Source organism: Acipenser ruthenus, chromosome 48, assembly GCF_902713425.1.
Source record: "Acipenser ruthenus chromosome 48, fAciRut3.2 maternal haplotype, whole genome shotgun sequence".
Taxonomy (NCBI): Eukaryota; Metazoa; Chordata; class Actinopteri; order Acipenseriformes; family Acipenseridae; genus Acipenser; species Acipenser ruthenus.
In genome coordinates this window covers 7,326,804-7,398,892 of record NC_081236.1, presented here as the reverse complement: position 1 = coordinate 7,398,892, position 72,089 = coordinate 7,326,804, and the positions used below count along the sequence as shown (strand labels likewise).

At 44.9% G+C, this 72,089-nt stretch overlaps 2 protein-coding genes across 2 annotated transcripts; both read right to left on the bottom strand.

Annotated features, from left to right (window-relative positions):
- Positions 1 to 20,736: 20,736 nt before the first annotated feature.
- On the bottom strand, positions 20,737 to 29,231 carry LOC131721245 (uncharacterized). The gene is made up of 15 exons (XM_059014703.1): positions 29,109 to 29,231; positions 28,752 to 28,807; positions 28,099 to 28,188; positions 27,719 to 27,843; positions 27,225 to 27,368; positions 26,479 to 26,556; positions 25,613 to 25,783; positions 24,866 to 24,962; positions 24,153 to 24,376; positions 23,428 to 23,581; positions 23,059 to 23,267; positions 22,636 to 22,753; positions 22,268 to 22,355; positions 21,754 to 21,853; positions 20,737 to 20,869 (listed from the first exon to the last, which is right to left on the bottom strand). Exons 1-13 carry the CDS (start codon positions 29,129 to 29,131, stop codon positions 22,324 to 22,326), a joined length of 1,521 nt encoding a protein of 506 aa, XP_058870686.1. The 5' UTR covers positions 29,132 to 29,231; the 3' UTR covers positions 20,737 to 20,869; positions 21,754 to 21,853; positions 22,268 to 22,323.
- Positions 29,232 to 43,927: 14,696 nt separating this feature from the next.
- Positions 43,928 to 62,947, bottom strand: LOC131721183 (macrophage mannose receptor 1-like). Its single transcript, XM_059014512.1, has 6 exons — positions 62,911 to 62,947; positions 54,312 to 54,653; positions 47,568 to 47,909; positions 46,697 to 47,023; positions 45,967 to 46,308; positions 43,928 to 43,977 (listed from the first exon to the last, which is right to left on the bottom strand). The coding sequence occupies exons 1-6, from the start codon at positions 62,945 to 62,947 to the stop codon at positions 43,928 to 43,930; spliced, it is 1,440 nt and encodes a 479-aa protein (XP_058870495.1).
- Positions 62,948 to 72,089: the final 9,142 nt, after the last annotated feature.

The window sequence follows — 72,089 nt, the reverse complement described above, 5'->3', positions numbered from 1 at the left end:
ATTGTTTTGTTTGCTCGGTGAGCACAGTGTTTTTGTTTGAACCTTTTATTTATTTTTGTATTATTTAAAATAAAGACGGCACAAACGCCACTGCACCCTACCTGCGGTATCCGTTTCAGTTCCTGCTTCTGGCCTGACGTCATCACACACGCCATCCTATTTATGACCTGTGATGTGTGAATAAAACATCAAAGCAATCTTGTTCTGAGTCACTTTAAGGGGTGAGAGGTGAATAAGCAAACCTTTATTAAAATGCTCTGTGTTGGGAGTGACAGGATATTGCTCATTGCTCAGGTGTCATAGCAGATAGCTGAGAGACTCTAGGAATGAGAAGCAGCATGCTAGTTTTTGCCCATTTCTGATGTATTTTCCATTGTACTTCAAAATAAAATAAAAAACAGATTTTTTCAATTTTTGAGAAACACATGTCTACTAAAACAATCTTCAGCATTATGAAACATAGCTTCATGTAGCTATATTTGAACCTGCTATATATAGCAGAATAGAAACTAGGCAGACACTTTATAAATATCCTGGAATGGTGGTTGGTTTGTTAGAACAAGATCTGTTATGAATCATTATATGCATAGTGGGATGGGCGTTAGTAATTGTAAAAATACCCTTAGTAGATAAAACCACCTAAGAGTGATACCCCACTGACATCCATTACACATGTTTTGTGTCGAACTAGCTAAAGTAAGATTCTATGATTACATGACTCGTAATGTTCATACAGGGATCCCATCACTTGATTTAGTTTTGTTTTACCATGAGAGTTTGCCTCACCTAAACCCTTCGTGAGAAACAGTGCTTGGATTTGCTCCATTGCAAAAGGTGGTAATCCGTCCTCTACAGTGATGGCCATGGGTATTGTAGCACCTTTTATTTTAACATGCTCAGCAAGCTATTATTGATATGTTTACTTTAAAGTCAGGACAGTAACAATATTTTTGGCTCAGCTGGTTGAAAAATAGATGGCTGCAGTAGTTTAAGTATTACCATATTACTGAACCACTGTAGCTGCAAACCATGAGGCCAAGCAACAGGTGAAACAGACCATAGGAGCCATTGGGAAAGAGAAAACCCTGTGCTTGCCTGTCATACTGACACAGTACTTCATATCTGTAGTCACTCGGTACCCCACATAGGATGGCCTTGAGTTTCTGTTATTCTGTAACATTTTCTAAGCTGACTGGCTATATGTGTGTTTATTCTAGTTTGTTAGTAACTATATAACTGATGCATTCTGCCAAGAATAACATGAAAACACAAATAAATGGTCTAAAAAACAAATTCTGCTGAGGCAGCAAAATCAAGAAACTCTCCAAAACAACCTTGACTCCTAAGCAGCCTATACCTCACCTTCTCCCTGCTGGTTGGATACACCATGAACTGTTTGTCTGAGCAGAAGTGTGGAGAATGGGGCTGCATCAAAACTACGTAAGAACATAAGAACATAAGAAAGTTTACAAACCAGAGGAGGCCATTCAGCCCATCTTTCTCGTTTGGTTGTTCGTAGCTTATTGATCCCAGAATCTCATCAAGCAGCTTCTTGAAGGATCCCAGGGTGTCAGCTTCAACAACATTACTGGAGAGTTGGTTCCAGATCCTCACAATTCTCTGTGTAAAAAAGTGCCTCCTATTTTCTGTTCTGAATGCCCCTTTATCTAATCTCCATTTGTGACCCCTGGTCCTTGTTTCTTTTTTTCAGGTTAAAGAAGTCCCCTGGGTTGACATTGTCTATACCTTTTAGGATTTTGAATGCTTGAATCAGATCGCCGCGTAGTCTTCTTTGTTCAAGACTGAATACATTCAATTATTTTAACCTGTCTGCATACGACATGCCTTTTAAACACGGGATAATTCTGGTTGCTCTTCTTTGCACTCTTTCTAGAGGAGCAATATCCTTTTTGTAACGAGGTGACCAGAACTGAATACAATATTTTAGGTGAGGTCTTACTAATGCATTGTAAAGTTTTAACATTACTTCCCTTGATTTAAATTCAACACTTCTCACAATATATCCGAGCATCTTGTTGGCCTTTTTTATAGCTTCCCCACATTGTCTAGATGAAGACATTTCTGAGTCAACATAAATTCCTAAGTCTTTTTCATAGTTCCCTTCAATTTCAGTATCTCCCATATGATATTTATAATGCACATTTTTATTGCCTGCATGCAGTACTTTACACTTTTCTCTATTAAATGTCATCTGCCATGTGTCTGCCCCGTTCTGAATGCTGTCTAGATCATTTTGAATGACCTTTGCTGCTGCAACAGTGTTTGCCACTCCTCCTATTTTTGTGTCATCCGCAAATTTAACAAGTTTGCTTACTATACCAGAATCTAAATCATTAATGTAGATTAGGAATAGCAGAGGACCTAATAATGATCCCTGTGGTATTATTATTATTATTATTATTATTATTATTATTATTATTATTATTATTATTATTATTATTTATTTCTTAGCAGACGCCCTTATCCAGGGCAACTTACAGTCGAAAGCAAAATACATTTCAAGAATCACAGTACAATTAATAATACAATTAAGAGCAAGATAATACAATGACTGGTTCAAGCAAGTACAGGTATGACAAAATACGATTCAATAACGGAGCAGATAACAGTGTCAGTGATAGTTACAAAATACAAAATACTACAGATTAAATAACACTTTACAGATTACAGTACTCTAAAGTACAGGATTAAATGCAGTAAAATAGGGGGCAGATAAGAGCAAGGTAAAGCGCATTTAAGGAAGGGTGATAAAGTGTCCACAGGGAAAAGAGGAGTTCTACAGGTGCTGTCTGAAGAGGTGAGTCTTAAGGAGGCGCCGGAATGTGGTCAGGGACTGGGCAGTCCTGACATCTGTAGGAAGGTCATTCCACCACTGTGGGGCGAGGGTGGAGAAGGAGCGGGCTCTGGAGGCAGGGGAGCGTAAAGGAGGTAGAGTCAGTCTTCTAGAGCAGGAGGAGTGGAGAGGGCGAGCGGGGGAGTAGGGAGAGATGAGGTTCTGGAGGTAGGTGGGTACAGTCTGGTCAAGGCATCTGTAGGCGAGTACAAGAGTCTTGAACTGGATGCGAGCGGTGATCGGGAGCCAGTGGAGCGAGCGGAGTAGTGGAGTAGCATGGGAGAAGCGAGGCCGAGAGAACACCAGGCGAGCAGCGGAGTTCTGGATGAGCTGGAGCGGACGGGTGGCGGACACAGGGAGGCCAGCCAGGAGGGAGTTGCAATAGTCTAGGCGGGAGAGTACCAGGAGCTGGGTGGTATAGTTGGTGAGGAAGGGTCGGATTCTTCGTATGTTGCTCAGGAAGAATCAGCAAGTGCGTGCCAGAGTGGTGATCTGCTGGGAATAAGAGAGGCAGGGGTCCAGGGTGACTCCGAGGTTCTTAGCTGAGGAGGAGGGAGAGAGTGTGGTAGATTCCAGAGGAACAGAGATAGAGAGATCAGAGGAGGGGGAGGAAGAGGGGGGGAAGAACAGGAGGTCAGATTTAGAGAGGTTGAGTTTGAGGTGATGCGAGTGCATCCAGGAAGAGATAGTAGACAGACAGGTAGAGATACGGGAGGAGATGGTGGATTCAGAGGGGGGGAAGGAGAGGAAAATCTGAGCATCATCAGCATAGAAATGGTATGAGAAACCATAGAATGCGATGAGGGGGCCCAGGGAGCGGGTGTAGAGAAAGAACAGGAGAGGACCCAAGACTGACCCTTGGGGGACTCCTGTTGAGAAAGGGCGAGGTGTGGAGGTTGCTCCACGCCAGGTTACCTGGCAAGTGTGGCTGGAGAGATAGGAGGAGAACCAGGCCAGAGCAGGGCCAGAGATCCCCAGGTCAGAAAGAGATGATAGTAGAATAAAGTGATCGACAGTGTCAAAGGCAGCAGAGAGGTCAAGGAGAATTAGGACAGAGGAGAGAGAGGCAGCTCGGGCAGATTTTAGTGAGTTAGTGACAGACAGGAGGGTGGTTTCAGTGGAGTGAGCAGAGTGGATGCCAGATTGGAGAGGGTCGAGCAGATAGTGGTTGGACAGGAAAGCAGAGAGCTGGCGGTGTACAGCCCACTCAAGGGTTTTGGAGAGGAAGGGTAGGAGGGAGACAGGGCGGTAGCTCTGGAGGGAGGTGGGGTCGAGGGTAGGCTTTTTGAGGAGGGGAGTGATAGAGGCTTGTTTGAAGGTAGAGGCAAAGAGACCAGAAAGGAGAGAGGTGTTGAGAAGGGAGGAGATGAAGGGAAGTAGAGCAGGAGCAGCAGCTTGAAAGAGGTGAGTGGGGAGGGGGTCCAGGGCACATGTGGTGGGTTTGTGACCCTGGAGCAGGGAGGAGAGGTCAGAGTCTGAGAGGGGGGAGAAGGTGGAGAGGGAGGGTGAGTTAGTAGGGTATGTAGTGGGTGTAGGGGTTGGAGCAGGAGGGGGTGGGGGGAGGGAGAGCTGTTAAAGAGTTTGCGGATATCTGAGATTTTAGAAGAGAAGAGGCAAAGTCATCAGGGGAGATAGAGGAGGGAGGAGGAGGGGGGGAGGGTTTAGGAAGGAGGAGAAGGTAGAGAATAGTTTACATGGGTTGTTAGTGGAGGCTTGGATTGTAGATTGGAAATAAGAGCATTTAGCAGAGGAGAGAGTAGAGGAGAAGGAGGAGAGGAGAGAGCGGTAGAGGTCTAGGGCAGCAGGGAGTTTGGTTCTCTTCCATTTCTTCTTGGCAGATGGCAGTGTGGTTCTTGCAGAGTGGAGCGCAGAGGAGAGCCAGGGTTGGGGAGGGGAGGATCGAGCAGGTTGGGAGGTGAGGGGACAGAGGGAGTCAAGGGAGGAGGTGAGGGAGGAGAAGAGGGTGGAGGTAACAGAGTCTACAGAGCGTTTTGAGAAGGAGTCGATAGGAGGGAGGTATGAGAGAGCAGTGGAGGCAAGGACAGAGGGGGAGAGAGAGCGGAGGTTACGGCGAGAGGTGACAGTGGGGGTAGGAGATGCAGGGAGAGAGGGGAGAGACAAAGAAAAAGAGATGAAATAGTGATCAGAGAGGTCCAGGGGGTGACAGAGAGGGTGGAGGGGCAGCAGGCCCTGGAGAAGGTGAGGTCCAGTTGACGGCCAGCTTTGTGGGTAGGATGGGATGGAGAGAGACAGAAGTCGAAGGAGTGAAGGAGAGGGAGGAATCTGGCAGAGTGGCTGGGGTTGGAGAGATGGATATTGAAGTCAACTAACTGGACAGTTGGGGTAGACAGAGAGGTGAGGGAGGAGAGTAGATAGTTGAGTTCATCTAGAAAGTGAGCGAGAAGCCCAGGGGGACAGTAGAGTACAATTAGCAGGAGTTGACAGGGAGAGGTTAGTTGGACTGCATGAAATTCAAAGGTATTAATAGAGATTGAGGAGAGGTCGGAGGGGACAGAAAAGAGTAAGGAGGGAGATAGGAGAAGATCAGTCCCACCTCCCCGTCCAGTGAGATGCGGGGTATGGGACAGGATGTAGAGAGAGGACAGGGCAGCAGGAGTAACAGTGTTTTCAGGGGACAGCCAGGTTTCAGTGAGAGCAAGGAAATCGAGCGAGAGGTGGGAGGCAAAGGCAGAGATGAAATCAGCTTTGTTAGCAGAAGAGTGACAGTTCCAGAGTGCACCAGAGAGTGTGCGGGAGGGGGGGAGAGGCAGAGAAATGAGGTTAGAGGGGTTGGAGGAACAGCGGCGGAGAGAGGGCAGAGGACAGAACATGGATGTGAGAGACCGTCATAGCAGGACAGGCGAGGCAAATAAGTACAGTGGGAGCAGTGGGGTGGAGGGTACAGACCTGACTAGTAGATGGCTTCTTCCAGAGCACTGTTAGGTCTATGTTTGACTTTGTCCTACCCCTCTTTCTTTGTCTTTTTATTATTATTTATTTCTTAGCAGACGCCCTTATCCAGGGCGACTTACAATTGTTACAAGATATCACTTTATTTTTTATATACAATTGCATTATTTTTTTATACATTATTTTTACATACAATTCCCCATTTATACAGTGGGGTTTTTACTGGAGCAATCTAGGTAAAGTACCTTGCTCAAGGGTACAGCAGCAGTGTCCCCCACAGGGGATTGAACCCACGACCCTCCGGTCAAGAGTCCAGAGCCCTGACCGCTACTCCACACTGCTGCCCTTTCCCTATGTATTCCCTTGTGCCCTCCCAATCCAAACCCTTACCCTAAACTGGGTCCATATCCTATTCCCAACCCTACCCCCTAAACCTAAAACCTTAAACTAAACCGAGTTCGTATCCTCTACCCAACCCCTTCTTCCTTTTTTTCTGTCTTGTTTTGTCTGGTCCTTTTGATTTTTAGATTTTAAATTGCACTGTTGATTGTTGCACTTTATTTTATGACTTTATGTATTGCACTTGATTTTATGTAGGTCTACTTTTAATGTAAAATGTCCTTGAGTGTCCTGAAAGGCATCTGCCAAATAAAATGTATTATTATTATTATTATTATTATTATTATTATTGCATCAATTTAGAACTCTTGAAAGATTAATCCATCACTATGTGCTTAACAATGTACACACCAACATGGAATTCAAAAAAAGAATACTAATTAAGCATCGTTTATAACAAATAAATAAATAAACTAGAATGGAAGTTTCTGGAGAAACTTCGTCTGCATTGTAAAACGCGATAGGTCAAAAGTCAAGGTAAAGGTCATTTTCCGATATGGCATACTTGGTTTTCTATACAGGTTCTATAGTAAACATGACTCTATCTGCATTGTATATAGAGTTATATACTGCAGTTATATACTGCACTTTCGCCACCAGAGGGCAGACAGAGAACATTGGCATTTGGCATTCTTCTGGGCACTGCACCCACATTTCAAATCGGATCACTACAAAAAGTAACAGCAACTAAATTCAAACATATTGGAAAAGCTGAGCGAAAAAATCGAGTTGATCGGTTGAAAACTGTAGGAGGAGAAGCTGTCCAGTATTTAGCGGTCATTTTTAAAATAGCAAAATATCCATAACTGGTTCTGGGAAGGTCATAGGTCAACAGAACTGACATAATGCATCCAGATGTATACGTCATACAGAGAGGCATCAATAAACTTCAATGTGCTCTCTTTGGAGGTATCATTGCTTGTGAGAATGGAATATTTATTACTAATCCTTGTATTTGAATACTCTAGGTAATTGAAGAACTTTGTTTTCTCCTCTTCTGTCAAGCTGTGGATCTCTTTTCTTTCAGTCATGTGAGTAATGTTACAATGATGGCCTTTAAATCCATGTTTACACAGGCCACAGTCAAACCCATCGAAATTGCCATGGCACCTGCAGAGGCTATGGTAAAAATGAAAGGGCCAATTCTCACGGTAGTCTATATAGTCAGCAGTTTCAGATGTGTTGTATGTTACACATTCGCCTCGCCCTGCTCGCACCCCACAAGGAGAGCCTTCCCATTCTGGGCAGCAGGTCTTGGTTGTGAGGGCTTCATCCGTTGTGCATGGTTTGGGGAAATGAGCATCCAAACTGTTTGGCAGCAGCAGCAACAACATCACAAACTGTAACATTTTACCTTATATTTATAACATAACCAGCTATGAATATAAAAGGTAAGTTAAATGATACTTCTGTGAATGGATTGCCTTTTAAACACATCAACAACCAATAGAAATAACTGAAAGAAAGCCAACTCCCATTGAATGAGGTGATCAATATTTTTTGTCTGCTTTCAGGAAAGGTTTAAAAGTCTAAATATTTAGTTTAAAATAAATATTTATCATAGATTGGGATTGTTTGTACAGATTCCACAAGGTCAATAAGCCGAAAATAAGTAAACTCGACAAGTCTTAGTTAGCAGTCCACGTGTACAGTATTTTATTATTTCAGTATTACAGGACAAATCCCACAACATGAAAGATAGACATACAGTATGAATGAGTTATACAGAGAATGAAGAACAACAATTTGTCATTATGCTTATGTGGATTGAGGATCCCTTACCTGGCTGTTGGATGAGGCAGGAGACCCTCTATTGTAGGGAAGGGCAATAATGACATTTTAAGTTCCCTTTCAATTCGAAGATGTCCACCAAACATCATTTATGGGATATACGCCTGCCTATTGGTAGGTGTCACTGAGCTCCTTCTATCAAAGCCGCCGATAGGCCCCCTTCCACCAGTGACCTCCTCGGTCCCGCCCACCGAGGAGATAAACCCGTCACGCAGGGAAGGCTCGACCTCTTTTCGCTTCTCAAGATTGGTACGGTAAGACCTCTCTGTGTTGCATTGAGCCCTTTTTTCTTCTTATAAGTGCTGCATTGAGTTACTGCTAGTTCCCCTGCACTTCGTGCTGAAAGCTGGCTCCGCTGCTTTCCCGGAATCAGTAGCTCTCAATCCATAGCCTTTTTCTGTTTCCTCTATCAGCACCCGCTCACTCTGCGTGTCAGGCTGCTTCTCTCTGTCTGTCACCTTTTAGTCGACTGGAAACGGTAAGTATTATTGTTAAGAGCTGTGTTTTTTCACCCTTTCTTTCTTTGGAGAGCGCTGTTACTCCACGGGGCTGGGCCTGCCTTGTCCCCGTTGTAGAGTTGCCCTCCAGCCGCCTGCGGGCCGCTGGTCGGGCCTTGTTGTTTTGATTGTAGCTGCGCGTCCCCGTGCTTGCGCAGAGGACTAGCCGCAGCGCAGCTGCTTGCAGCCGGACCAGCCGCATACTCCTCACCGAGGCTTGCTCGTTGCTGAGTTGAGACATACACAGGCTGTGTCAGCCTTCACCACTGGTGTAGGCTTTTCAATTCGACAGGCAGTGTGCTCTCCCCCATCTGTACTGCTGTATTATTGTTATTGCCTTTTTGTATTATTGTATTGTTCTTGCTAAAAGTCAATCGCCCGCTGCGGCTTCTGCCCTGTCCCCATGTTGTACGCTACGCGCTGCTCAGGTGTGTGACCACACGGTTAGGGTAGGCACCGTGCACAGCTGCCCCGGTGTTTTCTAATACCGTGGTGCGTAAGACTCAGCCCCTGCTACTCAGGTACCACGGTGCTTATTGACTCGTGCTACCGCTACAAGGCAAGTGCGCCGGTGCTGCAGGTACTTGGTGCGCGTGGTGCACTTGGCACTCGTGCTTGCGGACCAAGATCCAGCGATGACGGGCAGGGCTGGTTTTCATACCTGCGAGGCCTGTGGGGTTAACATCCCACAGGAAGACAGGCATACCTTGTGTGCTCGGTGCTTAGTCCCTGAGCATGCCTCTTTAGCCTTACAAGGAGGACCCTCCTGCAGCATCTGTGCGGCTTTTCAGCCCCAAGTGCTTGCCAGTCGGATGGAGAGAGTTGTAGGGGGGCGTTCTCCGTCCCCCGCGGCAGGTTCTTCTCAGTCTCGCCTTGTGACGCTGTCACAGAGCACCTCTCTGGAGATTCCTGTGTCCGCCCGCAGCCACTCCCTGTCGCCTACAGTGAGACGGGTGAAAAAGTCTCGGCAGGCGCGGGATATTATGGACATGAAGGCCCAGATAGCTGGCATTATGGAGCTTCTGGAGAGGCCGCAGCCCCGCTTGAGGGCCACTGTGCCGCCCCCTCATCCCCCCGTGGGGGAACAGAGTGGGCAGGAGGAATGAGCGCTGTGCTCTGATGAGGACGCGCTTTCTATTGCGGCCTCGTGGGGGGAGTCCGCCTTTACGGCAGAGATGGAAGTCGAGGCAGAGCCTGGGTTCCAGCCTGTAGTGGCCCCTAGCTCCGAGGGTTCCTCGGTTACTGACGCACCACCTCTGGCAGGGTAAATGTCCGCGCTCATGGGACAGGTGGCGGCATACCTGCAAGTCCCCTGGGCAGCAGCGGCAGAGCCTCCTCGGCCTCAGCCCTTCCTCGATTTTATGGAGGAGGTGCACTCCTCTTGGCATCGCCCATGCCACAGCGCCTAGCCAGCTGAGGTAGGCTTCGCAGCTGGCCTCACTTGAAGGGGCGGAGAAGCTGGGCCTGGCGAAGGATTATGGGTAATACCCCATTGACATAAAAGATCATGTTACCCATTTCTAAAATCCTTATTTTGTGCAGTTTTGGAAAAATATATACTTTTGCATACTTCCCTCATTCTTTGGTGGTGTACTGGCTATTTGAAATGAGGGTGGGTACAATGGACAGCAGGCTGCGTTTTTCAAAGGTGAATGGTCAAAGTGTCTGTGCAGAGCATGTAAACCCCCTAAAACCAATGCAAACATTTCCACATAGGCACAGACACATCCAGCAGCTTACAAGTTTCTGCAATTTCCACCACAAATTCACATTATAGTGACTAAATGTGATGGTGATATAACACATTTTATGAAAATGCAGCATTTTCTTTTCAATAATAGCTGTATTTTGTGGTCACATGACCAAATAAACCACAAAAACAATATATGGTTTATCAGGGTTATCTGAAAAAGAAAATAGAGTAATTTTGATGTAAAACTGGAGTCACAAATGCCTTAGCACAGAAAGGGTTAATAATGGGCAGCAGTGTGGAGTAGTGGTTAGGTATCTGGACTCTTGACTGGAAGGTCGTGGGTTCAGTCCCAGGTGGGGGACACTGCTGCTGTACCCTTGAGCAAGGTACTTTATCTAGATTGCTCCAGTAAAAACCCAACTGTATAAATGGGGAATTGTATGTAAAAATAATGTGTAAAAAATAACGTAATTGTATGTAAAAATAATGTGATATCTTGTAACAATTGTAAGTCGCCCTGGATAAGGGCGTCTGCTAAGAAATAAATAATAAGCAGTGAGAGAGCAGTTTATTAATAAGCAGTGAGAGAGAGAGAGCAGTGATTTAATAAGCAGTGAGTGAGAGAGCAGTGATTTAATAAGCAGTGAGAGAGAGAGCAGTGATTTAATAAGCAGTGAGAGAGAGAGCAGTGATTTAATAAGCAGTGAGAGAGAGCAGTGATTTAATAAGCAGTGAGAGAGCAGTGATTTAATAAGCAGTGAGTGAGAGAACAGTGATTTAATAAGCAGTGAGAGAGAGAGCAGTGATTTAATAAGCAGTGAGAGAGAGCAGTGATTTAATAAGCAGTGAGAGAGAGCAGTGATTTAATAAGCAGTGAGAGAGAGCAGTGATTTAATAAGCAGTGAGAGAGAGAGCAGTGATTTAATAAGCAGTGAGAGAGCAGTGATTTAATAAGCAGTGAGAGAGCAGTGATTTAATAAGCAGTGAGAGAGAGCAGTGATTTAATAAGCAATGAGAGAGAGAGCAGTGATTTAATAAGCAGTGAGTGAGAGAGCAGTGATTTAATAAGCAGTGAGAGAGAGAGCAGTGATTTAATAAGCAGTGAGTGAGGGAGCAGTGATTTAATAAGCAGTGAGTGAGGGAGCAGTGATTTAATAAGCAGTGAGTGAGAGAGCAGTGATTTAATGAGCAGTGAGAGAGAGCAGTGATTTAATAAGCAGTGAGAGAGAGCAGTGATTTAATGAGCAGTGATTTTAAAAGCAGAGAGAGAGCAGTGATTTAATAAGGTAGAATGTTCATTGACAGAAAATCATTAAAACAATGTAATTTGAGTTGTTTACATGTAAGCAAATGCAAATTGATTCAATAATAAGCTGTTTTAAGTGTTTACAGCAAACCCACTATTTCCATGGCTGTCTTCCATGACAAATGTACAGCTTCAATGTCTTAATGATAATGTCATAATAATGATTGCTTTGATATTTTTAATTCACATATCATAGACATCAATGAAGATGAAAAGGAGAGAAACTGGATGTATTCCTGTGGCAATGTGCCCCGCCCGTGTGCATATTTGTGTTATATGTTGTATGTTGCATGTGTTAATGTTGGTGTATTGTAGCTGCTAGACGGGATATAAATGGGTGTGTGCAGCACGAGTGATTTCAAATGTATAATTGTATTTAGGCACGAGGATGGCACATCACTTCACGTGCATTTAAAGTATTAGTATGTGAACATGGGAAAGTGCACTTTAATTAATTCACTTTATTTACAGGAACAGTGACAGCAGTTGCCCAGCCTGACCTGTATTTTTATTTATTTTGTGTGCGAGATTTGTTTTGTTTGATTGTTTTGTTTGCTCGGTGAGCACAGTGTTTTTGTTTGAACCTTTTATTTCTTTTTGTATTATTTAAAATAAAGACGGCACAAACGCCACTGCACCCTACCTGCGGTATCCGTTTCAGTTCCTGCTTCTGGCCTGACGTCATCACACACGCCACCCTATTTATGACCTGTGATGCGTTAATAAAACATCAAAGCTATCTTGTTCTGAGTCACTTTAAGGGGTGAGAAGGTGAATAAGCAAACCTTTATTAAAATGCTCTGTGTTGGGAGTGACAGGATATTGCTCATTGCTCAGGTGTCATAGCAGATAGCTGAGAGACTCTAGGAATGAGAAGCAGCATGCTAGTTTTTGCCCATTTCTGATGTATTTTCCATTGTACTTCAAAATAAAATAAAAAACAGATTTTTACAATTTTTGACAAACACATGTCTACTAAAACAATCTTCAGCTATATGAAACATAGCTTCATGTAGCTATATTTGAACCTGCTATATATAGCAGAATAGAAACTAGGCAGACACTTTATAAATATCCCGGAATGGTGGTTGGTTTGTTAGAACAAGATCTGTTATGAATCATTATATGCATAGTGGGATGGGCGTTAGTAACTGTAAAAATACCCTTAGTAGATAAAACCACCTAAGAGTGATACCCCACTGACATCCATTACACATGCTTTGTGTCGAACTAGCTAAAGTAAGATTCTATGATTACATGACTCGTAATGTTCATACAGGGATCCCATCACTTGATTTAGTTTTGTTTTACCATGAGAGTTTGCCTCACCTAAACCCTTCGTGAAAAACAGTGCTTGGATTTGCTCCATTGCAAAAGGTGGTAATCCGTCCTCTACAGTGATGGCCATGGGTATTGTAGCACCTTTTATTTTAACATGCTCAGCAAGCTATTATTGATATGTTTACTTTAAAGTCAGGACAGTAACAATATTTTTGGCTCTGCTGGTTGAAAAATAGATGGCTGCAGTAGTTTAAGTATTACCATATTACCGAACCACTGTAGCTTCAAACCATGAGGCCAAGCAACAGGTGAAACAGACCATAGGAGCCATTGGGAAAGAGAAAACCCTGTGCTTGTCTGTCATACTGACACAGTACTTAATATCTGTAGTCACTCGGTACCCCACATAGGATGGCCTTGAGTTTCTGTTATTCTATAACATTTTCTAAGCTGACTGGCTATATGTGTGTTTATTCTAGTTTGTTAGTAACTATATAACTGATGCATTCTGCCAAAAATAACATGAAAACACAAATAAATGGTCTAAAAAACAAATTTTGCTGAGGCAGCAAAATCAAGAAACTCTCCAAAACAACCTTGACTCCTAAGCAGCCTATACCTCACCTTCTCCCTGCTGGCTGGATACACCATGAACTGTTTGTCTGAGCAGAAGTGTGGAGAATGGGGCTGCATCAAAACTACGTAAGAACATAAGAACATAAGAAAGTTTACAAACCAGAGGAGGCCATTCAGCCCATCTTGCTCGTTTGGTTGTTAGTAGCTTATTGATCCCAGAATCTCATCAAGCAGCTTCTTGAAGGATCCCAGGGTGTCAGCTTCAACAACATTACTGGGGAGTTGGTTCCAGATCCTCACAATTCTCTGTGTAAAAAAGTGCCTCCTATTTTCTGTTCTGAATGCCCCTTTATCTAATCTCCATTTGTGACCCCTGGTCCTTGTTTCTTTTTTTCAGGTCAAAGATGTCCCCTGGGTTGACATTGTCTATACCTTTTAGGATTTTGAATGTTTCAATCAGATCGCCGCGTAGTCTTCTTTGTTCAAGACTGAATAGATTCAATTCTTTTAGCCTGTCTGCATACGACATGCCTTTTAAACCCGGGATAATTCTGGTTGCTCTTCTTTGCACTCTTTCTAGAGCAGCAATATCCTTTTTGTAACAAGGTGACCAGAACTGAATACAATATTCTAGGTGAGGTCTTACTAATGCATTGTAAAGTTTTAACATTACTTCCCTTGATTTAAATTCAGCACTTCTCACAATATATCCGAGCATCTTGTTGGCCTTTTTTATAGCTTCCCCACATTGTCTAGATGAAGACATTTCTGAGTCAACATAAATTCCTAAGTCTTTTTCATAGTTCCCTTCAATTTCAGTATCTCCCATATCATATTTATAATGCACATTTTTTTATTGCCTGCATGCAGTACCTTACACTTTTCTCTATTAAATGTCATCTGCCATGTGTCTGCCCCGTTCTGAATGCTGTCGAGATCATTTTGAATAACCTTTGCTGCTGCAACAGTCTTCGCCACTCCTATTTTTGTGTCGTCTGCAAATTTAACAAGTTTGCTTACTATACCAGAATCTAAATCATTAATGTAGATTAGGAATAGCAGAGGACCTAATAATGATCCCTGTGGTATTATTATTATTATTATTATTATTATTATTATTTATTTCTTAGCAGACGCTCTTATCCAGGGCAACTTACAGTCGAAAGCAAAATACATTTCAGGAATCACAGTACAATTAATAATACAATTAAGAGCAAGATAATACAATGACTGGTTCAAGCAAGTACAGGTACGACAAAATACGATTCAATAACGGAGCAGATAACAGTGTCAGTGATAGTTACAAAATACAAAATACTACAGATTAAATAACACTTGACAGATTACAGTACTCTAAAGTACAGGATTAAATGCAGTAAAATAGGGAGCAGATAAGAGCAAGTAAAGCGCATTTAAGGAAGGGTGATAAAGTGTCCACAGGGAAAAGAGGAGTTCTACAGGTGCTGTCTGAAGAGGTGAGTCTTAAGGAGGCGCCGGAATGTGGTCAGGGACTGGGCTGTTCTGACATCTGTAGGAAGGTCATTCCACCACTGCGGGGTGAGGGTGGAGAAGGAGCGGGCTCTGGAGGCAGGGGAGCGTAAAGGAGGTAGAGCCAGTCTTCTAGAGCAGGAGGAGTGGAGAGGGCGAGCGGGGGAGTAGGGAGAGATGAGGGTCTGGAGGTAGCTGGGTGCAGTCTGGTCAAGGCATCTGTAGGCGAGTACAAGAGTCTTGAACTGGATGCGAGCGGTGATCGGGAGCCAGTGGAGCGAGCGGAGTAGCATGGGCAAAGCGAGGCAGAGAGAACACCAGGCGAGCAGCGGAGTTCTGGATGAGCTGGAGCGGACGGGTGGCGGACGCAGGGAGGCCAGCCAGGAGGGAGTTGCAGTAGTCTAGGCGGGAGAGTACCAGGGCCTGGACCAGGAGCTGGGTAGCATAATTGGTGAGGAAGGGTCGGATTCTTCGGATGTTGCTCAGGAAGAAATCGGCAAGCGTGTGCCAGAGTAGTGATCTGCTGGGAATAAGAGAGGCAGAGGTCCAGGGTGACTCCGAGGTTCTTAGCTGAGGAGGAGGGAGAGAGTGTGGTAGATTCCAGAGAAACAGAGATAGAGAGAGCAGGAGGGGGAGGAAGAGGGGGGGGGAAGAACAGGAGGTCAGATTTAGAGAGGTTGAGTTTGAGGTGATGCGAGTGCATCCAGGAAAAGATAGCAGACAGACAGGTAGAGATACGGGAGGAGATGGTGGAGTCAGAGGGGCGGGGAAGGAGAGGAAAATCTGAGCATGATCAGCATAGAAATGGTATGAGAAACCATAGGATGCGATGAGGGGGCCCAGGGAGCGGGTGTAGAGAGAGAACAGGAGAGGACCCAAGACTGACCCTTGGGGGACTCCAGTTAAGAGAGGGTGAGGTGTGGAGGTTGCTCCACGCCAGGTTACCTGTTAAGTGCGGTTGGAGAGGTAGGAGGAGAACCAGGCCAGAGCAGTGCCAGAGATCCCCAGGTCAGCAAGAGATGATAGTAGAATAGAGTGATCAACAGAGTCAAAGGCAGCAGAGAGGTCGAGGAGAATTAGGACCGAGGAGAGAGAGGCAGCTCGGGCACACTTAAGTGAGTTGGTGACAGACAGGAGGGCGGTTTCAGTGGAGTGAGCAGAGCGGAAGCCAGATTGGAGAGGGTCAAGCAGGGAGTGGTTGGACAGGAAAGCAGAGAGCTGGCGGTGTACAGTCCGCTCGAGGGTTTTGGAGAGGAAGGGTAGGAGGGAGACAGGACGGTAGCTCTGGAGGGAGGTTGGGTCGAGGGTAGGTTTTTTGAGGAGGGGAGTGATAGAGGCTTTTTTGAAGGCAGAGGGAAAGATACCAGAAAGTAAAGAGGTGTTGAGGAGGGAGGAGATGAAGGGAAGTAGAGCAGGAGCAGCAGCTTGAAAAAGGTGAGTGGGGAGGGGGTCCAGGGCACACGTGGTGGGTTTGTGACCCTGGAGCAGGGAGGAGAGGTCAGAGTCTGAGAGGGGCAAGAAGGTGGAGAAGGAGGGTGAGTTAGTAGGGGATGCAGTGGGTGTTGGGTACTCTATTAACAAACGTAGGTTCTGTGTTTTTAATATCAATTTGTTGTTTGACAACGAGACTACTAAAGCAAATAAAATCTATATTAAAAATGCTTTGCTGCCTGTATTAAATGCTGTTTTAAATGATTTTCAGTGTCTTCAATCAGGGATTTCATTTTAAAAATCCAGTAATAAATACCGTAGACGTCCTTGTTTCTACATTTCTTATATATACCATGACTAGAGCAGCTTTTTAAACTGCTGTCTGCTCATACAAGCGGTCCATGTGCAATCAGGCATATATTTTGTCATTGAGTATTGTATAGCTCTGTGGTTTATACAAATAGTTTTTACATGTTTAACTTGATGTTGCTTTGAAGCCCATTTCAGTTCTACGCTTTCCTGTAAAATGTTCCCCGCTGTTACAAGTTTGTTATAACTTTTTATTATTTATGATTTGGGGAAATGCGCTCTCGTTAGATATTTTATGATCTGTAGTTTCAAGTCGTTATTATTTGTAGTGTTTTAGATTGCAAGGTTGTGAGATTTTAAACAGCAATCTCACACGCCTGCATGGAAGTTAGAATCAGGGATGGAGGATTTATAAACTGCAGAATCAGGAATGGAAGACAGAACAGGCATTTTCAATACTTGGAAATGGGACTTTTAGCAGCAATGCTTCCATCTTTTGTTTGAAGTAGATTATGATTAGCTCCTCCGCAGCTTAATATGCAGATCTGTACTGAATCCACAAGTCCACAAGTTCATCGCAATTGACCCAGATGGTTGTCATTGCTGGCTTCATTAGGAGCACTAGGCACTGGGAAATGTAGTTCTGATGCCATTTTAAAATCCCAGAACTACATTCTCTTTAACAGATTTGCATAAGTGCTGTGCGCTACACCACTATCTGTGGAAGAGGCTGAAAGCAGAGCCACGCAATGCTGTTACAAAGCAATGCCAGCAGCATTCATCTGGAGAGCCTGCACAACCTCTGCACCAGATTTACAGCCTAATAAAGTCAAGGATACCAAATCTGCTAACACAAATTCTGCGTTTCTGGAAAGAAAAAAAAAACGTGCTAATGACAGCTAATGACAGCTTGATATATTATTATTATTATTTAGCTGACGCCTTTATCCAAGACTACTTACAGAAATCTGGGTGTGTGAACTCCCTACAACACGTACAACAACGACTCACTCGAAAGACGGAGCACAAGGAGGTGAAGTGACTTGCTCAGGGTCACACACACACACACACAGTGAGTCAGCCGGGATTTGAACTGGTTACAAGTCCTTTTTTTAATCACTGGACCACAGAGCTTCCTAATAATGAACAGCGTTTGAGAACTTAGGAATTTAGCCAATTTGTGTGTTAACGCGTTAAAGAAAATAATAATAATAATAATAATAATAATAATAATAATAAAGGTTTGTACTCACGCAATCTGAGGCTTGCCAGGTAGAGTAGAACAGCGAACACAGCCACCGGGATGAAGAATTTATAAAACCGCGCTGACCCCATTGCTTTACTGACCGTCTTCATTTAAAAAAAAACACTTATTTTTTCGTCCCTTTTTCCAGGACAGTTACCGCGTGAAACAAACAGTGAGAACTCTGGTTTCAACCGTTACACGCAACCCGACATACTTCATAACAGCAGACACGTATTTGAAATCCTATTGCAGTATCTGTGCGTCTGTCCTAACGCTGGTGTTTTGCATTAAGAAAACAAATTGAACCTACCAAATAATCTGACATTCATCCCTAAGTTTCACCTATTGTCATTTTTTGGAGAGTTTGTAAGTTTCAAAAGTTTCAGATTTTTGCTTAGCGCTCGCTCGCTCTCGCTCTCTCTCTCTCTCTCTCTCATTTCGTAACCCACGTTTGCTGACTGGGTTTGTTTTTTGTAGATAATGCAAGGTGAGGTTCAGTCTGACCTCTTAGTGTAGGCCTACATGCAGAAGTTTTAGAACACCCCCATTTTTCCAGTTTTTATTGAAATTTAAGCAGTTCAAGTCCAGTGAATAACCTGAAATGGTACAAAGGTAAGCGGTAAACTGCCAGAGGTTAAAAAAAAGTTTTGGTTACCAAAAACTGAAAAATAATGTACATTTCAGAGTTATACAAAAAGGCCTTTTCAGGGGACAAGTAATGGGTTAACAACTTACAGCTGTTAAGCCTTGAAAGTTGATGGTAACAATTCCTACAGGTGTCCCAACTTTTGTTGATTACTTACAAACCCTCTGTCTGTATAAAAGCAGTGTTGGAACAGACTGTGTTACTACACCCTCTTAAGCATTATTTGGGCAGTGTTGTACTGCAGGAAGTAGTATATTGCTCTCATAGTGGCGAGAAAATGGTTATTAACAAAGGAAAACAGACAGACCATTATAACCCTTAAAAGTGTAGGTCTTTCCTTTAGAGAAATTGCAAAGAAAGCCAAGGTGTCAGTGAGTACAGTTTCCTACACCATCAAAAGGCACTTGGAAACTGGAGGACACTCTGACAGGAAGAGGTCTGGCAGACCCAAAGCCACAACAGAATCAGAAGACAAGTTTTTAAGAGTCAATAGCTTGCATGATAGGCGGCTCACAGGACAACAGTTTCAAGCACAGCTTAACACTGGTCGAAGTAAGCATGTCTCAGTTTCAACTGTGAAGAGAAGACTTCGAGCTGCAGGTTTGACATGTCGATTGGCAGTAAGAAAGCCATTGCTAAGATGGCAAAATAAGAAAAAGAGGCTTGCTTGGGCCATGAAACACCGCCAGTGGACTACTGAAGACTGGAAGGAGGTCTTATGGACCGATGAATCAAAATTTGAAATCTTCGGTTCATCACGCAGGGTTTTTGTACGCCGTCGAGTAGGCGAAAGGATGGTTCCTCGGTGTGTGACACCAACTGTCAAACATGGAGGAGGAAGCGTGATGGTCTGGGGCTCTTTTGCTGGATCCAGAGTCGGCGACTTGCACAGAGTGAGTGGCACCCTGAACCAAAACTGCTCCCACAGCATTTTGCAGCGCCATGCAATACCCTCTAGTATACGCCTAGTTGGTCAGGGGTTCATCCTACAGCAAGATAATGACCCAAAACATACCTCCACGCTATGTCAGAACTACCTTAGAAGAAAAGAACAAGACAGTAGGCTTCAAATCATGAAATGGCCAGCACAGTCTCCAGACTTAAACCCCATCGAGCTGGTTTGGGATGAACTGGACAGAAGGGTGAAAGCAAAGCAACCTACAAGTGCAACACATTTGTGGGAACTTCTGCAACAGTGTTGGGAAGAACTTTCCGAACAATATTTGATTTCCATTGTAGAAAGAGTGCCACGAGTGTGTTCGGCTGTTATATCTCCAAAAGGTGGCTACTTTGAGTAAAAAATTTAGATTAAATTTTGTTAAACAAAAAGATTCCATGATTTATTTTTTTATCTCCAATTGCTTATTTGTTCTATGCTTTAATTTCAGAGTACATTGAGACATTAAACTGCGTAAATTTCAATAAAAACTGGAAAAATGGAGGTGTTCTAAAACTTTTCACGAGAGAGAGAGAGAGAGAGAGATTTCTACAATGATATCTGAAGGTGCAAAGCCAAGACTTAAAACAGGAAGTTTTGTGAATGCTGTGTTACTGCATTTTAGCCATAGATACCCAAAAACATCTACTTTACACTAACTGGTAGTTTAAGTGCAGTAAACGTGACACAGCTGTGAACTCATGGGCAATTTTGGGAGACACGTCACACAGAGCGAGGGGAGAGTATAGAACGGACACCCACCTAGCCGCGCCTACACTGACGTCACTGCGTGACCCAACCGAGCGCAGGTACCATGAACAGGAGGAGCGCAGACGGACCTCCCTTGCAAATTAACTTTCTGTAAGCAAGTCTTTAGCACTCTGCTTACAGAATGCAGGAGATTTAATTCTGCGTGCCATTCCCTTACCTGGACGCGTCACGTTTGACAGCGATAGCGTGGAGTTTCTGACCAGGTACCCATTCACTCCAGAGCTGTACGCATCGGTTTGAATTGAGACCAGACGTTAGCAGTTTTTACCCCTTTCAAAAAAGGGTTCCCAAATCCCGGTTATGGGAGACACCTCAATCTGTCACTTCTTTCTAACAGAGCGCCGAATTACGCAACTGAACTAAATTCACTTACTAGACTTCAGAGCTATAATTAGATATAGGATTTAAGATTTTTCTAGATAACTGAGAATCTGCAAAGATTTAAGTAAGCAAATCATTTCAATTAAGGGTGTAGTCAAGTAATGAAGAGCTCAATTGGAATGAAAGCCAAACACTATCTTAAAAGACTGTTTGAACAGCAAGCCGCGCTGGATTCCTGGTGTACCTTCAGGGTACAAGAAAGCAATGGGACACACAAGAATCGAGATGTAAAAATCTTTATTGGGTTAGACAGCAAGTTTAACATCTCCTGAATCCGACAGCAACAAGAATGACGAGCAGAACTCCGAGGAGAGCGGACGCCACGCCCAGCGCCGGAACCAAGGGGGCGTCACCTGAAATTCAAAACATGACGGGGTGAGCACTAGGACCCGGGGGGCCACAAGATTCCTCCAATTACTGTAAGCGTTGCCTAGCAACTTCAAGAAATTCTACAAGTTAACATGGAGGTCCTAAACATTAAAAGAGTAAACTAACATTTGAACACCATCTTTATGCAAATTCATAAATTATTTGTTTGGGGGGGCGTGAGGAAAATCCTTAATTTAAATAATTAGTTTTGGCTACAAATTGCTGCATCCAGTTCTGAAGGACAATTATCAGAACTGATATTTCATACCAGCTATAGTATACCGACTTAGCATCACAGGAATGGAAATAAGACCAGTTGGATAGTTTTGTCTATTCCTGTTTTTACTAATATTTTAATAAGACACATACCTGAGCCGGTTACCTATACAGTCTGATCATGCTTCTAGTAAAAAAATAAAACCACATACACCCCATCAAAAGCTTAGTGCTCCTTTAGCACCATCTAGTGGTTTATTACTGCAAACACTGGAAGTTAGTGGATTAGCAGACACTTTGCCAAAGCGACTTAGACTAGGGATGTGAACTCTGCATCACAACTGCTGCAGAGTCACTTCCAATAGGACCTTGTTTGTTTGGGGTCTCATCCGAAGGACGGAGCACAAGGAGGTGAAGTGACTTATTCACAGTCACACACAGCGAGTCAGTGGCTGAGCCGGGATTTGAACCTCCTGCTAATAGACCCCCTTTCTTTAAGCTCTGGAGCAGCAAGCCTCCTATATATATATATATATATATATTGAGAGGTTTTAGTTTGCATCCCCTCCAGAACCAGAGCACTCCACAGCATCGGATGAGGAGGGTTAGAATTCAATGACCAGGATATTCAACAGAACTCTCAAGGTCTCACCTGCTGTTTGAAGGTCCAAGACTTGTCCTTCTGGTACCAATTGGACCGGCCCAGCAGAAATGTAGCCTCTGATCTGGCTGTAATCGATCCACACTACGGGCTGAGAGAAAGACAAAATTTAAACAACTCTCCAGGGTACAGATAAAAGGACTATTGCCAGCTTTGAGGTTTGACAGATAAAGATTTCTTTGGATTCATTTTTACTGTAATGAAATGTTCAGGTTTAATGGTTTAGATTAAATTATTGCAACAGATATTGCATGAAAAGGCATCATTATAAACTCACTCAATGCAGAGAGAGCATTACCAGCACAATTCAAAAAATCTCCTCTTACAAACTCAAATAGAGAATTATATTACACAGGAAGAAGGACCCATCAGGATATTCAAATCTTAGAGATTAGGCTTTGTATTCCCTTCACTCAATGATAGCAGCTTCAATACAGCAGCGTTGATGCTGTACTGCAGCTGGTCATGCTTGCTTGTATTACAGGACTGATCTCCAGATGCTCACCAGATCTCCGGGCTCCAGGCACACAAGTCTTATTGCAGGTATCCTCCAGGTTGGGATCACAAACCACAGCCATGCAATGGAAATACACCTGGGGAGGGACAGAAGCAGCTCTCGTTAAACAGGAGAACACTGCCACACTGTGGCTGAAGTCAGTAGTCCATCAATCCCTCTTTCCTATTGGCTCTATTCCAATTGGCTTTGAAACAGTCGGCGACATACAATACAAGATCGGTGGTACAATGTTGAAGACAGAAAAGTCAATGCCACAACATAGCCCATGTCAGGTATGGGGTTGTTGCAAGTTGGTGAACCTGGCAAGGCTCTTGCAGATCTAACTAGTCAAGAAATCACCCCCCCAGTTCACTTACCAACATCCTTCACATCGCACACAATAGCAGCCGGGTGAAAATACGGCTCATTCTGAGGGACAATGTTCAAGGTGTAGTTGATGTTCAAGGTGTACCTCCTGATGAGAGCCCCAATGTACTGCAAGAGAAAATCAGGTCAAAAGGTTACAGAACCACCCCACCCCCCCAAAATCCTGGACTGTCACCTGCTGCAGACAGGCCACTCTCAAACAGTGCATGATACAGTCCATGTGTAATATTAGATTTCCTGTATAATTCATGTTGCAGATTTGTTCAAGAGTCTTCCCCTGCGACACCTCATGGTCACGTGTATATAAATTAAGCTGGCTTTCACTATGAACAGGAGGCTTCCCCCCCCCCCCATTGGTATGGTTTTGTGTTCAATGGTTTGGTACCTCCTTATTCGAGTGGGTTAATCCTCACCTCTACAGAGACTAGCGGGTTGTCGAAGGGGACCTTCAGGACGAAGTCCTTGGTGCCGTTGGGGTGCTGGACCTCGCTGATCTTCACGCCTCTGTTCTGGGCCTCGGGAAGGGTCAGAGGAACCCCGTTGAGGGTCAGGTTCTTCAGCTCAACGTCCGGCTTGAAGTTACCAAGGGTCACCGTGAAGCCCTTCTCACTCGGGATGGTGTCTGAGAGCAGGGATTAGAGAGGTGAAGCGCAAGAAACATAACTGAAGAGCTCTGAACCCCAGGACTGGGTGCAGCAGCACTAGAGTTTCTAACCCTGTTCACCCCCCAATCGCGTGCTCCAAGGTTACCCCTACAGTGCAGGGCTGTGGAGAGTACTCACTGTTCACCACATATGGGGTCTCAGGGAGGTAGGGGGAGCGGGCTGGCTTGAAGGAGCGGTGCTGGGTCACCTCCCACAGGTCATCAGCCCATTGGTGCTCCAGGAAAAGGTCAATCTCATACACCTGGTTGTACTTGTTATCAATCACATGACTCTGTAAAAAGACAGGCATTACAGATATACAAATCAGTACAACATCTGACTCTGACCCAGAGCAAGTCACTTCACCTCCTTGTGCTCCCTCTTTCAGGGGAGATATTGTTGCAAGTGACTCTGCAGCTGATGCATAGTTCACACACCCTAGTCTCCAAGTCACCTTGGATAAAAGCATCTGCTAAGAAACAAAACAGACTTCCCCCTATATCCCCAGATTCTCATATGCAATAACTTAGGCCAAGTAGTCAAGGGATTTTCCCCAGATACAGGGAGAAGTACAACATGCAAAACTGCTGCCATTACACCCCCTTCCCCAGGGAGAACGGGCTTTTGATTTAGAAGGACGCTTCTCTAAAGCAACTTGACGAGACTAGGGGGGTGTGAACTATGCATCCTCAACTGCAGAGTCACTTCCAACAGGACCTCGTTTGTTTTACGTCTCATCCGAAGGATGGAGCACAAGGAGGTGAAGTGACTCGCTCAGGGTCAAGCCAGGAAAAAGCCCTTCTCTAAAAATCACCAAGCCTCCACAGACAGAGACCCAACCAGAGGGTCCCTGGCTATCTTACCTTGCGATACCCCCCCACAGCTCCGAAGGGAATGCGGATTTCCACTGCAGTGCCGTTGACTAGCAGCTGGTACCCCCTGCTGGTAGCAGCGACCTCATCCAGGACCCTCCCCTCCACCCCCATCGTGATCCGTTTATCCAGGAACTTGGTGGGATGCAGGACCAGCGGGGTGATGAGCCTCGGGGTGACCCAGCTGAGGTAGGTGCCATTGAAAACAGAGGGGTCTGGAAAAAGATGAAACGCGAGGCATTTTGCCATGGTATACTATTCTTTCCCCCCCTTGGTGTAGAAAAGGGATTTGTTTTTATAGACTTTTTAAACAGTCAGATGACAAGATGTTCATGGTCTTAATGCATGGAAGATGAAGCACTTCTAAAACACTAGCACCAGAACTATAACTTATTGGAGAATTTATGCAGTTTGACACTAGACTTATAGGGTAGAGATTTAACATGGAGCTGTGTCAGTCACATGCTCAAATACAAAGTTACACCCACCCTCAAAGGAGGACAATGGCACTTAATGGGTTAATAGGTTGTGGAAGAATGAGTTCCACATAGCACACAGTGCCACCAGGTGTCAAAGTGTAGCTAGTGCAGCCAATTCAAAGTCAAGTGTACAATGCACTAGACTGTTCCACTTAAGTTCCCAGCTCAGGTAATGCTTCCCGACCATTAGCCCTCCTAGGATTGCTGTGCTCCTCGGTGACTCACTCTTGGCGCAGGCAGCTGAAGTGTCCACCAATAGCAGCATCCACCTCTGCTTATAGAACACAGTGGCTCTGATGGCTTCCACAGGGATCCCCGACACCTGAGGATAGAGAAGAGCGTTGCAGCAGAGACCGCGACGAGCCCCGCGCCTCACCGCCCCCTCAAGACCCCCCTGTTCAGACTGCGCTTGTAGATCTCCTGATCCGCCCCTCCTGCTCTGGACTCTCCTGACCTCAGCACCACATTACTGGATCCTCAGCTGATGCATTATTGCACCACTATAGACACAACTTGCTATAATCCTAACTTGTTGCATCCTAGAAGTTATTTCAATAGTGTTGTTTACACCAAGTGCAAATATGAATCTTGCATTTTAACACCCGTCAGTCACCTTGGCTCTGCTAAAGTCATTCCTAGACTACTATTATGGCATCTTGCAATACAAAACACTTTACATTACACATTAAATAGATCTAAATTGTTCAAAACAGCATATTAAATTGGACTAGATTTTACTCCTAGTCATATGAAAAATTAAGGCAGCTATAGCCAAAAAATTAAATTCAGAAAGTTAAGTGGATTGCAAGAGATTTAACTTTAAATCCATCAGCATTTAAAAACGCCAAGTTCGTTATCATCCTATTTTTTGCCTTGCTGTATATTTCTGGAGAGCCCTCAGATGTTCGCACACAAAAGGACGCTATTAAATAATGGAAGCTGGTTTGGGATCACAGTATTTTAAGAACTCACCAGGAGCACCTCGGACATGGGCATGCCGTAGGGCGATCTGAAGATGACGCGGCTGGACGTGGAGTTTACGAGGTATCCTGCGGTACGGGCGTCCTCGGCGGTCATGGTTTTGGGGGGCATCCCGGTCTGGTGGAACACCACCTGCCACTCGGACATCACCGCTCCCTGGGCCTGCAGAGCAACACAACGAAAAGCAGCTGAGACCCAGAGCCATTCGGGAAGCTGCAAGAGGTGCAGTTCAGAGAGCGTCCACAAGAGACACTGCAAGCACTACAGAAAGAAACCTCTACACCAGAGGCATCAAACTACACTCCGAGGGACAGTGTCCATTCCAGCTTCTCTCAATGAACTTACTTGAACCAGTTGGATAGGGTTAATATTTTTGCATGGTCTTTGTGGATTTCAGAAAAAAAAAAAATTCATTCAAGGTACACTACCTATACAAACAGAGGCCCGGGAGAGATGGTAATGTGTCCGATTAATCAAATGAAACCAAGTGCTTCAGAGCTGTGGGTTGAAGACACTCTGTGGTCCACCAGGAACAGTTTGACAACCCTGCTCTACACCAGACCCCCCCATCCTGGGGACCCCCCGCACTTGCAGATTCTCATTCCAACCAGTTTATCAATTGCTTACACCCTTCATTCATCTAATAGTGCTTAAACCTGCAATTGTCCTCAGCTTTCAAGTTACTTCTAAAAGTTGAATACACTGCCAACCATTTAGACGCTGAACACAATTAAAGGTCTTAAGCCAATAGTTCAATTGAGCGCTCAGGTGGAATTAAACACACAAGGGGTCCCCCAGGACCTGGGAAGCCCTGTACCCCCCCCCCACCCCCACCTCCCAGTTGAAAGTTCACTCACTATGGAGAAAGCCGCTTCCCAGTCCTCCTTCTCCAGTCCTTCCTGAGCGATGACCGGGACATTCATCCTAACAGACACCTGGGGGCAGGAGGTTTGAACAGCAGGGATTGGAGTCAGACTCCATGCATAGCAGGCAGAGACGTGCCTGGTTTTGCGACAAGCTTGTTACCTAGGCACACTGTGGCTAAAATCGAGCTCACAGTAAAACCAGGACCGGACGTGAAACTGCTATGCAACAGGAATCGCGTTTACCCCTGAAGTGTAACTCCGTTAGTTAGAATTATTTCTTAGCAGACGCCCTTCTCCAGGGCGACTTACAATTGTTACAAGATACCACAGTTACATACACTTACCCATTTATACAGTTGGGTTTTTACGGGAGCAATCTAGGTAAAGTACCTTGCTCAAGAGTACAGCAGCAGTGTCCCCCACCTGGGATTGAACCCATGACCCTCCGGTCAAGAGTCCAGAGCCCTAACCACCACTCCACTGCTGCCCAGGGAGCAAAATAAGACTCCCATTGCAAAGCAGTTTGATCCAATCCTGGTTTTACTACAATAAAGACACCCGAGGTTGTTACCTACACACTGTGGGTAAAATCAAGCTGATCATAAAACCTGGAATGGGTGAAACTGCTACGCAATAGGAGTCATTTCCATCCTTAAGTCACTAGGGTGTGATTGATCTATTAATAGGACCAGATACATTGCTCAGTTGTAAACCCTAGTTTCGGGGGTCCCCTTCACCTCCATGTAGTTATCCTCACAGACAATCTCACGGGGGTTCCAGGGGCTCTCCGTGCTGCAGGACAGGGAGAAGGGGTAGACCGTCTCTCTGCCCAGAGAGTCCAGTCTCACGAAGCGGTACTGGAGCGCATAGGAGACGTCATTCTAGAGAGAACGGAGAAAGAACCGGTCGGTACTGGAGACTTCTTCACAAGCAGCATACAGGGCTAGGACTTCCAAAAACAGGGTGGATGACAAGACCATTGCACCCCTAAAAGGAATGGGAGACCATTTCTGAGATAGTTCACCTCTTTCAATTGAAAGGAACTTCATGCACCAAACCGACTTCATATGAATGCGTTGCCATTGCGAGATGTTTACCTGCCGATTGCAGACTTGATGAACATTGTAATTGATAAAGGGAACAGGATTATATAGATGCATGTTTTTCAGTTCCCCGTTGCGGTGTACGAGAGTGTAAAGCGGTTTTTTTTTTACTGCAGTGACGTACTCACCACGCTCTCCACGTGACAGGCCAAGAACGACGCTCTGAAGATCAAGTCTCCGGGAAGGTTGAAGGAATACGTAAACCCGCACGCCGCTGCGTAGCTGTCATTCAGCGGGTAAACCCCGCGTCTATCTGGAGGGGGGAGAAAAATGAGGGAGAACATCGCAACGGGGTACCGAGCAAACCCCATAGGGATTGAAATCATTTCAGAGATTCAGTTTATCTGTGGCACTCTTAACCAGCCAACAAGAGTTTCATTTAAATTACTTTAATTCTGATACCCCACAAGGTTTTTATTAACAAAAAAAAAAAAGACCCAACGTTTTACCCTATACTCAAAACCCAAATGCCCGCACAGCTGCCGTTTCTTAAACCGACCCAACTTACCGATGACGTCAAAGCGAAAGTTACCGCCGGCAAACTTGCCATTGGTTGACATCCAGAAGTACCGATCCCGGCACTCGGTCACAAAGTTACCTGAAGTCAGAAATGAACGCACAGAGCCGCTCCGTTATTTAAGAACACCGGCAACACAAAGTCACACACCATATTAAATAGAATAGATAAAACGTTTTTTTAAGTTGGCTATATAGCGTTTCATAAGCCTAAACAAAGCTGCCAATTCAATCAATTAATAGAATACTCATAACTTGAACCAACTACAACGTTCAGGAAGTCTAAACGTTACATGCCAAATCATCAAGGGCGAGTTCCCAGTTCAATTAATTCTCTTCATTAAGCATCTCGAGTGACTGTCAATTATCTGATCTGCCCCGAGAGCCATCACCCTTTTATTCTGTATACAAGGGCGGTCAATCAATTTATTAAACATATCTGATAATACTGTGATAGACAGAATACACAGATTCCAGTTAGCGGGAGTCCTGGACTAGCCCAACTGGGTAACATTAAATACCCCAACATTAGTGTAGAGTTGGGTTTGTGAACCAAAGACACACAAGTACCACATGAACCCAAGTGATACAGATATATTACGCTGCAGACTGGAGACTGTTCTTCGGAGTGAATATTGATCTTACCCGACAAGTCCTGAGCGACCAAGCCAGCCGGCAACACCGCGCATAACCAGGCAACTCTGGAACAATAATAATAATAATAATAATAATAATAATAATAATAATAATAATAATAAATCACATACATATGAATTCTTAGACATCCGGCACACTCATCCGCAGGAGCCAGTTAACTGAAGTAGAATGCTAAAGTTCAAATTAACTTACAGACCAAGGACTATGCTAAATTGTTAATTATTTTAAATGTGCACAGATAGAGGAATTGGTGGAATTGCTTGAAAATGTGATAACCACAGTCCACGAATAGTGAAACAACATCTATATCTATCTTAAAATTCAATTTAAAAAAATTAAACTCACCCTAAAAGCAGCCTGAACCCCATCTCAATACGATTTCTCCAGCCGTGTCCACCACAGATCACCAGTCACTAACAAACCCGCGCTTCTCTACCACAGAAAGAAGCCGCTGCGTTCGCTCGCTCTCTTGCTGGGACACGGCGCGCCCCGGGGTTTATAAAGCCCTCAGAATCGCACCGCTTCCGTTCACACGCGCCCCGATCACAGCACCTGACTGAGATTGAACTGAAGAGTCAACACGTGGTCTTAATCACGCGTGATTAACTGCTGATCGGGTGTCCCCAGTTATCATCATCATCATCATCATCATCATCAGTAGTATTTTGTTTTCTGAGTTTAATTTAATTAATGACGCAATGCTGGTAGATTTCCCCCAGTTGATCCTCCAGAGCGCGCAATGGGTCTGAATTGCTTGATCAAGCCCACCTGCTATCGCTGCCGAGACCCGGCGTCTCCAGTATATATACTCGGGTCGGGTCCGGTTAAACGATGTCGGTGGTGTTGAGGTGTCGTGGTTATTCGGGCAATCAGCGTGGCGGACAGATACAATGGCAGTCGCGCTCTTTTTTTTACAGTAAGTGCAGTCTTATTACCTTAAACGGTTAATTTTAATTGTTCATTTCCCCTCACTCGATTAGCGCATACCCTGCAGCGCGCTCGTTACACGCACCTGTCTAGACTAACGCTGAAGTCTCTCTTCCAGATTCGCACTGCTGTGCGCGGCGCTTCTCGTGGACGCCGACGCGCTCTGTAGTCTTCATTCTAAACTCCCAAAGCTGAACACATTGGCCCATCCAACAGATTAGACTACAACTCCCATGAGCCTCTGTCCTTGATATGAAGTGAGTCCTCAAGTGCTTCAAAAGCATAGCAGTGACCTACAAAGCTTTTTTTTTTTTCCTCCTCTAGATGTGAGCTACTCCCAGTTCTACTCTGCGTTCCCTGTGTCCCAGTCTCTGCTGGAGCCCGTGTTTCTGCAGGTTGAGCTCCTGCAGCCCTACAGCCAGACTGACCACTTGAACTGGACTCCAGCCCGCAATGGGACGTGGTCACTGACTGGTGAGGGGTCTGCTAGTCCTCTAGTGCTGCCCATTCCGCTGTGCTTCCAATGCAGGCTTGCCATGACTCCTGTTCCTGTCTCTGCAGCTGCCTGGTCATTGGAGACTCCTACAGATCCCACCTGGAGGATACCTGCAGTAAGACTTGTGTGCCTGGAGCCCAGAGATCTGGTAAGCACATACACATTCATGCACACACACACACACACTCTTGGAATCCAGATGTCATCTGAGACATGAAGAGAAAAACAAGCTAATAAAGAGAAAGTAGAGTGTAGTATTAGTTATTAACGCTATAGGCTGATACAGTCCCAGCACCAGAAAGTGTGCAAAACACTCCTGATTATTTTTTTCATAAAATGAAACATAACTATAAACCAGAGCTGAAGAATCAGCTTGCACTGCTGTAGTTGAATCATGTAACAGAGTTATAATTAATTATATAAGAGGATCAACTTTACTTCCCACCCCTCCGCTATTTCGTGCCTGTGGTCATCCATTAATCTATATTCATGTCAAGAATCCTGAATGTTGAAATACAGAAAGCTGAGTAAACAGTGACATCTAGTGGAGAACATAAACCAGGCACCAGTCGGTGTCCTGGCAAATCAGTTACAATAACAGGATTGTCTCCACACACTAGAATCAACCATCACAGACTAGCAGCTCTGCACACACTAGAATCAACCATCACAGACTAGCAGCTCTGCACACACTAGAATCAACCATCACAGACTAGCAGCTCTGCACACACTAGAATCAACCAGATCAAAGAACAGCCACATAAACTACAGCCAGGGAACTCCTGTGGGACAGACATGAGTAAGGATCCGCGCAAAGTGATGTGCGGTTTCAAACCCCCGTAAGAGTCTGTGTGATCCAGTGGTTAAAGAAAGGACTTTTTGGGGAAATAAGCATCACACACGCTTTTATTTTTGAATTTTGTCAAACAGCGAGTTAGAGATCACGTACATTTTCTTTACTTCAGCTTCAGTGGTCTCAACATATCCCCACACTAAATCGCAGAGTCAGCTCTGAACACGGCATCCTTTATATTCCCTTGTGTGATCGAGTGGAAATCTGCTCTGCAGCGCACTCCAGCACCCACACAGCTCCCTGACCTGCACACCGCAGGGCAACTGCTGTACAAAGGCTGTTTTATCAGTCACTGTTGTGGATTAAAATAGTATTGGTTTTAAGAATAAATAGTTAAACTCACATGGGGAGGTGTCGAGTCGCGGGGCTTCCTGTGCTGTAAACCTGGTCGTCATGGAGACGGGCAGAACGCAGCTCTCGCTATTCCTTATCCAATGCTGCCATCGTGTGGTCATTTACTAGAACTGTTTGTTATCTATCTATCAGCTCAGTTGCCCTTTGAAATGACTCTGATAACCTTAACCCCTGTGTAAAAATAGAAATTTCAGATACATGCTTAAAATACAGCAAACAGAATATTTACAGGATACGCAGGAGAGTACTGTGTGTATAAATAATAGTGTTCTGTAATTGCTCTTATTTGAAATCATTCTCATGCATGTATCATGCTTACTACATGTTCTTACTGGACTCATAAAAGCAAATAGTTACTATTAGGTTTAGCTGCTCTTAGTCGAATTCACTCTTATAATTTACTGTGTGCTTTATTATTTTGCTCTTACTTGAATTGATTTTATTGTACTTTCATATCTGCTTTTATCTGTATTATGATATTCTGTAATGTGATGTTTTATAATGTGATACTTTGTACTGTGATAACTTGTAACAACTGTAAGTCGACCTGAATGTCTAAGAAATAAATACTAATAACAGTAGTAATGTCATTGCTGATTTTCACTACCTGTAGTACCTCTTGTAAACAGCAGAGGGCAGCAGCGACCGCTTGTCACGGAGCTGTGTTCAGATCAAATAACATGTTAGTTTAATACAGTGGTGGCCGGTACGCGGATCGCAAAGATTATCGGTGGATGTCGGGACGAATCATAGCATATAATCATACAACAGTGTTTGTTTCGGCTGATGGGCAGAGTCTTATGTGTCGTCCAGTAGCACAGATGAAATCTCAACAGTTTCTGCATCTGAGACGAACAAAATGCTTGTGTGAAAATACATTTTAATTTAGGCGCACGTAGGCGACTGGAAATTTCTAAAGGTTGACTATAAAAAAAATAAACGTGATTTATTTTTTCAGCTGGAAAGTAAAACAAAAAAAAAACCATCACAGGCGGATCTAAGCTCAATCGTAATGCACTCTGGGAATGTAGTTTATTGGTGTCCACTGCCCACTGTTAATCACACATTAAAAACTACAAATCCCATACCCGCCAGTTTCACTGATTTATCAGTGCGATGGCTACTCGTTTCCAGACAGTTTGTCAAACCAAGATGAGGAAAATAACAAATTCAGATATGTCTGCGTCTTTACAGGATATGAGCAATGCAGGTGTTTCAGAAATTGAAAGCAAACAGGGAACTTCGAGTTAGTTGCAGCGTGTTCACAGTCGAGTAAAATACAAGTTCAACCAACAGTGGCTAAAAGATTTACCCTGGCATAAGTTTGACAATGTTAAAAAAAATCCATGTTTTGCACGTTTTATCAGGATGCAGGGGAACTGATGGCAGGACAGACTGCATTTTAACAGGGAGCCAGGAGTTCAAACATGAAAATATCTTAAACACAGCGCTTCAAAACGGAGAGGCAGCTCAGCGCGCCGCCATGAACAGCAAGCAGCGCCTTCTGAGGAGCATGCGAGCAGACAGCTAAAATAAATACATAAATAAATAAATAAATAAATAAAGAAATAAAACGTTAACCATTTTAATTGTGTCGATGCAAAATAATTAAACTGCACACGTGAAATGTAAGAAAGAAGGAACAAAAAGATCTGTAGACATTCAACAATACATTTAAGCAAAACATGATGATTATTATTATTTCTGTGTGTGTCCCTAAATGTCAGTGCGCGTCAAGCATTTATATTAAATCTCGCTTATAATTGCTGGTCATAGCTTTTAGTTGGTCAAAGCTAGTACTTTTTAATCCAGTGCTATTTGAGTATTTAAAATATGGTTACTTCAAAATTAAAATGCCAGCAACGGTGTGTTAATTAAACGAAGCGCCTGACGCCGCTCGGAACTTTGGCATTTTTAAATCCTAACGGTCTCTGCTCAGCGGAGTGGAATGTTCAGGAGCCGGTTGCCTAGCAGCGTCTCCGCCTCCTTCTCTGCCCCGCCCCCTCTCTCCCTCTCTCGTTGCTCCAGCTAGGAGTTCACATTCAGCTTCCTTAGATTATATAGCGCCATTCTTTACTAACTTTTACAAATGAGCTTATTGGAGGCTTCGTGTTTTTAAGATGGTTCAGGTGCAGTCCGGGCAGACTGACTGCAGCATCATTACAGTATACCGCACTGCGCTCGGCTTTGTGTGGAGGCTGATACACAAAATAATGAACGACTGGTAAAGAAATCGCATGGATTGCATTTGAATGCTAAATGTGTATCTGGTATTCTAAGTATTATCTACAATTAATAACTCAGCTATATTCATATTCAGAATGTAATACAGTATTAAGATAGGGTCCAGTATTAGAAAAAAATAAACACGCTTTAAGAGAAACAGCAGTGATGTTTATTGCCCATTCCCATCCATTCTCTATATGTTTCTACATTGTGGTTGCAATCCACAGGGACAAGGGACTCGGCAATGTTAAATAAAAAACTAGAGCCCACAATTAACCAATATAGAAAGGAAGGGAGGAGAAATGTATTGCCTGTGTGCAGTACCTTCCACTTTCCTCTATTAAATGTCATTTGCCATGTGTCTGCCCAGTTCTGAATGCTGTCTAGATCATTTTGAATGACCTTTGCTGCTGCAACAGTGTTTGCCACTCCTCCTGTTTGGAACTGCAAACACAAGTCAAAAAGGAAGTTAGAAAGGCCAACAGAGACACAGAAATGAATATTGCTAAGGGGGCGAAAACCAATTCCAAAACGTTTATCCAGTATTATAAAGAGTAAGAGAGGAGGTTAAATGTCTAAGAGACAGAAACGGCAAAATCACAGACGAAGGAAAAAAAATAGCGAGTATATTAAATGATTACTTTTCACAGGTTTTTACAAAGGATGACACGGACAACATGCCCCACATGTCGACCTGTTCCTATCCAATTTTAAATAACTTTAGCATAACAGAGGCAGAAGTGTTAAAGGGACTAGGAGCTCTTAAAATAAACAAATCCCCTGGGCCGGATGAGATCCTCCCAATAGTACTCAAAGAAATGAAAGAAGTTATTTACAAACCGCTAACCAAGATCATGCAACAGTCTCTTGACACAGGGGTTGTACCGACAGACTGGAAAATAGCAAACGTAATACCAATCCACAAAAAGGGAGACAAAACCGAACCAGGTAACTACAGACCAATAAGCCTGACTTCTATTATATGTAAACTTATGGAAACTATAATAAGATCCAAAATGGAAAATTACCTATATGGTAACAGTATCCTGGGAGACAGTCAGCATGGCTTTAGGAAAGGGAGATCGTGTCTAACTAACCTGCTTGACTTTTTTGAGGATGCAACATCGACAATGGATAATTGCAAAGCATACGACATGGTCTATTTAGATTTCCAGAAAGCTTTTGACAAAGTCCCGCATAAAAGATTAATTCTCAAACTGAATGCAGTAGGGATTCAAGGAAATGCATGCACATGGATTAGGGAGTGGTTAACATGTAGAAAACAGAAAGTACTGATTAGAGGAGAAACCTCAAAATGGAGCGAGGTAACCAGTGGTGTACCACAGGGATCAGTATTAGGTCCTCTGCTATTCCTAATCTACATTAATGATTAACATTCTGGTATAGTAAGCAAACTTGTTAAATTTGCAGAGGACACAAAAATAGGAGGAGTGGCAAACACTGTTGAAGCAGCAAAGGTCATTCAAAATGATCTCGACAGCATTCAAAATTGGGCAGACACATGGCAAATGAAATTTAATAGAGAAAAGTGTAAAGTATTGCATGTGGGCAATAAAAATGTGCATTATAAATATCGCATGGGAGATACTGAAATTGAAGAAGGAATCTATGAAAAAGACCAAGGAGTTTATGTTGACTCAGAAATGTCTTCATCTAGACAATGTGGGGAAGCTATAAAAAAAGCTAACAAGATGCTTGGATATATTGTGAGAAGTGTTGAATTTAAATCAAGGGAAATAATGTTAAAACTTTACAATGCATTAGTAAGACCTCACCTAGAATATTGTGTTCAGTTCTGGTCACCTCGTTACAAAAAGGATATTGCTGCTCTAGAAAGAGTGCAAAGAAGAGCAACCAGAATTATCCTGGGTTTAAAAGGCATGTCGTACGCAGACAGGCTCAAAGAAATGAATCTATTCAGTCTTGAACAAAGAAGACTACGCGGTGATCTGATTCAAACATTCAAAATCCTAAAAGGTATAGACAATGTTGACCCAGGGGACTTTTTGACCTGAAAAAAGAAACAAGGACCAGGGGTCACAAATGGAGAGCAGATAAAGGGGCATTCAGAACAGAAAATAGGAGGCACTTTTTTACACAGAGAATTGTGAAGGTCTGGAACCAACTCCCCAGTAATGTTGTTGAAGCTGACACCCTGGGATACTTCAAGAAGCTGCTTGATGAGATTCAATAAGCTATTATTAATAAGCTAATAACAAATAAACAAGCACTGCTACACTAGTGCATGGGTACGCAGTGCTCGGTAAGCACGTTGTTCGGTACCCTCTGATCCAGCGCTAGTGGGTGAGCGCACGGCGTCACACTATTAACCAGTGCTCAAGCGCAGTGCAAGTAGTGTTCAGTGCACGGCCCATGCACAACACCAGGCCCATGTCAGGTAAGTCAGGGTTCCACCTCTGCAATGCAATGCAAATATCCCGCAGGAGGATAAACATACCCTCTGTGCGCGGTGCTTGGACGTGCAACATGCCACCTTGGCTCTCGAGAGGGACGTAGCCTGCAGCATCAGTGCGGCTTTTCAGCCCCGGCTGAAAGAAGCTAGGTTGGAGAGGGCCACGAGGGCGAGTTCCGCATCCTCTATGGCCGGACCGTCGACGGCTCTTGAAGCCCCAGAGCCCCTCCTCCAGGACCTGTCCCAGGACCCCCTGCTGGACATCCCCGATGCACAGGCCTCCCGCAGTTGCTCCCCATCTCCGCAGGTGAGAAGGGGGAAGCGTTCCAGGCAGGCAAGGGACATTTTGGACCTCAAAGCCCAGATGGCCCAGGTCCTGGAGCTCTTGGCCAAACAGGCGCCTGCAGCCCCGGCTGCAGTGCAAGCTCCGTCACGGAAAAACTTGGCTCAGCAGGGTTCCCCCAGGTAGACTCCACCATCGTGGCCCTGGTTAAGACCCCGCCAGTGGATGGGTTGGGTAGAGACCTGGCGTGCCCGAACCTTCAGTGCAAGGTGTGCTCACGGCTTATTTGGACAGTGTACTGTGCGAGGTCCTGCTCTCTGAGCCTGTGGCCACGGAGCTGCATCTCCTGTCCAGCATGCTGCTGCAGATCTCCAGTATCCAAGGGCAAGCTCTTGGCCAGAGCCTAGCTAGCTTGATTGTGGCTCGTAGACAGCTGTGGCTGTCACAGTCCCGAGTTCCCCATGGCTCCTCTGGGTGACCTAAGGCATCATCTACAGGGCACACCAGCAGCAAACAACCGGGCCCAACCGGCAGGAAACGCAGGACGTGGCCACAAACTATCGTCCCAGGTGGCGTTTCCAAGGCTAGCGCCCGAAACAGCCACCCTAAACTGCCCTGCTACAGCCTCAGCAGCCAAAGCAGGCCCCTGAAAGCTGGCAGCCTCAGACCCCCATTTCTGCACAACAGCTGCAGTACTGGCGCAATTGCACCTCAGACTCCTGGGTGCTCGCTCCTGCTTGGGACCTCCTCCCTTTCAATGCATCATGAATAGTTTCATGACAGACCCTCTCCAGGCCTCTGTACTTCAAAAGGAAGTGGCCGCCTTGCTGTGAGTCCTTAAAAGAAAGGAGGTTCCAGATGCTGACGCACTGTCACATTCTCCAGTCCGTCAGGCCGGGTGACTGGTTCACCAACGTAGACTTACGTGACGCGTACTTTCACGTTCCCATTCGTCCAGAGCACAGGAAGTATCTCCGCTTCTCTTTTCAAGGAAATGTTTACGAGTTTGCTGTGCTGCCATTCGGGCTCTCCCTAGCTATTTGTACATTTTCAAAGTGCGTGGACGCTATCCTGGCCCCCCTGTGGCTGCATGGGATCAGAGTAATAAACTATTTTGACGGCTGGTTGATCTGTTCCCAGTCGCGGGAGGGAGCACTGGCCCACACGGCAGTCATGACAGAGCATCTGGTGAGGCTGGGCCTCATCCTCAATGATACAAAGAGTTGGCTCTCACCAGTGCAGTTCACAACGTACTTGGGGCTCCGGCTGGACTCCAGTACGATGCGCGCATACCTGTCAGATGACAGAGTTGCAGCTATCCAGAGTTGCCTCTCCCTGTTTCAACAGGGATCGCAGGTCACCCTCCTATTGTGCCAGAAACTATTGGGTCTGATGGCCGCAGCCATATCGGCCATTCAGCTGGGTCTGCTTCGCGTGCGCCTGCTACAAGCGTGGCTCACTGCATTCCACCTTAATGCCAAACGCGACAGACACTATCGGCTGACTGTGTCTCATGCGTGCTCGGCAGCCCTACGCTGGTGGAGGACTACCTTTCACCTGCGCGAAGGTGTGCGAATGGGAGTAGTGTTAAACCGCCAAGTGGTGATGACAGATGCCTCCACCTTGGGTTGGGGGCGGTCTGGGAAGGCAGAGGAGTACGTGGATCCTTGCCGGACCGCTGGACATCCCTGCACATAAACATGCTGGAGTTACAAGTGGTCTCCCTTGCTCTCCACCACTTCCCCTTGCTCTCCACCACTTCCGGGGTTGCATCGCATGGTCTTCAGGCTATTGACATGGGCTCAGAGGAACTTGCTGTTCCTACGGGCGACGCACATTCCCGGAGCAGTGAACTAGGCAGTGAACCTCCTCTCCAGGGAGGGTCCGCATCCATCGGAGTGGCGACTCCAACCTCAGATAGTGGAGGGCATTTGGGAATGGTTCGGGAAGGCGCAGGTCGATCTCTTCACCTCGGCAGAGACGACGTGTTGCCCCCTGTGGTACTCCCTCCAACGCTTAGGCATTCCACTCAGCGTAGATGCCCTAGCGCACAAATGGCCCAAAGCGTTTTTGTACACTTTCCTACCTATACCAGTGGTTAGAGAAAGCGTCGGTTCTCCTAGTGGCCCCCAAGTGGCCCAGGAGAGTCTGGTTTGCTGTTGCACAGCCAGCCCTGGGAGAATCCACTTCGCTTGGATCTCCTCAGTCAGGCGAAAGGCTGTCTTTGGCACCCGGAACCGGGCAGGTTCCGGCTATGGGTCTGGCCCCTAAAAGGGGCCGCTGGTTAACCCTAGGGCTATCAGATGCGGTTGTGGGTACGTTGCAGTGCACTAGGGCAGACTCCACTAGGTCTCTGTACACCTATAAGAGGAGCTATTTCCAAGCTTGGTGTCTGGATGGAAGCCATGACCCAATATCTTGCCCTATGCCATGCTGGTAGGTCACCATCCACTTTGAAGGTGTATTTAGCGAATATCTCTGCTTGCCATGCCCCCATAGATTCGGTGTCTCCGGGTGCACATTTCTTGGAGCCTTAATATTGTACTGGAGGCTCTCACGAAGGCCCAGTTTGATCCAATACACTCCACAGAGCTGAAATACCTGTCTATGAAGACAGTCTTCCTCTTGGCTATCACCTCCGCTAAGCGGGTCAGTCAGCTGCAGGCACTGTCTGTGCACAGCTCCTGCATGCGTATTTGGGAGGATGGCATCAGAGTGTCTCTGCACACCAACCCTGCTTTCCTCCCCAAGGTGATCACAGCCTTCCACATTAATCCATCTGTGGAACTGGAGTCCTTCCATCCACCCCTGTTTGTTTCAACAGAAGATGAAAGATTGAATTTCCTCTGCCCAGTGTGGGCATTGAGATGCTACGTGCATAGGACAAGAGCTCTGTGTCAGTCTGACCAGCTCTTAGTCTGTCACGGACCCCAGGACAGCCCTTCTCTAAGCAACATCTTTCATATTGAATTGTGGATACAGTCTCGACTGCGTATAATAGTGCTGGCTTGCCCCCACCTGGTAGGGTAGCCGCACACTCCACTAGAGGGTTGGCTACATCTTGGGCCATTTTCAGAGGGGCCTCAATGTCTGATATTTGTACTGTGGCTAGCTGGGCTACGCCGCATACCTTCTCCAGGTTCTACTGTCTTAATGTGGTAGACCCTGCCCTGCCTTCATTAGGCACAAGGGTCCTTGAGGGTGTAAGTTCACACCGCTATCCTCTGGGTTAGACAGTGCTTGTGCATCCCTCATATGCTGCCGTTCCTTCTCCCTCATGACGGCTCTGGTATACATTATCCCATACGTAATGAATTGGTGGTCGTCTTCAAATTGAAAGGGAACGTTAGGTTACTTACTGTAACCCTGGTTCCCTGAAAGAGAAGACGACCACCAACCGCGAGGTTGCATCGCCTTCACGGGTTCGATGGAAAAAGAGAAATGGCTTCCTCAGGATGACAGTATTATTCGGTGGGCGGGACCGAGTGCATCATCCCAGGAAGGGGCCTATCGGCAGCTCTGGTATAGAGAGTTCAGTGATACCTAACCAATGGGCATATCCCATATGTAATGTCTTTGGTGGTTGTCTTCTCTTTCAGGGAACCAGAGTTATGGTAGGTAACCTAACATTATGAGATATGCCTTCGGTTTTCACAAATTATCGCTGGAATTCACAGGTAAAACAACAGTTGTGAAATAATTAATGTCCAGTTGTTTTGAAAGCTCTATAGCAGCTGTAAATAAGGTAAACAAGCTTCTTTCCGTATGCGCTGTGCAGTGCGAATATCAAAACAAATGCCGAATATTGAACGTCAAGCTAACTTTACCGCTGTTAAGTCAAACCTTCTTTCCTTTGCTGTCTTCCACAACAAAATCCCTATGGTAAAAACGGGTCTAATTGTGATATAGTTTTAAATCTTGCGAACAGTCAGGATTTAAAACAGTCATTTCCAGTGTTTTCCGGTGTTAATTGGCTATACACTGATTTATTTATTTATTTATTTTTGGTATGGTGGTGTTTTATCGGTTTTTATCGGTTGTATTGCAAATCAGAAGCCCTATTTATAATGCAATCTTTATTAACAGTAAAATAATAATAATCATGACCATGAAACATAAATATAAGTAATTGCTATTACAATAGAGAGCAAGGATTTAACATATTGCTCATTCTTCACTAAAGTTAGATCTTTTTAAAAGTGATTCTATTATTTGTAATGTTAAACTGCAGTTACAGTGTGATTTTATGCAGCACTGGTTTTTGTTGTGAATGAATGCAGGCACGTTCCTCCTTATTCTATGAGTGATGCAGTTTGCTCAGAATTCCACCTGCGGTCGGGTCGTCTTCACTCGAGCTTCATCCCAAGCGTGAACACTTCGTGGGTGTTTATAGTTCAGGCACCTCGTACAGAAAAGTGTTTTGTGAACTGTTTGTAAAACATGTAAAGAATAAAAGCACACCTAACTTTTTTTTTTATTATTTGGATTTGAGTGCATGTTCGTGTGTTTGGTCTCTGTGTGTGTTCACAAGTCAAAGCCTCCTTCCTGGCTTTAGAGAAGAGAGTGCCGTGCCTGTGTTGTTATGATTTGCTGAAATAAAGTTGCTGAATGTAATCAGACTGCAGCCAGTTGATTTTATCATCTCGTCATTCAAACCGCAGACTAGTTGCTATTGTGGTTACTGTGTTGACACTGACAGCAAACACTATTCCCTTCCACGCACCTGGACTCACAGGGCCCTCTGGTGGTCCTTTAAGGAGAGTACACCTGTGGCAACTTTAGGTGAAATGCAGGACAGCGCTCCCTAGTGGTCATGATGGGAATGAGGACCCATTTTTAGACCCTGGCAGCCCCAGTAGACTAAGTGAGGTCATATTTACAGAGTAGAGAAAAACTCAAAATGAACACAAAAATGCATAACAGTACCAGATCTGTGACCTTAAAGTGACATAGTCTGGTTCATGACAGGAGGCGCTTTGAATAAAGGTCATGAACAGCAAATTCATTTAGGAGTGTAGACAACAAACAGCTAATATAGATCCATTCAACCAGCACCCAGTCTCCTGAACCACACTGTATAGAAAGGGATTCATCGCGATAGAGCAGCCTTGTTAGAGGACTGCAGTCTCTGTGAAAATAGTAATAAAAATAAAAAAGATGCCATAGATTGAGATTGAAACTTTATTGAAATAAATCAGCAAAAATACATTCAGAAATACAGAGTAGTAGAGCATCATTATCATGCACAACCCTTCATACAATACAATGACATGAATTAAATATCATCAGAAAAAAATAAGACATTTCCATTGAAATCATAAGCTGTAGCAAACCACCCTACTCATAGCCTTAATGACTTAACCCCATGTTGCATTGCACCCTGCAGACTGCACATATATTTCTGTGTGATAATGCAGACCTATTTAAAGACCATAGGGGGCGCCACAGTGCTAGTGTATGCTGCAGCTTCACTTGCATTGCGACAGGCTCCAGTCCTGGAGGGCTTTTCCTCCAGGTAGAAACACAGCCATGGTTGGAACGCAGACCTGGACTGGAAGAGACCAGCTTGCTGAGCTGCACTAGGACAACTCGTCTCACTTACCAGACAGAGACTCAGAGTGACCCAGGCTAGAGCTGCCCATGTCATTGCACTGGAGGATCATGTGAAAAAGAGAACTATCCTTCATCTGCCATCTACCTTAGCCCTGTCCTCCTGATAAGCAATTCAACACCTGTATCCTGGCTGCTGTATGTAATGTACTGCAGCATCAAGACCTTCCAGGTGATTGTATCATTATACAGGAGCTTGCTCCCTTCCTCCCTCAGTAAATGTGTTTGTGGTGCCCTCTATGGGATTTAATAGTACACTGCAAGTTGTACATTCATTCTGTAAATCCATGCTCTGCCATGCCATGGTGAAGAGGCCTGTTACTCTGTTAGCACTCTGAATATATTCTTTACAAGGTGAAAGAAACTTGCACCAGCAACTAATGTAACCTCTATTAGAATCATTTACTACATTAAAACACACACACACCTCACCTTAATATAAATATGTGCTGCACCAGTAAATAACTGAACATATATTTAAATTATCATTAAATTAAAAACACACACCCCATCACCTTAATATAAATATGTGCTGCACCAGTAAATAACTGAACATATATTTAAATTATCATTAAATTAAAACACACACCCCATCACCTTAATATAAACCAGTAGATAATGTCAGAGTAATATAAACCAGTAGATAATGTCAGAGTAATATAAACCAGTAGATAATGTCAGATTAATATAAACCAGTAGATAATGTCAGAGTAATATTAACCAGTAGATAATGTCAGATTAATATAAACCAGTAGATAATGTCAGATTAATATAAACCAGTAGATAATGTCAGAGTAATATAAACCAGTAGATAATGTCAGATTAATATAAACCAGTAGATAATGCCAGATTAATATAAACCAGTAGATAATGTCAGAGTAATATAAACCAGTAGATAATGTCAGATTAATATAAACCAGTAGATAATGTCAGAGTAATATAAACCAGTAGATAATGTCAGATTAATATAAACCAGTAGATAATGCCAGAGTAATATAAACCAGTAGATAATGTCAGTGTAATATAAACCAGTAGATAATGTCAGATTAATATAAACCAGTAGATAATGTCAGAGTAATATAAACCAGTAGATAATTTCAGATTAATATAAGACAGTGCTGCTCTGAAAGCCCCTGCTTGTCATTGTGGGCGCTGGTATCTCACGGCTTGAAGTACTTCTTCTTCTCCTCCTCCTCCTCCTCTTCCTCCTTGTGGAATATCTCCCCGTCTTGTTTTCTCCAGTGTAGATTAACACCGTCCATTGGAAAGTTCTTGGAGAGGTGCTCCCGAATCTGAAACAGCAGCACAAGAAACACAGTGTTATCAAGGAGCACCACATCTCTCTGTGTATCTATCAGGGAAACGAGAGGAAACTAGAAGGAACTAAAGAGAAGCAAAGTCAACGTGAGATTAGCTCATCAGTGTCACACGAAGTCCAGTACACAGGAAGCAGTGTCAGTTTGGATTTCTGAAAGGGCGTGTCACCTACCTGCTCTAAAATGGCTTCGCTCACTTTGGGGTCTTCAAGATTCACTCCTTCGGGTACGTTTAGTTTGACCCTTGCTGTTGCCATCTTATCTGTGCAGACAAACAGAAGAGTTCACACAGCCATTAAATAAACCCCATGTCAAACAATAAGATCCCACGTAGTCTGTAATGAGCAGCACAAAAGAGTTCACACAGCCATTAAATAAACCCCATGTCAAACAATAAGACCCCACGTAGTGTGTAATGTGCAGCACAGAATGGGAGTTAAGTGCAGGGCTCAGGTGAGGTGCTGGTACCTAGAACACAAGAAGCAGACGTGTAGAGGTAGATTTTCAGAGATGAACTCTTGTGTTTAGATGTTTAGAGGAGTGTCTAATGTTAGGGCAGTTTTCAACAGTATAAACAGGGTTACCTGTAGACAGATTATTTGCTGGACAATATAATGTAACTCTATACATTAGGATTCCAAACCGAAAGACAACCGTCTGCTCTCCTAGTGTTGTTGCTGAATAGTTGCACACAGCTCTCCCACAGCTGATATAGCTCTAGTGGATCACATGACACGTGAGGTGGGCTGTCAATCACACTGAACAGACTGCCATCTTCAAACTGCACTTACCTTGAGAGAGCGGAGTGGAAGGGGGCCTCGAGGATTCTGCTTCTTTGAAAAGAAAGAGAGAAAAAAGAAAGTTTATAACAAAGCCAGATTCCTGCAGTGGTTCTGAATCCACTGAAGTGATTACACTGCATACCTTGAGAGACTGGAGTGGAAGGGGGGCTTGTGGGGTCTGAATCTGTAAAGAAAACACACAACAACAAGATTTAGTGTTTCCTGTTTCAAGTGTATTGTTCAAATGCATTTCAATGAAACTGTGTCTATGCTGCTCTCTCCACCAGGGCAATAAATAAATACTAATACAATCAAACAATAAGTCATTTATTACAAAGCCACTTTCAAACTGAACTAGTGCACTCCATACCTTTAGAGGCTGGAGTTGAGAGAAGGCTTGAGAGGTTTGGATTTGCAGGAGTAAAAAATACATCATTTGCATTTCTACATTATTGTTTAAATATATTTGAGCGACACCGTGTGTGTGTGTGTGTGTGTGAGTGTGTATCAGTCAGTGTGTGTCTCTGTGTGTGTGTGTGTGTGTGTGTCAGTGTGTGCGTGTCAGTGTGTGTCAGTGTGTGTGTGTGCGTCAATGTGTGTGTGTTTGTGTGTGTCAGTGTGTGAGTGTGTCAGTGTGTGTGTGTGAGTGTGTGTGTGTGCGTCAGTGTGTGTGTGTTTGTGTGTGTCTCTGTGTGTGTGTGTCAGTGTGTCAGTGTGTGTGTGTGTGTGTCAGTGTGTGTGTGTGTGTGTCAGTGTGTGTGTGTGCGTCAGTGTGTGTGTGTTTGTGTGTGTCAGTGTGTGCGTGTCAGTGTGTGCATGTGTCAGTGTGCGTGTGTCAGTGTGCGTGTGTCAGTGTGTGTGTGTGAGTGTGTGTGTGTGAGTGTGAGTGTGTGAGTGTGTGAGTGTGTGAGTGTGAGTGTGTGAGTGTCAGTGTGTGTGTCAGTGTGTGCGCGTGTGTTTGTGTGTGTGTGTGGTGCTGTCATCACCAGGGCAATGGTGAACTCACTGTTGAATTAGTGAGGTTGATAAGAACACTGAGATTCATTTATAACTCATGGTGTGGGCTGTCAATCACACTGAACAAACTGCCATCTTCAAACTGCACTTACCTTGAGAGACCGGAGTGGAAGAGGGGCTCGAGGATTCTCCTTCTGTAACAAGAAAAAGAGAAAAAAGAAAGTTTATAACAAAGCCAGATTCCTGCAGTGGTTCTGAATCCACTGAAGTGATTACACTGCATACCTTGAGAGACCGGAGTGGAAGGGGGGCTTGTGGGGTCTGAATCTGTAAAGAAAACACACAACAACAAGATTTAGTGTTTCTTGTTTCAAGTGTATTGTTCAAATGCATTTCAATGAAACTGTGTCTATGCTGCTGTCTCCACCAGGGCAATGCTGACAATGACATGGTTTATTGTTTTCAAATAAATATAATAAATAGACAGTAAGAATGTATATCACAGCACACGTCTCTCCTGGGTATAACAATGAGGGGTAGCTGCTCCCTCTCACACTCTTAATGACAGGGCTGGATTCTGGTTCTTCAGATCTCTAGGCTACACCCTGCCCTGCTCTGGAGGTCAGACAGCTACTGTAGGATCAGATGGACTGAGCCTCTGAGTCCCTGCTCACAGACTGGGGTACAAACACTGAGCTGAACAAGAGCACAGACTGAACAGGGAGCCTTCAGTCACAGCAGAACAAGGGGTACTGATAGCTGCAATCCACATCACCCCATTACCTCTGGAAGGATATTGACCATCCCATCAGCCTGAGCAGGGAGCCTGTGATTGATTCTCAAAGTGGAAACTGATAGATTTGTCACCACTAGGATTTATTGAAGAGATCTAATCATGCTTCCCTCTTTGAACCTGAAGGTTTACACTGAATTAAATGAGAACACAGTCTGAACAGGGTCCTCACCCTCACAGCAGAAGAAGGACTTCTGAGACTTGCAGCCAGTGTCAGTCCATCCACCAGTCTTACTCATCATCACACAGTTCTCATCCCCTCCCCAATTGTTTGGTTGCCCATAGTTCCAGTTGTGAAATGTGTAGTTATCCCCCTGGTGTGACCACTTCCAGGGCTCATTGAACAGGCCTATCCAGAAGGGCTTGCCCTGCGCTTTCTTCACTATTTCTTCATTTTCACTGGCGTTCTTTATACTGACGAGGTCGGTGTGGTGTTCTCTACAGTACTGCTGAGCTTCAGTCCAGGTTTTCAGTTCTTCAATCAGGGTGTATCTCTCAGTGATGTTGCTGGGCTCTGTAAACACAAACAGCAGATCAAAATCAATGTCAGCTGTGGAGGTGCGCTGGCTCTCCTGTTGTATAGTGATTGAACCCGAGTCACATCCGGCTCAGCTATCAAGGTCCTGAAAAGCAACATCTCTAGCAGTGCATGGGAGTCTCTTTAGTTTATGTCTGAAAAGTATTTAATAGCAAAGTGGGGGATGGGGGAGTCTATTTAATGATTTAGGAATAATGACCGTTCTTTTTCAAATTGATCATTCATATTTTCCTCACAGTCGGTGCAAAATCAATATGAAGCAAACAGTATCACTTACGGCCCCTGTGCAGTATCCAGGGGACCTGGCTTCATCCCCCAGTCCAGTCAGCTGTGTCATTAACAAAGGAATTGAATCTCAACTCACCACTGTAGCACATGAAATAGTTTCCCTGACTGCAGAGTGAATCCTCCCACTCTCCCTCTGAATTCACTGAAGCACAGAAGAGGTATCGTCCCCAGTTGAAGTAGATGACATCACCTCCACTGGACCACTGCCAGTTCTCTTTGTCACGATACAGCCCGATCCAATACCAGTTATATAAAGTAAATAAAGGTATAAGACCTATAAGCTTATTAACCCTGGCCTGGTCTTGAATGGTGGGCAGGTCTCTGCCTTGGTTTCTGCAGTAGCTCTGAGCTCCCTGCCATGTCTTCCAAGCTCCTTCATAGAAACACTGACTAGAGGAGCCGCCTGGGGAGAGGGGACAGCACAATAAAGATGAGTGAAAACGTGTTCTTCACAGAAAAGATTTCCACTGGAAATGGAACCAACAGTCACAGAATACTGGTCTTGTAAGAATGTAGGACACTAGTAGAACTGTATGGTGATAATAAATATACTAACATGCTTGTGGTTTGTACTGTAACACGAGTATCATTCTGGCATGAGTGACGAAGGTCATGGAAACACCAGGTAGACAAAGAAATCGTTGTGAGAAAAACTCAGTTCACTGTCAATCAATGCTAATGTTGTTTTAGAAGGTGCAAAGGTACATGTCTTGTTATTATAGGATATTGCACAGCACAGCACAATACTTTAAAGCCTAAGGAAATATAACTGGGGTTTTGTTTATTATTTTTACCCCATTTAGACCCTCTGTGATTGATTCTCAAAGTGGAAACTGATAGATTTGTCACCACCAGGACCTATTGAAGAGAGCTAATCATGCTTCCCTCTTTGAACCTGAAGGTTTACACTGAATTAAATGAGAACTCAGTCTGAACAGGGTCCTCACCCTCACAGCAGAAGAAGGAGTTCTGATTGTTGCAGCCATAGTCAAACCATCCACCAGTCTTACTCATCAACACACAGTTCTCATCCCCTCCCCCATTGTTTGGTTGCCCATAGTTCCAGTTGTGAAATGTGTAGTTATCCCCCTGGTGTGACCACTTCCAGGGCTCATTGAACAGGCCTATCCAGAAGGGCTTGCCCTGCGCTTTCTTCACTATCTCTTCATTTTCACTGGCGTTCTTTATACTGACGAGGTCGGTGTGGTGTTCTCTACAGTACTGCTGAGCTTCAGTCCAGGTTTTCAGTTCTTCAATCAGGGTGTATCTCTCAGTGATGTTGCTGGTCTCTGTAAACACAAACAAACAGCAGTTGAGAGGCTGGGAGCTGTGGAGGTGAGTTGGCTCTGAACCCAAAACAAATTGTGTTTTCATCAATCCTACAATTTATCACAAACAGCATCCTGTCTACAGTCAGGTACATCTGTGCGTTATTTAAAAATAAGGGGCAACATTCTCGAATTGGCTAATTTACTCCTGTTTCGGTGTTCTCAGTTTGGTATTGTAGATCACATTGCAGACAGATTGGTATTCTCAGTAATGAGTTTAAGTCTGCGAATGTGTAGACACTGGCTATCACTAATTAATCAATGTAATTTACTCAGTATGCAAACGCAGAGACACGGGTTATCACCGCGTGTAATTTACTCAACGTTTGCCCGACACAGGAGACAGTGATTGGCACCTCCACTTCAAACAGTGTCTCAGCTCTGATATGACCAGCCAATCAGAAACGCTCTCTGGCCTCCCTTTGTTCTGAAAGATCCAAGTCAAAGTTGTCCCTTCAGAATGGCTGCAAAGCTGTGGAGTTGGTGTACCACGTCTCTGGTTCCCTCAAGACATCCTGCTTTACCTGAAACTGAACTATACCAACAGGAAGTACACGCAAGTATCAAGCTAATGGTTATCAGGGTATGAGATATATATGTAGTAAAATTACTATCGAAAATAAAATCATACACAAACAGACACATACACGCACAGACACACAGACAGGACACAGACACACAGAGACACACACAGACAGATACAGACAGTCAGACAGACACAGAGACAGACAGACAAACAGAGACACAGACAGATTACAGACAGTCAGACACACACAGACAGACGCACACACACACACACACAGGACACAGACACACACACACAGAGATGATCGAAAGGCAAAGTCAATCTACTGCTGACAATGTGAGAAGAACCCAAAGATGAGATTGCATCCAGATTTGCCACTATGCTGCTGTTGGGGGCGACAGGCCCTCAAAGATACTGAAATCCAAAAGGACACGGTCCAGAAGAAAAACTCTAAGGGCTTTATGTATGATTGATTTTTCAACCTGAACTGAAAACTAATGGTTTACACCAAGTCCACAAGTTAGCGTCAACTATCAGCAAGTTTGAACATCACCATTGAGGGACACATCAGTCATATCCAGGATATTATCGACGATTGGGAACTGACAAGTGATCTGCATGAGGCCAGACTGCTCTCTCACACTTGTAGACACAGTACAGGAGTGGACCAGGAAAAACGTTGAGAAACTGTGCGCTGCCTTAACAAGGAAATGCTCCAAGTATGGTGATCCTGCACAGCCCTGCACACAGCCTGTCTGAGACAATATGAGAAGGATGAGGACCCGGTGATCCCTGCACAGCCCTGCACACAGCCTGTCTCAGACAATGTAAGAAGGATGAGGACCCGGTGATCCCTGCTCAGCCCTGCACACAGCCTGTCTCAGACAGTGTAAGAAGGATGAGGACCCGGTGATCCCTGCACAGCCCTGCACACAGCCTGTCTCATACAATGTAAGAAGGATGAGGACCCGGTGATCCCTGCACAGCCCAGCACACAGCCTGTCTGAGACAATATGAGAAGGATGAGGACCCGGTGATCCCTGCACAGCCCTGCACACAGCCTGTCTGAGACAATGTAAGAAGGATGAGGACCCGGTGATCCCTGCACAGCCCTGCACACAGCCTGTCTGAGACAATGTAAGAAGGATGAGGACCCGGTGATCCCTGCACAGCCCAGCACACAGCCTGTCTCATACAATGTAAGAAGGATGAGGACCCGGTGATCCCTGCACAGCCCTGCACACAGCCTGTCTGAGACAATGTAAGAAGGATGAGGACCCGGTGATCCCTGCACAGCCCTGCACACAGCCTGTCTCAGACAATGTAAGAAGGATGAGGACCCGGTGATCCCTGCACAGCCCTGCACACAGCCTGTCTCAGACAATGTAAGAAGGATGAGGACCCGGTGATCCCTGCACAGCCCTGCACACAGCCTGTCTGAGACAATGTAAGAAGGATGAGGACCCGGTGATCCCTGCACAGCCCTGCACACAGCCTGTCTCAGACAATGTAAGAAGGATGAGGACTGTGGCAAAGTGCCCCGCCCCTGTGTGCATTTGTGTGTTCTGTGTTGTGTATATGCGTGCGTATGTTAATGTTGGTGTATAGATTGGTACACGGGATATAAACGGGTCTGTGTTTCACGTGTATTTAAAGTGTATAATTATATTTAGGCACGAGGATGGCACATCACTTCACGTGCAGATAAAATGTGTATAATGTGTGGCACGGGGTTGCACGTAATGAATTCACGTGCTGGGATTCAAGTGAATAATTAATTAGTAATTGAATCCCAGCACAAACAGTATAAATAGATGCACGTTTAGTCACTCGTGGTTAGGTGTTCGGTGAGTGGAGAACGGGAGAGAGAGAAGGAGAAAGTAAAAGAAAGCAAAAGCGTAAAGAGTAAAGATAAGTGTTTTCACTCACCGTGTTTGTTCGTCCCTGTTTGTTAGTGTCTGTCCGTTTTGTCTACCTGTTTATTTTGGCGTGTAGTGCCGTGTCCCGTGTTTTTGTGTTTAAAACCTTTTATTTTCTGTTTATTAAATGCTGAGCGCGATCACGCGCCCAGCTTATACCAAACCACATCTCTCTGTTTATTTATTTCCTGCATCTGGTCTGACGCCACCCACTCCGGCCGTCTTTGTGACACGTGGTGTCATCGTGGGATAGCCGCGCCTCCAAGCGTCAGACCAGGAGAGGTCTGGATTAAAAAAAAAAAAAAAAAAAAAAAAAAAAAGGATTACAAATATTGTTTTTGGGGAAAAAAAAAGAAGAAAAAAAAGTCAATGGCAGAAGACGCCATCAAACTGCGGGGCTGGTTCCTGGAGAATGCTGGGCTGGAGGCCCAGTCTCTGCCCATGGTCGTCCGGGCTCTGTGGATGATGGACTGTGAGAGATGGGAGGCATATCAGGAGGAACACACCCCAAACACCTTGGAGGAAGGTGTGGAGTTTGTCCTCAGCTACCTGGAGGCAACCATAAATGGAACAGCAGCCCAGGTAGCAGGACCACCAGCAGAGGAGTACCTGCTGTCCCCATCTCCACCAGCAGAGGGTGAGTACCTGCTGTCCCCATCTCCACCAGCAGAGGGTGAATGCCTGCTGGTTTTGCCTCCACAGCCCAAGCGGGAGGAGCCTGAGCGTCCACAGCCCAAATGGGAGGAGCCTGAGCGTCCACAGCCCAAGTGGGAGGAGCCTGAGCGTCCACAGCCCAAGCGGGAGGAGCCCGAACGTCCTACGCCTGAGTGGGAGGAGCCCGAACGTCCTACGCCTGAGTGGGAGGAGCCCGAACGTCCTACGCCTGAGTGGGAGGAGCCCGAACGTCCTACGCCTGAGTGGGAGGAGCCCGAACGTCCTACGCCTGAGTGGGAGGAGCCCGAACGTCCACAGCCTGAGTGGGAGGAGCCCGAACGTCCAAAGCCCAAAAGGGAGGAGTCGGTGCGTCCACAGCCCAAAAGGGAGGAGTCGGTGCGTCCACAGCCCAAAAGGGAGGAGTCGGTGCGTCCACAGCCCAAAAGGGAGGAGTCGGTGCGTCCACAGCCCAAAAGGGAGGAGTCGGTGCGTCCACAGCCCAAAAGGGAGGAGTCGGTGCGTCCACAGCCCAAAAAGAGGGAAGTCGGGGCTTCCACAGCCGTAGGACCCAAGCTGCCAGCAGAGGGAGAATGCCTGCTGGTCCCACCTCCACCAGCAGAGGGTGAATACCTGCTGGTGCCGTTCCAAGAGCCAGAAGGGGAGGAGTTACAGGCTCAACCCCCTGAAAATTTTTGGGGGGGAGAAGGGCAGGATGCTGGTGTCCCCCAGCAGCCTCTAGCTATGCTGCTGAAGGCAGCATGGCGCGCACATGCCCAGCCGCCACAGCAGAGGGAGCCAGCACCGCCACAGCCTCCCTCTGAGTGGCCAGCATCAGCCCCATCGCCTCTACCTCCGCCACCTCCACCAGCAGAGGGTGAATACCTGCTGGTTCCACCTCCACCAGCAGAGGGTGAATGCCTGCTGGTTCCACCTCCACCGCAGTGGGAGGACTGCTTGCCCCTCCCACCTCCACCAGCAGAGGGTGAATACCTGCTGGTCCCACCTCCACCAGCAGAGGGTGAATGCCTGCTGGTTCCACCTCCACCGCAGTGGGAGGACTGCTGGCCCCTCCCACCTCCACCAGCAGAGGGTGAATGCCTGCTGGTTCCACCACCGCCAGGAGCAGAGGAGCTGGAGCTGCCTCTGCCTCCACCACCGCCAGGAGCAGAGGAGCTGGAGCTGCCTCTGCCTCCACCACCGCCAGGAGCAGAGGAGCTGGAGCTGCCTCTGCCTCCACCACCGCCCGGAGCAGAGGAGCTGGAGCTGCCTCTGCCTCCACCACCGCCCGAAGCAGAGGAGCAGGAGCTGCCTCTGCCTCCACCACCGCCAGGAGCAGAGGAGCTGGAGCTGCCTCTGCCTCCACCACCGCCAGGAGCAGAGGAGCTGGAGCTGCCTCTGCCTCCACCACCGCCAGGAGCAGAGGGGCTGGAGCTGCCTCTGCCTCCACCACCGCCAGGAGCAGAGGAGCTGGAGCTGCCTCTGCCTCCACCACCGCCCGGAGCAGAGGAGCTGGAGCTGCCTCTGCCTCCGCCACCGCCCGGAGCAGAGGAGCATGCCTCTGCTGCCCGTACCTCCGCAGGGAGTACGGTGGCCGGAGCCCCAGAAAGGGGAGCTGCCGGCCACGAAGAAGGGGGAGGAGGTCTGGAGACCACTTTCCCCAGCAGCAGTTTCGCTGCAGGAGTTCTTGTGGCCGGAGCCCCACAGGAGGGAGCTGCCGGCTACGAAGAAGGGGGAGGTCGGGGGACCACCTGCCCCCGCAGCTTTTTCGCTGCAGGACGGGACCAGCATGCTGTCAGCCGTGCCACTACCGGCAGGGGAGCTGACAGCATTTCCAGCCATGGGCCCACTGAAGCCTCCCTTCCCAGCCCGAGACTTTGTCCTGGACTGCTGGGTTTTTAAGGGGGGAGGTGGCCGTTGAGGCCATGTGTGCTGCGCACAAGGGGGGGTATATGTGGCAAAGTGCCCCGCCCCTGTGTGCATTTGTGTGTTCTGTGTATGTATGTTGCGTGCGTATGTTAATGTTGGTGTATAGATTGGTACACGGGATATAAACGGGTCTGTGTTTCACGTGTATTTAAAGTGTATAATTATATTTAGGCACGAGGATGGCACATCACTTCACGTGCAGATAAAATGTGTATAATGTGTGGCACGGGGTTGCACGTAATGAATTCACGTGCTGGGATTCAAGTGAATAATTAATTAGTAATTGAATCCCAGCACAAACAGTATAAATAGATGCACGTTTAGTCACTCGTGGTTAGGTGTTTGGTGAGTGGAGAACGGGAGAGAGAGAAGGAGAAAGTAAAAGAAAGCAAAAGCGTAAAGAGTAAAGATAAGTGTTTTCACTCACCGTGTTTGTTCGTCCCTGTTTGTTAGTGTCTGTCCGTTTTGTCTACCTGTTTATTTTGGCGTGTAGTGCCGTGTCCCGTGTTTTTGTGTTTAAAACCTTTTATTTTCTGTTTATTAAATGCTGAGCGCGATCACGCGCCCAGCTTATACCAAACCACATCTCTCTGTTTATTTATTTCCTGCATCTGGTCTGACGCCACCCACTCCGGCCGTCTTTGTGACAGGACACAAGAGACTTCTACAAGGAGCTGAAACTCCTTTACTATGCAGGTGAAGCACATCCAGGGGACAATGTAGACAAGAGCTTCCAGCTGCTGTTCATACATAACCTGTCTGCAGAGGTCAGAGCTGCCATGAGCACAGTGGAAATGCAGACAACTCAATGCCCACCATCCTGGAAGCTAAAGGAGAGTATGGTGAAATATACAGATACCCGGCCCAATACCAGCAGCACTCAGGTACTAGGAGATGAAGCAGAGCCTGACTTTCCTGGATCTGAAAGAAATGAACTGCCACAGAACACCCAGAGAAGATTTCAACCTTCACACAGCAAACCCCAGCCCAGAGGGGAAGGTAAACCTGACAGCCCTACACCTCACCAGAGGGGGGTAACACAGTGTTATAGATCCATCCATCTATCACTAACAAAATGTAGGTATCTTTTTGAACTGCCTATGAAACACACCAAACACATCTAATAAGCGTATGTTTTTGTATCCTTTCAAGGGCAAACTTGGATTCAGGGTTTTGACTGAAAATATTTGCAAGCTGAAATAGTTTGAGATATTAGCAGCTGTAGGAGTGGGTGGATTTGCAAACTCATACAAGCTCCCCTCACAAGGATGCTTAATAATTAGAAGAACTAAAATAAATGAATAATCAATTGCAATATAGCAATAATTATGTCTTTACCTTTGTAGCACATGAAGGCTTTCTGAAGGTGGCAGGGTAAATCAGTCCACTTTCCATCTGAATTGACTGAAGCACAGAAGAGGTCTGCCCTCCAGTTGGAGTAGATGACATCATCGCTGTTAGACCACTGCCAGTTCTGTGTGTCATCACGATACAGCCCGATCCAGGAATCCCCGAGAGAAGCTCCTGCAATATTTAAGAGCTGCTCTGCTTCTTCCTGGCTGCGCACAGTGGCCAGGTCTGTGTGCTTCTCTCTACAGTAGCTCTGAGCTTCAGACCAGCTCTTCTCAGTTTTCACAAACACGTGTTTTCTGATCTGGTTGTACGCAGGCACACAAAACCCTGATAAAGAATAAACAGCATTATTAACATGCTGATAGCTAGTGGAGTGAAAGATTAATAGACTGAGACAGGCTAGCATCCTATACCAGCCCATTCTCAGAAATGTTCTGTCCCTGCCGAGGAACTGAAGACATTTAAAAAAAAAAAAATAGATTTTTATTTGTATTTAAATAAATTTTAGAAACATATTTTCATATATTTTAACATCAATGGAGATTTATTCATTTTTAAATATATTGCAATATGTTCCATCAAATACATGAAGATATTTTGAAATCTATTCTGATTGATGTAAGGTATTACCCTGTGTGGCGCTGTAGCCTCCCAGATGGTATTTGCAGGCACAGACACAGAAAGCTGCACGGTTAAATGCACTAATGAGCCTTTTAATTAAACAAATGAACAACACAAAATGATACAAAAACTAACACCACACTGGTCAAAATAAAAGGCACAAGGGCTGACAGCGGTGCGAGGTATTCCGGCAGCGTAATGATGCTAGTGGCAACGCTAACAGCTGTGCGGGGCGCTGCGGCAGAGGAAATGATGCTAGTGGCAACGCTAACAGCTGTGCGGGGCGCTGCGGCAGAGGAAATGATGCTAGTGGCAACGCTAACAGCTGTGCGGGGCGCTGCGGCAGAGGAAATGATGCTAGTGGCAATGCTAACAGCTGTGCGGGGCGCTGCGGCAGAGGAAATGATGCTAGTGGCAACGCTAACAGCTGTGCGGGGCGCTGCGGCAGAGGAAATGATGCTAGTGGCAATGCTAACAGCTGTGCGGGGTGTGACAGAGTGGTTGCAGTGATGACATCATGGACCAAGAAGCAGAAACACATAAACAAAGAAGGGCGACTTATCCCCTATCTGTAGAATGTAAAATATGCTTCATTTCCTATTCAAAGCATTGTCTTTTTAAAACAATTGCATTTTTAAACACGATTCACTTAGATTTATTTAGAGCTTCCTTAACATGTTATTATTTCTACGATCAATGTTTTCACCTGGCCTGACAAGAACTCTTTATCACTGAAGTGCTGTCAGAAATTGCCACTGTCATGCATATTCATGAGCAGTCAAGCAGTGTGGCTTGGTTGTCAAGGACAGACAACAACTAGTAATACAGTATAATGCCTCGGAGGCTGTGGCAGACAAAGCCGCAGGTCTTTTAGAACATAAGAAAGTTTACAAACGAGAGGAGGCCATTCAGCCCATCTTGCTCGTTTGGTTGTTAATAGCTTATTGATCCCAGAGTCTCATCAAGTAGCTTCTTGAAGGATCCCAGGGTGTCAGCTTCAACAACATTACTGGGGAGTTGGTTCCATACCTTCACAATTCTCTGTGTAAAAAGTGCCTCCTATTTTCTGTTCTAAATGCCCCTTTATCTAATCTCCATTTGTGACCCCTGGTCCTTGTTTCTTTTTTCAGGTAAAAAATGTCCCCTGGGTCGACATTGTCTATACCTTTTAGGCTTTTAAATGCTTGAATCAGATCGCCGTGTAGTCTTCTTTGTTCAAGACTGAATAGATTCAATTATTTTAGCTTGTCTGTATACGACATGCCTTTTAAATCCGGGAAAATTCTGGTTGTTCTTCTTTGCACTCTTTCTAGAGCAGCAATATCCTTTTTTGTAACGAGGTGACCAGAACTGAACACAATATTCTAGATGAGGTCTTACTAATGCATTGTAAAGTTTTAACATTGCTTCCCTTGATTTAAATTCAACACTTCTCACAATATATCCGAGCATCTTGTTGGCCTTTTTTTATAGCTTCCCCACATTGTCTAGATGAAGACATTTCTGAGTCAACATAAACTGCTAGCTCTTTTTCATAGATTCTTTCTTCAATTTCAGTATCTCCCATATGATATTTATAATGCACATTTTTATTGCCTGCATGCAATACTTTACCCTTTTCTCTATTAAATGTCATTTGCCATGTGTCTGCCCAGTTCTGAATGCTGTCTAGATCATTTTGAATGACCTTTGCTGCTGCAAGAGTGTTTGCCACTCCTCCTATTTTTGTGTCGTCTGCAAATTTAACAAGTTTGCTTACTATACCGGCAGCAGTGTGGCGTAGTGGTTAGGGCTCTGGACTCTTGACTGGAGGGTTGTGGGTTCAATCCCTGGTAGGGGACACTGCTGCTGTACCCTTGAGCAAGGTACTTTACCTAAATTGCTCCAGTAAAAACCCAACTGTATAAATGGGTAATTGTATGTAAAAATAATATGATATCTTGTAACAATTGTAAGTTGCCCTGGATAAGGGCGTCTGCTAAGAAATAAATAATAATACCAGAATCTAAATCATTAATGTAGATTAGGAATAGCAGAGGACCTAATACTGATCCCTGTGGTACTCCACTGGTTACCGGTTTATAAACAACTTCTTTCATTTTATATTCTGGCCGAGGGAATCATTGGCTATTAATTATCTTGTTAACCGCAGGGCTGGCTTTACACATTTTGCTGCCCTTCACAGACACACACTATTGCCACGTTAATTAAAATAATGTACTAAAATGATAGTAATGATTTCAGTTGGAAGAAATGTCTTCCAGATGATGAAAACATGACTCTTCTGGCTTTTTATTTGCAGTGCTTCCTGCAGATCCAGGTCTGGGGCAAGTTCATTGTTCACTTGAAATCGTTGCAAGTCCGTTCAGCCAGTCCTGTGTCACTGTGGACCGCAGGTGGTGTTACATAAGTTTCAAATTTGAGAAACTGCGCTCCCCACTCGCAACTCTGACTGGCAGCGTCAGCAGTATCCTCAGCTAAATAAATGCGTTTGAAAACACTGAAAGACATATTGTTTTTACCTAATTTCGTATTCGATTAGGCAATTATCAACGATAACACCGTGTAACAATTTTTTTTTTTTTTGGTTCCTGGGTAGTAAGTGTTATTTCCTAATTGCTTATGCCTCAAAAGTATAGAAAATGGCTATTATTCCCCACAAACTTTGCTTTTGTGACCAGGACAGTGATATTTTGAAATTTACCTATTTTCCAGAACATTCCAGATAGATTCAGTGCTGAGTAAACTCGGAGTAACTTCTAGAACTTTCTAGAACTTTCCAGTAATATAAATAGTAGTATAAATACAGGGGTGTGACAGGATTGGCAGAGGTTGAGGCTCAGAGACAGTTTGATGTTCAAAATAAAGCTTTTTAATAAACAAAAATACAAAAAATAAGCAGGCACGAGGGCCAAACAGAAAGGTTTCAAAACACAAAATAGACACAAAACAAAACTTACAAATTAAGGCTTCCAGGCTGGGCGTTGCCTTCACTGGATTCAGTAACTAATAAAACACAGCACAAACAAAAACACTCTTCTTCTCCTTCCAGAACTCTCTCCTCCAACTGGGAGGCTGAGGCCTCCTTTTATGCCAGGTGGCTAAGTCCATAATTGAATAATTAATTGACTGATTGCTCCCACCTGACACATTCAACCTGGGCAGGGAGGAGAATTTAACTCCTTCTCTGCCAGTATTTTTAAGGGCAGAGCCCTGCTCTGCCACACACCTCCCTCCACGTACAAAGTACGGAGGCCGCAATCGGCCAAACTCACCCCCCCCCCCTTTGAACCCAAGCCCTCCCACCAAGAGTCCCCTTATGTCCCTTGGGTGGGCTATTTCAACGGGCGGTGGTGGGCGGGGTTGATGTCGGCTCCCCCAAACTTTCTTCAACAGCGGGGGCCCCGGACCATCCAAGAACATAAACGCTGGCAGGGAGGTTGGACCCTCCAGCAGGAGTAGCGATGGTGGCACCTCTGGTGGCGGAGGCGGGAACGGCGGCCCGTCTCCCTCTGCTGGCGGAGGCGGGAACGGCGGCCCGTCTCCCTCTGCTGGCAGAGGCTGGAACGGCGGCCCGTCTCCCTCTGCTGGCGGAGGCGGGAACGGCGGCCCGTCTCCCTCTGCTGGCGGAGGCGGGAACGGCGGCTCGTCTCCCTCTGCTGGCGGAGGCGGGAACGGCGGCTCGTCTCCCTCTGCCTGCGGTGGAGGGAGAGACAGCTCCGGCTGTTCCCCCTCTGCTGGCGGTGGTGGTGAAAACAGCCTGTATTCTTCCCCTGCGGGTCCCTTCAGCCCTGGGCCTGTGGGCTTCCCCTTCTCGGGCCGTGGACGCACGACTCCTCCCGCTCGGGCCGTGGACGCACCGACTCCTCCCGCTCGGGCTCCTCCCTCTCGGGCTGTGGACGTTCGGGCTCCTCCCTCTCGGGCTGTGGACGTTCGGGCTCCCCCTCTCTGGGCGACGGCAGCGGCTCCCCCTCTCTGGGCGACGGCAGCGGCCCCCCCTCGCTGGGCGACGGCAGCGGCTCCCCTTCTGGCTCTCGGGACGGCGGCTCCTCCCCTTCTGGCTGTCGGGACGACGGCTCCTCCCCTTCTGGCTGTCGGGACGGCGGCTCCTCCCCCTCTGGCTCTCGGGACGGCGGCTCCTCCCCCTCTGGCTCTCGGGACGGCGGCTCCACCCCCTCTGGCTCTCGGGACGCGTCCTCTTCATGCCCGTACTGGCAGCAGTGAGCGCACCACTCCTCTACTTCAATGACGGGAGCCCCTCCCATGTCTACCTCCAGGTAATCCAGCACCATGCTAGCTATATCCTGGAGGGAAACCGGGTGATGCCGTCTCTCCCACTCTTCCCACCTCTCCCCATCTCGACGCCACAGCGTGCGGATGGCTATGGGAAGGTCGTGGGGGAGGTCTGCTTCGGGGTGCACCAGCCACTCCCAGATCTCCCACGATGGTGGTGAAGGCGGTGATGTTGGAAGTGGTGGGGTGGCTGCCGAGGACGGGGTTTGCAGCTGCTTCTGGTCCGGGTTGTGGGGGCATCCTGCCCAGCTGTGGCCATCCGCCTCACAGCGCCCACACCAGTCAGCTGGTGGCACATCTGGACAGGACCTCCACCGATGATCCTCCTTCCCGCACCAGGAACACCACGGGAAGAGGCTCGCTGGGTCCTCCAACAGGGTTTGGGGTGGTGGTGGCAGCTGCTGTTGTTGCTGCTGCTGTTTCTGTCGCTGCCTCTGTCTGCTCTTCTTGCCCATTTTATTTTTTTTTTCAAAAAAACTCACAAAATTCAAAAAACAAACAAAAAAAAATACTGCCCTGAGCCTCCAGGTGGCGTTATCCCACTTCTGAGCACCAACTGTGACAGGATTGGCAGAGGTTGAGGCTCAGAGACAGTTTGAAGTTCAAAATAAATCTTTTTAATAAACAAAAATACAAAAAATAAACAGGCACGAGGGCCAAACAAAAAGGTTTCAAAACACAAAATAGACACAAAACAAAACTTACAAATTAAGGCTTCCAGGCTGGGCGTTGCCTTCACTGGATTCAGTAACTAATAAAACACAGCACAAACAAAAACACTCTTCTCCTTCCAGAACTCTCTCCTCCAACTGGGAGGCTGAGGCCTCCTTTTATGCCAGGTGGCTAAGTCCATAATTGAATAGTTCATTGATTGATTGCTCCCACCTGACACAATCAACCTGGGCAGGGAGGAGAATTTAACTCCTTCCCTGCCAGTATTTTTAAGGGCAGAGCCCTGCTCTGCCACAAGGGGCCTTAAGCCCACCAGTTCAGTTTAGTTCCAGCTGCCTAAGTGGATACATATCTGCATTTTTCTGAGATGGCATCAAGAGGCTGCAGGCATCCGGCAGACGCATTTTGCTATGTCTGCGGCCAATTTATCAAGACAAGAGCGAAAAAGTACTCCGTGGAAGCATCTGCTAAGATGTGTGAGGCCTACAAGGCATATTTTGGCATGCCTGTCGGGGATCAAGACAAACCCTGGGCACCTCATTTCACCTGCGAGCACTGCAAAAAAACTCTGGAAGGTAAGATGGACAATTGTTGCTCGGAATTTTATGTTATAAAATTTGTTAAAATTTTTAAAATTGTAAAAGTTTTTAATTTTAAAATGTTTTACAATTTTCAATGTTATTGAAAAAATATATCATATATGAAAAATGTTGCGAGAATCTCTTACACATTAGTCATGGGTGAAATAAATGTATTTTTGTAGGATGGTACAGAGGGGAAAAGAGAGCCATGAAGTTCGCTATCCCAAGAATTTGGCGGGAACCCACTGACCACTCAAGCAACTGCTACTTCTGCATGGTGGACCCTTCCAAGCGGACAGAGTTCTCTGTGGGGAGGAACAACGTCAAGTGGGAGCCACTGGTGGACCCCAGGAAGGTGCTGATGCCACCACTGCACATCAAATTGGGCCTTATGAAACAATTTGTCAGAGCTCTAGATAAGGAGTCGGCAGCCTTCAAGTACCTTCAAGACTTCTTCCCTAAGCTGTCTGAGGCAAAGGTCAAAGCCGGTGTCTTCGTCGGACCACAGATAAAGAAGATCCTGGAGTGCAATGAATTCCCCAAGAAGCTCACTAGTAAGAAGAAAGCGGCTTGGAACAGCTTTGTCGCAGTGGTTCGGGGCTTCCTGGGCAATCACAAGGCCGAAAACTATGTGGAGCTGGTTGAGACTCTGGTGAAATACTACGGTACAATGGGCTGTAGGATGTCCCTCAAAGTCCATATCCTTGATGCTCATCTTGATAAATTCAAGGAGAACATGGGAGCATACTCGGAGGAGCAAGGCGAGCGCTTCCACCAGGATATACTGGACTTTGAACGGCGCTACCAAGGACAGTATAACGAGAACATGATGGGAGACTACATTTGGGGGCTGATTCGTGAAAGTGATTTACAGTATAATCGTAAATCTCGAAAAACTACTCACCTCACTCGTCCTGCCAAATAAATCAAAACCCCATCTTTTCACCGTCATATCTAAAATACCTAAATCATAACAGCAATACAAAACACATACAAAATAATAGAAAACACGCACAGGGGCGGGAGTACCGCGTCACGAGGATATACGTAAAGCACACATAACATACATTAAGAACCACTATTGTTAGAGTATTCAAAACTGTTCAGAAATGAATTGCAACCGTATCTGAGAACTGAACTAAGAAAATAAATACAAGCTGATCATTTTAAAAAAGAGACGGAAATGTACGTCTTTTTAAATGAAGCGGTTTCTTTAAGGGTATTAACATAGAATTAAATCTGAAACAATTTATATTGATCCCAATTCAAATCATCAGACATTATGTCAATTCGTACAGATAAACATTAAAAACTGATACATAAATTATACAGTAGATGCCGCTTATTAGCAACTCTGATAAAGACAACTTTTGGTTATTAAAACCTTTACAGGAACCAATCCTATCCCATGGTTTTTTGCTTAACAACTTTCAGATAAATACAAGTTTTTGATGGCTACCAAGCAGCATCTACTGTATATAAATCAAAAGCTGAATTCAGGAGTTGTAAAATTTACAAAGGATCATCCCGCAGAAGATTAAAAAGGGAGATATTACTATTTTTTTTTTTTACTGTGTTGCCACAATTAAATGAGGAACACCCCCGAGGCATTAGTACTACGCGTAGTAGTGATAATAATAATAATAAGAAGAAGAAGAATACTACTAATAATAATAATAATCATCATCATCATCATCTACCCGCTACCAAACCAAACCACGCCCCAGTCTTGACTGCTCATGAATATTCATGACAGTAGCAATTTCTGACAGCACTTCGGCTACAAAGAGCTCGTCAGGCCAGGTGAAAACATCGATTGTATAAAGAATAACACGTATGTGTTAAGGAGGTGTGTCTCTAAATAAATCTAGGTTAATCTCGTTTAAAAATGCAATCGTTTTAAAAATAGAAGCCTTGGAATAGAAAATGAAGCAGATTTTACATTCTATAGATAGAGGAAAAGTCGCTACCGACACTCTTTGGATTTCCATGATGCACCGCTCAGGCACGGAAGGAAGTTCCAATGTTAAACCAGCAAAGGTGACCATCTTGTGTAGAAAGAAGATCTGTGTCCTCACTAATTACTACCTGTGAATACGTATTCTATTCACCCGTGTCTGGAGCCTAATTAATCACTTAATCATGTATTCACTTGTCGGCTCCAGCCACATTCCCACGTGATCTGACAGGGAGAAATGTAACCCCCTCCCTCCCTGCCAACCCAATATACCCCCTACACACACACACTCACACGCACACACACGCACACGCACACACCCACCCTGTGACAGGCAGACTGAACACAGAGGACTGGGAACCTCTCCAGATACATGGAAAATAATGTGTAACATACAGGCAGGGAGTGTGGGAAATATCAAAGCAAATAGTGAGAAAAAACAGAAATAAAGAAAACCCACCTGCCAGCAGAAGGATGAGGAACCCCCTCTTCTCCATCACAGCAGACTCTGCATTAGAAAGAGAAGACTTTCTATTAATCACCTTCATAGAGGGAAAGCTTCAAATAAAAAAACACAGCAAAACAAAACAACAATAAAAACACAACACTCAATCACATTGGAACCGCAATAGAAATGTTTATTTAACCTCAATCGACATGTTTGTTTCACCTCAATAGAAATGTTTATTTCACCTCAATAGAAATGTTTATTTTTATTATTTATTGAGGAATTACATTGCATATGTGTTCCATGTTCCAAGACTGCTGTTTACAAAATAAACACCACAGTATATTTGATAGGTCTGTGATACCACAGTGCTGAAGAGAAATAATATCATTAGAACTGAATATTTTCATGTGTTCAGTTCAGTGTTCGGTATTGAAGAGTTTGATGCATGCCCGTGCTTAAACACATAACAATTCCTCATCTGCATTGCTTTCTTTAGGTTCATGATGTATTGCTGCTTTCACAGTAATGTTTTACTTGTAACAATTACAGTAGAACCTGCAATATCCGATTTAATTGAAATGAACAAGAAGGCAAAAACAAAACACTGTACATGGACAGGACGGGAGAACATGCTGTATTACATAACAACGGATCCGCTTCTAACAGATGTGACAGCGGTCGTCATGGAAACGAGTTCAGAACCCCAACACTGTCGATTTAAACATCATGAATGTGGACAGCTGTATCACAACTGTATCTGTACTGTACCGGTACTGAAAAGTGAGTTAGGACAGAAAGTGGTTTCGTACGGGTATATTCTATAACGAAACAAACTGTACTGATACAAGTGTGAACAGCGCTTAAAAACGTTGCGCCTGCTGATCTGATTGAGATCAGTCGATTGAATGGGACGTTATCAAGCAAAAATCATCCCATAGGAATGGGCCAGTAGGTACTACTAGCTTCTTAACCCCTAAATCTACCCCCTACCCGTAAACCTAATGTCTACAACTAACCTAATCTCAACCCCTAACCCTAACTGTGTTACTATTAAAGTAATTTTTACTATTATTTCAGCACCGACTGTACCTGAGACTGGTGAGGTGGGGACAGCAACGACTGTACCTGAGACTGGAGAGGAGGGGACAGCAACGACTGTCTCTGAGACTGGAGAGGTGGGGACAGCAACGACTGTACCTGAGACTGGAGAGGTGGGGACAGTAATGACTGTACCTGAGGCTGGAGAGGTGGGGACAGTAATGACTGTACCTGAGACTGGTGAGGTGGGGACAGCAACGACTGTACCTGAGACTGGAGAGGAGGGGACAGCAACGACTGTCTCTGAGACTGGAGAGGTGGGGACAGCAACGACTGTCTCTGAGACTGGAGAGGTGTGGACAGCAACGACTGTACCTGAGGCTGGAGAGGTGGGGACAGCAAATGACTGTACCTGAGACTGGAGAGGAGGGGACAGCAACGACTGTACCTGAGACTGGAGACGTGGGGACACATTTGAACAGCAGTGCTGAGGGCAGTTATTCTTCATGTTGTATGGCTCTGTCCACCCTCTCTCTAGAAAGATCATGTAAGAATCCTGCAGGTTTTTAGGCAGCCTGATGCATTGTGTGCATGGCTATCATTACATTGAAACCATTGCTCATCTTTTCACACCCAGGCAACACAGTGACCATGGCTGATGGTTTTCCCATTGTGGGAATTACAACCCTGTCATGCTTGAAATTGGCAAGTGCTGTATTAATTGCAATATCATATCATTTTAATAAACAATATGGGGGATAATGAATTCCGTGTTTGAATTTTAAAATGACTCTATATAAATCTGGTGATACTGAGCAGTATGTTTATTTTCTAACTCAGCACAAGTGACATTCATTTTTAGTATGAATAAACGTATAAAATGCATTCATGTCTTTACAAAATCATTTTCATTTCGGAATATTCTTTTTAAAAACTGTAAACAGGATCATGTTATAATTCATGTCTTCTTGTCAACCGACATGTCGTTATTGTTAAACTTCCTGCATCCCTCTGAATGAAATCTGTACAGTAACAGTGTCGTTGCTTGCAATTGCTGTACTAGATACATGCTAGAGGCTGCGTCCCCACCAGTTTAATTTAATCTTAATTGTATAATAAGTAACACTACACACAGGGTCACTTTCATTGTATTATTTAAAAGCACAGAGAAGTTAACAGGTTTAATACCCACAGCAGCATAGATTTATTTGTGGAATGGAACGGTATCGTTGAACTCCCGACCGTACCATAACAACAAAAGAGAGAGGGGGGAAATGAAAATCGTATTTCCTGAATTAACAAATTATTATTAGTTTCCCCAGTGGTGAAGGCACAGACAAATAAAAAAAAATATTATCATAGATTACAATTTTGATCCAGACAGAAACACAGATGTGACCCGTGTGTGCTGAACTATATATTCCATGTCTCCCTATTCAGTGCAATGGAACGGTCGCAATTCACTCTGCCTAGCAACGACGTCAGGCTGCAGTGACGTCAGACTGCTAGCTTTGGGGTTCAGTTTCTGTAAAACTAGGACCTCCCCACAAAATATATTAATTATTGCGCATGCACACCCCCGGGATTATGTGTATGCCGAGCGGGGTTCTTTAATTTGCTATGCTTAGAGATACAGCTGTATAAAAATGCATCTTAATAATTTAAAAGAAAGAAACTCTGTATCTCAAAAAGTTTTCAACCAAGTGCTACCCCGTTCTCAGGGTTTGTTGAGCCTGCCAGTCCGACCACACATAAACATGTTCATGCATATCGGTGGGATGTTATCTCCCTTTTGAGCTGGTTGTAAAATCGACTTTAAACAGGACCTTCATTCAGACCTTAACGATGCCTGTGCGACCGTGCAGACACAACATTAAACAGCTCTACAGCCATCTCCACTCTTAACGAACAGTACTTAATCACAAAACTGTTTATGAAAAAAATCTACATATTTCAATAAGAAACTGGGATATGATGATAAAGTAAATACAAGAAACTAAGGTTAACTCTACAGTTTTATATATGCATTTGTTAAAAATGTACACACTGGCATCTGTTTCTGTTTTTAAAGCTTGTGAGTCATAATAACTTAAATAACAGTTATTCACATTTTGGGTTAGAGTAGGCTCACAGTTTAGATACTACAGTAATCCGGCGTGTTTCCGCACGTCACATATCCTCCACGATCAAGCTCTTCAGCAACGTTAGTTTATTATTGAACAGAGAAGATGAGTTCAGAGATTGTAGACCCCACCACAGTTTTCGTACACTGTGTTGTATGTGTTCCATGCTCTTCCATTGCTGGTAGTGTCACATGTTCAGTGTGTTGATATGTAAATAAATCCTGCTCGCCTGCGGGGGGCGTATCAACTTCAACCTCCGTCTCGATCTCCTGCCTGTCACTCAGCAGTGAATGCACGCACCCACACGGCAGACGACTACTCTGTCACAAACACTAATATCTTTCTAAACAAGGTATTTAGAGGAGCTCCATAATAAAAGCTGAATCTCAAAACAAGAATTGTGTGAATATAGTAATTGTTACAGCTGTGTGTAATGGTATTTAAAACAGGATTCATTCATCCACTTTTTGCATAGCCGCCCTTACTCTGGTCCCACCGCAGTCAGATATGAGACGGATTACTGTACTTTGCAATTATTTCTGTTCAGTGGAGTTATATACTTACAATGTGACATATCGCATTAAGAATTAATGTGTAATATGCATAATTTGAAATTTATTATTATTATTATTATTATTATTATTATTATTATTATTATTATGATCCCCTTCTTGTTTGAAAAGAAACAAACTGCAGTTACATCACTGACCACTTGGTGTCTGTCTCTCTGTGAATCCAAATAATTATCTTTACTGAAATTATTCAACAGTTTAGATAACATTCCTAAAACTATGTATCAGGACACTTTTCTTGCACTAATTAAACAAATTATATTGTAGCAAAAACACATATAAAATGTATAACCACGTGTGTTGTAGAGGTGAATTTAACCCACAGCACCAACTGGCCATCCAGCTAGGACACCAGGCCTCCAGAGAAAGGTGACAGGCTCGTCTAGTGCATTAACACTAACCCACAGCACCACCTAGCCATCCAGATTGGAACCCAGGCCTCCAAAGAAAGATGACAGGCTCATCTAGTGCATTAACATTAACCCACAGCACCACCTAGCCATCCTGATTGGAACCCAGGTCTCCAGAGAAAGGTGACAGACTAGTCTCGTGCATTAACAATAGCCACCCATAACTATTACACACTCAATAGTGCTATATTTAGAAATACTAAAATAAGGTATTTCTTAACATTAACATAAACCCAGTGCAGCACCTAGCCCCCCGCCCCTCCCCCCGCTAGGACCCCAGGCCTCCACAGCAAGGTGAAAGGCAGGACACCAGTATTGATTTGCAGACAGGTTGCTTTCCCTCATGTGACATATCTCGAGTGTTTTGCATGATCACATTTGAATCAAAGGTGAGCCACAGGTCTGGTCTGCTGTGGAGCGTCTTTGATTCAAATGTGATAATGCAAAACAGTCTGTTCTTTTTTGATTGTTCTTTTTTTTCTATTCACAGTGAATCGCAGAACCTTTAACACTTTGTATCCAGGATCCGCAAGCGAAGGGCTTGTAGACTATTCATTTATTTTTACACTTTTTTTAATGGTTAAGTTATAGCCCAATTAAGGGATTATTTAACTATTCAGAAATTTCAACTGGGTTTCAAAATCACCAGTGTTGAGTTATATACATTTATAAACAAAAATGATTAGTAAAAATAATTTAGAAAGGATGTGTCGATAAGGACAGGGGGTGACCCGGCTGTCAGGAGGCTTATAAATACGGTAACAATATCTCAGAAGGGTGATACAGCAAACCTGGGCAGGTACAGACCTATCAGCCTTACATCCAGGACATGTTACACTATGGAAACAATAATAAGACTATCCTCAGTATACAGTCACAACACTGAGGTCTGCTGCTGGACTACAGTCTGCACGTTTTATAAAAGAAAATACAAGTCAGGCTGATCAGATTTTTTTTTTTTTTTTTTTTTTTTTTTTGTTAAATTTAGTCGTCGCCAATTATTTTTACCCCGGTTTTCACCCCAATTTAGCATGCCCAATTATTATCTGTACCCCCGGCTCACCGCTCGCAACCCCCCCGCCGACTCGGGAAACGGAGGCTGGAACACGCGTCCTCCGAAACGTGCTCCTGCCAAGCCGTCATTTTTCGCACTGCAGATCCACAGCAATGCCACCAGAGCTATAGTGCCAGAGGACAACACAGATCTGGCGGCTCCGCTGCAGAGCCACAGGCGCCCTATCGGCCACAGGGGTCGCTGATGTGCGGTGAGCCGTGGATTCCCCTGCCGACCTAAGCCCTCCCTACCCGGGCAGCGCTCAGCCAATTGTGCGCCGCCCCCTAGGAACTCTCGGTCACGGTCAGCTGTGACATAGCCTGGATTCGAACCTGCGATCTCCAGGCTATAGGGCGCAACCTGCGAGGAGCGCCTTTACTGGATGCGCCACTCGGGAGCCCCCTAGGCTGATAAGATTAATGTGATGGAAAATCCCTTTAAATATAAATTGTGGCTAAGCCGCTTATTTTTAAACAAACTAATATTCCATAAGCTCCCATTGCCTATGCTTGTGTTATCCCTGCTCTGTGGAGACATAAAGAGGACTGGTCTCCAATCCACCACCTTCAGAGCAATAGAAAAATAAAGAAATGAAAGAACATTTGAAAAATCACTGAGATGTGTGCTTACCGATTACTAGTGAGTGGAGTAGCTGCTCTCTGTCTCTGTGTCCTGCTCGTTCGATGTGAAGGTGCTGCTGTATTAACACCTGCACATGAATGAGATCACACTGTCAAACCCAACCCAACATGCAAATCAATACTGTGCAAGACATCGAGACATCTTTTATTATAGATTCACAAAGAAACCCATTCCCAATGCAACCTGATTGCTGATCATTAACTTCATTTACTAATTAACTATCAACAATTAAAAAAAAAAAAACCTTTACATATGTATCCATGGAAATACACAGTGGCATAAAAAACATATTCAGACAGGTCCCTGAGGTTTCAATATGACCAATGTTACACTATATCAAAAAAATGATAAGTAATCAGTATTTACAAATAATTTGCTGAAACAAAACAATACCTTCAGTAAATCTGACACTTTACCTACACATACCCTGAACCACCTAGTCATCCAGATTGGAACCCAGGCCTCCAGAGAAAGGTGACAGGCTAGTCTAGTGCATTAACATTAACCCAGAGCACCACCTAGCCCCCCCCCCCAGATTGGAACCCAGGCCTCCAGAGAAAGGTGACAAACTAGTCTAGTGCATTAACATTAACCCACAGCACCACCTAGCCATCCAGACTGGAACCCAGGCCTCCAGAGAAAGGTGACAGGCTAGTCTAGTGCATTAACATTAACCCACAGCACCACCTAGCCACCCAGATTGGAACCCAGGCCTCCAGAGAAAGGTGACAGGCTAGTCTAGTGCATTAACATTAACCCACAGCACCACCTAGCCATCCAGATTGGAACCCGGGCCTCCAGAGAAATGTGACAGGCTAGTCTAGTGCATTAACATTAACCCACAGCACCACCTATCCATCCAGATTGGAACCCAAGCCTCCAGAGAAAGATAACAGGCTAGTCTAGTGCATTAACATTAACCCCCCAGATTGGAACCCAGGCCTCCAGAGAAAGGTGACAGGCTAGTCTAGTGCATTAACATTAAACCACAGCGCCACCTAGCCCCCCAGATTTGAACCCAGGCCTCCAGAGAAAGATAACAGGCTAGTCTAGTGAATTAACAATAACCCACAGCACCACCTAGCCATCCAGATTGGAACCCAGGCCTCCACAGAAAGGGGACAGACTAGTCTAGTGCATTAACATTAACCCACAGCACCACCTAGCCACCCAGATTGGAACCCAGGCCTCCAGAGAAAGGTGACAGACTAGTCTCGTGCATTAACAATAGCCACCCATAACTATTACACACTCAATAGTGCTATATTTAGAAATACTAAAAGAAGGTATTTTTTAACATTAACATAAACCCAGTGCAGCACCTAGCCCCCCGCCCCTCCCCCCGCTAGGACCCCAGGCCTCCACAGCAAGGTGAAAGGCAGGACACCAGTTTTGATTTGCAGACAGGTTGCTTTCCCTCATGTGACATATCTCGAGTGTTTTGCATGATCACATTTGAATCAAAGGTGAGCCTCAGGACTGGTCTGCTGTGGAGTGCCTTTGATTCAAATGTGATAATGCAGAACAGTCTGTTCTTTTTTGCTTGTTCTTTTTTTCTATTCTCAGTGAATCGCAGAACCTTTATTGATTTATTTTTAAACTTTGTTTTTAAATAATTTTAAGTTATAGACCCCATTAACACATTCTTTAACTATTCAGACAGTTCACCTGGGTTTCAAAATGACCAGTGCTCATAAATATGGTAACAATATCTCAGAAGGGTGATACAGCAAACCTGGGCAGGTACAGACCTATCAGCCTTACATCCAGGACATGTTACACTATGGAAACAATAATAAGACTATCCTCAGTATACAGTCACAACACTGAGGTCTGCTGCTGGACTACAGTCTGCATGTTTTATAAAAGAAAATACAAGTCAGGCTGATCAAACTAATGGGCTTGAAAACCCTTTAAATATCAATTGTGGCTAAGTCACTTATTTTTAAACAAACAAACTAATATTCCATAAGCTCCCATTGCCTCTGCTTGTGTTATCCCTGCTCTGTGGAGACATAAAGAGGACTGGTCTCCAATCCACCACCTTCAGAGGAATAGAAAAATAAAGAAATGAAAGAACATTTGAAAAATCATTGAGATGTGTGCTTACCGATTACTAGTGAGTGGAGTAGCTGCTCTCTGTCTCTGTGTCCTGCTCGTTCGATGTGAAGGTGCTGCTGTATTAACACCTGCACATGAATGAGATCACACTGTCAAACCCAACCCAACATGCAAATCAATACTGTGCAAGACATCGAGACATCTTTTATTATAGATTCACAAAGAAACCCATTCCCAATACAAACAGGGTGAATACTTATCTAATGAAGACTTTTCAGGTTTTTATTTTTAATTGATTTGTTGACAGGGGCAGCTTCAGGCTGGATTGAAGTGACTGTTTGTCCAGGGGGTCCCCCTCTGTCCCAGCAGGGAGTCTCAGAGGGGTGAGGCTCTACAGTGGCTGAGCCTTTGAGGAGGGGTGGCAAGAGCCCCCAGAGCAGAGATACACAGAACACCACACCTGTAGGTTTGCATTCAACAGGAGAATAGTTAGAGTGAAACCCTGCTTCAATGTTACCCGCAGAATTTCACATGAATTGTTTTTCATTATACCACAGCTTTATTATAGATCTTTGTTTAATTCTAGCTGAATAAATACATCATCTGTGTGTGACCGCTAGGGGGTGCTGCAACCCCAAAAAGTTAATCACAACAACAACAACAACAATAATAATAATAATAATAATAATAATAATAATAATAATAATAATAATAATAATAATAAATTAATTAAGCAAAAGAAAATAAGTCAACATATTTGTCTATCTCTTTTCCTTTCTACATGAATCTGTGTATTTAATCAGTTTATCATCATACAAAATCAAACTTATCTAGAATTGTCTTTATTTTGCCATGTTTTTACCATGGTTTTCTTTTACAGTTAACTTTTCTAAGGAGCAGAGCAGACCTCGTCATCTAAAGATGATTGAGGCATGTTTGGTATAAAACTGCTCTGCTCAATCTGGGGCAGCAGTGTGGAGTAGTGGTTAGGGCTCTGGACTCTTGACCGGAGGGTCGTGGGTTCAATCTCAGGTGGGGGACACTGCTGCTGTACCCTTGAGCAAGGTACTTTACCTAGATTGCTCCAGTAAAAACCCAACTGTATAAATGGGTAATTGTATGTAAAAAAAATAATGTGATATCTTGTAACAATTGTAAGTCGCCCTGGATAAGGGCTTCTGCTAAGAAATAAATAAATAATAATAATCAATCTCCCCTTTTCAGAATCCCCTCTTGGCAGTTTAACAGGGGGTGCAGGGCTGCATTCCAGTATTCAGGCACAATTTAA

Excerpts from the sequence above, each read along its gene's own strand:
- LOC131721245 (XM_059014703.1), bottom strand. The coding sequence starts at position 29,131 with ATGGGGTTCAGGCTGCTTTTAGG. Across the intron at positions 27,369-27,718 it reads CCTGTCACGTGGAGAGCGTG|AATGACGTCTCCTATGCGCT; the intron begins GTGAGTACGTCA and ends CGTTCTCTCTAG. Across the intron at positions 22,754-23,058 it reads ACCCGCTAGTCTCTGTAGAG|TACATTGGGGCTCTCATCAG; the intron begins GTGAGGATTAAC and ends TTTCTCTTGCAG.
- LOC131721183 (XM_059014512.1), bottom strand. The coding sequence starts at position 62,947 with ATGGAGAAGAGGGGGTTCCTCATCCTTCTGCTGGCAG. Across the intron at positions 54,654-62,910 it reads CCTCATCCTTCTGCTGGCAG|GGTTTTGTGTGCCTGCGTAC; the intron begins GTGGGTTTTCTT and ends ATTCTTTATCAG. Across the intron at positions 46,309-46,696 it reads CTATTTCATGTGCTACAGTG|AGCCCAGCAACATCACTGAG; the intron begins GTGAGTTGAGAT and ends TTGTGTTTACAG.